This window comes from Eutrigla gurnardus, assembly GCF_963514095.1.
Source record: "Eutrigla gurnardus genome assembly, chromosome: 2".
Taxonomy (NCBI): Eukaryota; Metazoa; Chordata; class Actinopteri; order Perciformes; family Triglidae; genus Eutrigla; species Eutrigla gurnardus.
The window spans coordinates 4884388-4947290 of record NC_139916.1 but is presented as its reverse complement, the minus strand read 5'-3'; the positions used below and the strand labels follow the sequence as shown (position 1 = coordinate 4947290).

Here is a 62903-nt window from a genome sequence, read left to right as displayed (position 1 = left end):
TACATACACTACATGTACACTACATACTCCTCATTGTCTCACACACACACACACATATCAATAAATGACTTACATCATCAATCTGCTTGCGTAGTTTCAGGACAAGTTGGTCCAGCAGTGCATTGGCTAAAGCCCTTCTTTTGTTAGAGAGAGCCTGACGTACCGCCTCCACACGGACAATAAATGGACCAATGACAATGGAGGATGGCAGAGAGCGCTCGAGCCTTTCCTTGTCTTTGAGAATTTGTTCCACACCTTTCTTTACTTCTTGGGCCGTCTGTTCTGCATGCGTATGAGATCTGTCAGAAAAGAGTTAAATGACTCCATGATTCAACGAGGAAAGCATCCTGAACGGGCCATGAATCTGACACTTGGAGAACCTGCATACACAACGTGAATCAGGCTTACTTGAGAAGCGTTTCGATGTCCAAGTTGTGTAAGTCTAAGTGTTTCTCATATTCAGCAGCATAAGCCCTGAGAGGTATGGCTGCTTGCACCAGAGCATTGCGGACCTTCGCTCTCAGCTCCATTACTTCTGGTTCCCAAGATGCCCCCAACTCCAGCACTGGATCCCCACCAAAGTACAACTGCTGCATCACAAACTGGCATGGACAAGAGAGGAACCATTCAATTATCCTCCCCTGGAGTCATTATCGTCACCCATGGACAGAGGTCTCATGAACAAGTATTACATCACATTTTGATGCTTAATTTCATGCTCTGTGATTCGGGTGATCAACGATTTTATTTTACCTGATCAGGCTGCGGTATGTTGTTGGTGGCCAGAATAGCTCGATCAAACAGGTTGACGATAGATGTCTCAAAGTTCTCCAGAGCAGTGCTGTAATGAACCCCAGTCTGATCCAGAACCAAGTCCACCAGGAACAGTGGGTTCATGTTTGGCCTAGTTAGAGAGAACGTAGTAATATTACAATATTTAGCAGAGTTATAGGTTGTGTCACACTCAAACATGTGAGCCCATGCATGCTATCCTACTTGTAAGGGCTTGTGATGAGGTTGTTCCCCCAGACCAGGTCCTCAGGACATGTTAGCACACTGTGGCAGGCGTTTAACATCAGCTGAGTCAGGCTGACCAGCGACTTCTGCACCAGGAAGTGCAGGGAATCTTGCAGTTTTAAACGCACCACAGCCATCAGCCTACACAGCTTGGAATACTGGTACATCTCCCAGCAGGACTCGTTCACATTGTATGCACCCTTGCCGCTGTGAACCAGGTTGTGACGGATTTTCTTGCTGAGCGTTTCTATCCATTCCTGCCTCAGAAACAAGCTGATCTGCAGGAGGAGGAAAACATTTGATGCTTCTATATTCATGTGAAATCCAGGTGTGTTATTCAAGGTATCTCTTTCTGGTTATCCACATCAAAAACAAAATCTATTGTTACATTTGATTGAATGGGATTTGTGCAGGCCTTTTCGTTACCAGTGCCATAATGATGAAAAATAAAAGAAGAGGCGTTGCTGCTTTATAAATAGTTTGAATGACAAAGCCTCAGTTGCCCTGATGGTTGATTCTTTTAGCTTTGTAGTGGTTAAACGTGGGTGCTATATCTGCACTGATCACACGGTACATAGAAATTCTTATTTAAAAAGAAAGAGAAGCTACCCCAATGCTACAATACCTGAGTGTGTATTTGTATCTGGGCGTCTCCAAACTTGTCCAGTCGCAGCGGTTTGACTGAGGTGACACTGAAGAGCGCCATGGTTGCTACGGTGTTGCACTCTGACTCTATTTCAGATAATACACGGATCACCTCTGGCTTCGTTAGCAGGGAACGGTGGACAAAAGCAGCTTGCTGTTTCTTAAAGTCAAAGCCAGGACCTGGAGCGTCCCCTGTGCATAGATAAAACAATCCAGTGTTTAGATGCTGATTCTAATGCTAGGTTTAGTTTAGTTTATTATAGGATCCCCATCAGCTGTGCCCTAAAACATACATTAAACATTACAGTCAACATATTAGAGAATGGCATTACAATGTATGAATAAAAATGTTCTCTTTCAACATAGTTCCCAGCAATATACACAAATAAATATACATAACGTCCTACAAATATGATGTGCCCAGGTATTTTTTTATTTGTTTATTAATCATTGATTTTTGTGTTATTTAGTCAATAACAGTGGGAAAGAATCCCATATTTTCATCACTCTTTGCCTTGGGAGTGAAAACTGGCCTTTTGTTGCCTGTCTGGTAGAATATATACATGACTCGAAGTATAATATAGGGGAGTAATACATTTCTTTAATCTTACCTCAATCAAATGTATACAAGGACAACAGTCATACCATTTTGCTGTACATATTCAGGATCCTTCTTCGGGAGGACGATGTGTGAAAACTCCTTTGGATGTCTCAACACTACTTTGTCAAAGATCATGCGGTTCATTGTCCGCTGATATTCCAGTTTGAATTCTTTCTCCAGATACTCTATACACTTCTCCAACCTGCACACATAACATTCCAGTTATTCACCTTTACTTTAGTTAACATTTCAACTCAGAGGCATGTATTATAAAACAGATAACACTGAACAAAGAGACAATTACAGCAACGTGATGACATTACTCACATTTTCAGATTGAGCCCAGGGGTTGAAAGGGCACGTCTTTTGATACGCTGGAGGCTGTGGGTATCAAGAGATGGTGTTCCCCTACTGATGGGCATGCAGTCCACAGACAGGTGGTAGAGAATCACAGCTTCTGTGTCCTCCCTCAAACTGAGGGCAGACTGGATCCGTTCAACAAAGACACGTGGATCCTCAGCACTGAATAACAATCTGATCCTGGGTACCCAGACCTTAGACCCTGCTAGCATGGAGTTTACTCCTATGAATAAGAGGGGGATGGAGGGCATACATACATGGTGAACAAGACAGAGACAAGATGAAGTTCTGAGACTCAAAGAACATGAAAAACCAACCAGGAGATTTGCTCTTTTGGTATTGTTCAGAGAGTAGGATTTCCTTCGTCATCTGTCAGTTTGCTGCATTGGTGAACTTTCTGTACCAAGTACTGGCATGTCTCCTTACTATAGTCAAGAACCCCAACGACATGCCAGCTGTACTGCACAGGGGCACTTTTTGGGTCGTCTTTAAAAAGGAGAGAAGAAAGAAAATAGTGACCATCTCTGTTTTTACACATCTATTGTACTGTGTTGCTGAGGAAAATGTACCACAAGGACTCTTGTCATCTGTAGGCAGCAGGGCTTTTGCAGCAATAGGTTTTCCACCAGGTGATCCTTGATCATTGCCCAGGGCAAGCCAGTCTTCTGGAGTCCGGCAGTCATACTCCTCATTGTCAAATATCTAAAGGAGAGAGATATGAAACATGAGTGTGGAGTGGACTGTGGCCTTAAATATCAGATGTAGTGGCTACCCAAATGCCACAGAAAATATTGCAGCAGTAACAGACTCACCTCCAGGGGAAGGTAAGGGGATACAGGGTCGTCCGTTGTAGTGATATGCTCATCACGACTGCTCTTGTGTCTTGGCATTAGGAGGTTGGAACATATACCCTTTTCTGCCAAGAGCTGTTCAAAGTCTAATTTCAAATATTCCCTTCGACATCTGTGAGAGAACAACAGAAAACAGTAAGTCTTAACAACAGGCAGAGAAAATAAACCAATGCATGGATGCCAGTCAATCAGCTAATGTGCAATATAAAAAAAAAATTAACATATGTGCCGTATGATAGAAGCTCAGTGTCTGACTCACTCTGTGTATGTGACCAGTGAATCTGACCTTAGTCTAGTGCTGTATTGTACATATGCTAAGTGTCCTTTCTGTCTTGCATGGCACACACAAACACTGCACACCTCTCTATCGCTAACTTGCGGGGAATCTGGCCCGGAGCGGTTTGGTAGGGTATCTGGACCTTGGGTGAACCTCCACCCCAAAAGAAGAAACAACTTTGTGCTTGCTGTGGGACAGGTCCATGGTTAAGCTTTTCAACAGGATTGCATGGAGCCTCGAAGGTTGTAACTGAGGAAAACAGTGGGGAAGAACAAAGATTTTAAAAAGTTGTACTTTAGAGAAGCATTATATGTTCCTCTTATACATACATATTTGGCTACAGAAATAAATGCCTACATTTGTAAAAAATGTCATGTTATACAGTAGTTTCGCACCTTTTGTTGTGTTGAGATCACTGAACCCAACGATGGATCGACCCCGTGACCTCCTGTGGATCTCAGGTCCAGCTGTACTAGACTAATGAATTAACAGTTATAGCCTTTGGTTTTGGCCAGAGCACAGCAGCATGATAATGAGCACAACATAATATAATATCTGTCAGAATTTGAAAAGGCAAATGCATATTATGTAGTCTACCTGGAAGTTGAATGTGGTGATGTCCTCTGAGTAGATGCCCCTCTGTTCATTGGGCCTGGCCTCTGGAGGTTTGCTGGGTACACCAAAACCTGGCAAATAGTTCCTTTCCATCTTCTGCAGAATAACATTATTAAGGTTTAACAATTAAGCCTGGATGTAATCCTGTTAGGTGAAAATAATATGTACAGCCCATTAGCTGAGTATGCTTTATTTTACAGGCATGATGTGGATGAAAACTGTTTTTTCCCCCCAGGAACACTAATTAACATTAATAAACGTTTACATAAGCTAACGTTATATTTGGAAAATAAAAAAACAGCTGTGTAATAACAGGACATGTGTGTGACTATGTTGCTGTTTCCAAATAACTATACTGAACCAGGACAACAAACCTGTAAATTATACCGTAAACTGTTTAGTGTTAGCTGCTAACGCTAGCAACGTAACGCAACGTTTACATCTGAAGGGTGAACAAATGACACAGCGTAACGTTTGCTAATGTAATCTTCTAAACAGTGATTTTGACATAACGTTACCTTAAATCCAACCGGAAGTTCTAACGCTCCTTTTTTTTATCCTCTGCGCAGCTGAAACATTGGCGAGGCGAACTTCTGAAATCTCAGTTACCGAGTGGACGTTAGCTAACTGCCGGTGTGAAGTTAATGTCGGCCATAGCAACGGTTGTCATAGAGACGGAGACCCTCCACCAGAAGTGAAGAGCGCGAGCCAGAGCAGAGCAGCACATACTGAACTCAAACCAAAAGTACACTTTTTATTCACTTTTACTTTATCAGTTATCATAATATGTAATCTGTAGATGTAATATGTAATACTATTGATGAATACTTGCATATCTAAATATTTTAACTGAGGGTTATGGATACTTTTGCACAAATAAAACATCTGAATGCGGCAATTACCACTGGTGAGCCACATGAGTGTGAGTATAGTGATTAGTGATAGTGTGTGTGTATATATATATTTATATTTATATTTTTATATATATATATAATATATCAGTATAGCTGGACCCGATGAAAGGAAACCCCGTGTGATGAAACCCACAACCAGGAAACATCTGCACCGCCAATCTGAGAGTTAAAGACACACGACGAAGCTCGGGGGAAATCATTTATATTCAATATCATAATCACATAAGCATCAATAATTCACATAATTCATTAACCTCTTTAAAATAAAACTTTTCAGCATCTGTGATCGACGTCCCAAAAACAAACAAAGAGGCTTACAGGAGGTGGAGAAAACAAACACACCTGGCAGTGTAACTAAACCCGGAGCGATCGCTTCCTGTGAAGCTGATGATGAGATTTGAGGCGTGTTGTTGTTGTTCTGGGTCGCATTAGATCGTCAGCTGTTCCTGTTATTTTGTCCACCTCCCGCTCACACCATCAAGTACAAGATCTGCTGCTCAGTTAGCAAAAATATCAACAGAATAAAAAAAGTACTGCTGTTACTGGTGTTACTGGTGTTACTGGTGTTACTGGTGTTACTCTTTCAAGACCCACAATAAGGAGGGACTTGTAAAATGTAACATTTTCAAGCTGTGTTCCATTCTCAAAAGAAAACATCAGCAAAACAGTTATTTTATTTTTAATGGGATTCAAATAGAGGAGAGAAGGAGGCGGAGAGGAGAAGGACAAGAGGAGGAGGAGGAGGGAGAAGAAGAAGGAGGTGAAATCATTCAACTCTTAAATGCCTTCTGTCTAGTTGAGTTGACAGAACTCACCACTGCATCCAAAATAAACATAAAGTCCAGCATAGAGGGGCTCAGTGAACGTGGTCTGGACTCTGTGGAGGAGAGTCATGGTCTTAGAGACGCTGTAGAAGGACAGAATACCTGCTCTGTGATCCAGGAACACTCCTACTCTGGAGGACCGAGGACCTGAGACGGGAGTTTCAACTAAGTTGTAGGAGAACGTATATCTGTTGTCGAAACAATCTAACGACCAGGATTTGTCATTGTATCCAAACGTACGTTGACGCCAGTCTCCTGTTCTACTGATACTCTTGTATGCGACTGCTACACCAACTTCATCACCTCCTCTCCTCTCCACCTCCCAGTAACAACGGCCAGTCAGACTTTCTCTACTCAGGACCTGAGGACATCCAGTGAATCTGTCTGGGTGACTAGAATAAGACTGGTTTTGACTCCCTGTTGCTTTTCTGTTCCCCTCAGATAATAACAGACATGTGTCTGCTGTGTTTGGATCCAGTGTGATTTCACGTGAATATTTCAAGAATCCAGCTCTGGTCTTGGGTTCTGGTTGTGGCAGTGAAACATCCACTTCAGTCCCTGCCAGTGAGACGTTTGTCCATCTGTGTGTCAGAACTTCCTGTAGTCCATCTCTGACTTCTGACAGCGCCGCCGTCACGTCCTCAAAGTAGCGGCGAGGAGGACGGGCGTTGATGCTGGATGAGTGTGTGGACTCACTGAGTGGTGACAGTGACGGGTAGTCGTGTAGAAACTGGTTGTGATCCTCTGTGTGTGAGAGCTTCTCCAGCTCAGCGTCTCTCCTCTTCAGCTCACTGATCTCCTGCTGCAGCTTCTCCTGAAGCTCTCCGACTCGACTCACTTCCCTTTCCTGCTGGGATCTGACCTGCTGCTTCACGTCAGAGCGTCTTCTCTCCATGAGACGGATCAGCTCCGTGAACATCTCCTCACTGTCCTCCACTGCTTTATCAGCAGAGTGGTTGATGGCCTCCACCTCCTGGTGGAGCAGCTTCACATCTTTGTCTCTGTCCTGGATTCTCTGCTGGATGTTTAGTCGACTCCCCTCCAGCTCTCTCTGCCTCTCGGTCCTTTCTGCTGCAGCTGAGACTGTGTCGTGGCCTTTATGTTCGTCCACAGAGCAGAGATAGCAGATAGACTGCTGATCAGTACGGCAGAACATCTTCATCACCTCATCATGACGAGAGCACACGTTCTCCTGGAGCTTGTTGGAGGGCTCCACCAGCCGGTGTTTCTTAAATGCTGCTGATTCATGATGAGGCTGGAGGTGTTTCTCACAGTAAGAGGCCAGACACACCAGACAGGACTTGAGGGCTTTCAGTTTCCTCCCAGTGCAGGAATCACAGGCCACATCTTCAGGTCCAGCATAGCAGAGACCAGCAGGAGCAGCTTGGAGTCCAGTCTTCTTCAGCTCCTCCACCAGATCTGCCAACATGGTGTTTTTCAGCAGGACAGGCCTCGGTATGAAGGTCTGCCTACACTGAGGGCAGCTGTAGATCTCCTTCTCATCCCAGAAGCTTCCAATACACTTCATGCAGTAGTTGTGTCCACAGGAAGTAGACACCGGATCCTTCAGTAGATCCAGACAGATGGAACAAGACAAGGTCTCCCGGTGCAGCTGAACTCCTTTCTGCGCCATTTCACCTCTCAGCGACGACGACTGTCTGAGTTTCACTTAGTGAGAAGTGAAACTGGTCTGAGGTCTGATCTCAACAACACTGTGTGTGTGCAGTGAAGGTGGCCTGTCAGCTGCTGCACTTCACCGCCATGTTGGTTACACCCGTCCACACGCAGTAGATCTGAAGGGGAGGGAACAAGGAAGTGTGTGTGTGTGTGTGTGTGTGTGTGTGTGTGTGTGTGTGTGTGTGTGTGTGTGTGTGTGTGTGTGTGTGTGTGTGTGTGTGAGACAGAGAGAGAGAGAGAGAGAAAGAGAGAGAGAGAGAGATTTTTTTTTTTTTACAAAAAACACTTTATTTACAATATTCATATATACATATACATACAATATTCATCAATATCTCAACAGAGAAAATGCAATGCATCAATAAAGTGCTATTTGTGCATAAGGTTAATAAAAAGAGGAGTTTATCTGATAAAAAACTGTGCAAATACTAAATCATCATTTTTGACAGAGCAGATAAAATCACCGAAGCACCACCGCCGTTTGAAATGTTCCACGTCCCCAATGGTCTTATAAAACTTAAACTCTAGACATATTCTTGACTTAATGTTACAGAGAAACACAGGAAGGGCCTCATGCCCCCTCTTTCTTTTACCTTGTTTCTCCGACTGATGAAGACTGCCATTTTTGCTTCTCCTAATAGGAAGTTTATCAGCAGCCATTTGACACAATCTGTCTTTTTCTATCCTGCACCAAAAATAAAAACTCTCTCTGAAAAAAACACATTAAAAGAGCTAAAAACCAACGTTAAAAAAGAAAAAAAGCTTGTGAGTCTCAGGCATTCAGTAAAAACATGGAAAACTGTCTCTCTTAGGCCACAGAAAGGACATTGGTTTGAAACGGCAGGATTTAAAACTGAGACAAAGGCATTTGAGGCGATGGCACCATGAAGTACCCTCCACTGGCGGTCAGCTGTCCGTTTTTTAAGGGGAGGCTTGTATAAAACCCTCCACTGCGGGCAGGCCCCGTCCCACCCCGCTCTGTTGCTCCAAGCTGTGGGGGGCCTACTTTTCAGTCCTTTCCTGTTGACTGATTTGACAATGTTGGTATACAGCGTTGCCTTGTCGGCTCTGTGCAGGCTGAGCTTGCCCGGGCTAGTGACAGTTAACAGGGGTCCAGTCTCTTCTCCAAACTCTGGGCTCAGGCCAGAGGGGGGGTCTATACACGACAGACGATGCCACAGGAGGGATGCAACAAGATTATTTCAGATTAAAACTCTACCTCTGTATGACATTTGAGGGAGCAGCCATTTCCATTTTTTTATTTTACTCTCTACTCTTTCTAGGACGGTCTCCCAGTTTCTCAGCACCACAGCCTCATTCCCGAGAAACACCCCAAGATATTTCAGCCCGTCTTTTTTCCAGGCAAGGCTCTGGGGGAGAACCGGGAGACCGTCAGCCCATTCACCAACAGCGAGGGCTTCGCTCTTTCTCCAGTTCACCCTCGCTGCTGATAAAATAGTAAAATTGTTTACAATGTTTTCTAAAATGTCCATCTCACCCTGATTTTTAATAAAAACAATGAGGTCATCAGCGTAGGCTGATAAAACAATGCTTCCATTAAAACCAGGTAAAATTAGACCTTCAATATTAAAACGTATTTTGTTGAGGAGGGGTTCCAGGGAGAGCGTGTAGAGCATGCCAGACAGAGCACAGCCCTGCCGAACGCCTCTACATGCTCTAAAAGGAGCACACAGACTACCGTTTATCTTCAGCACACTCTCAACCCCACTGTACAACACCTTGATCTTAGCTATGAAACCAGCGCTGAACCCAAACTTCTCCATAACTTTCCAGAGGAAATTGTGTTCAACGCGGTCAAAAGCCTTTTCCTGGTCTAGACAAATCAGACCAGTGTTACTGCCCAATGAGCTGGAGACGTCCAAAACATCCCGAATGAGGTGGACATTGTCCACCATGGACCTGCCGGGCACACAGTAGGTCTGGTCCCGATGGATGACCTGCTCCATAGCTTTCCCCAGCCTGGAGGGCATAGAGTTTGGACAGAAGTTTGTAATCCACACACAACAAAGACACAGGGCGCTAGTTTTTGATTCCTTGCAGGTTACCTTTTTTTGGTAGGAGAGTGATAACTGCTCTGCGGCAGGAAGTGGGCATGGAGCCAGAGGCCAGACTTTCATTAAAAACATCTAAAAGATCATTTGCAAAGATGTCCCAGAAGGCTTTATAAAACTCGACTGTGAGGCCGTCGATGCCGGGAGCCCGCCGCCCTTGCATGCCCTGCAGGGCAGCATGTAGCTCCTGCATCTGCAGCGGCCCCTCGAGACAGGTGTTGGTCTCCTGAGAGACCTGAGGCAGTCCACCAGTGAACCCCTCCAGTAGAGCGTCCTGCTCCTCATATTCGCTTGTGTAGAGGGAGGTATAAAACTCCACCGCACGCCTTCGGATCTGGCTTGGCTCCACAATCTCCTGCCCTGTGTCTGAAAGCAGTGTGTGGATTACTCGCCCCTGCCCATTCTTTCTCTCCGGGCCGAAGAAATAACTAGAGGGGACATCCATCTCTTCGATGGCTTGAAACCGGGACCTGACCAGTGCGCCCTGTGCTCTACTTTCCAGCAGGTCAGCTAAAGCTAGCTTTTTGACTTTGAGGACTTCAATATGTTCTCGATCTCCTGTGGATTCACTTCAATTCTCAAGTTCCACTATATCTATCTCCAGGTCCTTCATAGATCTAGTGATGTCCCAAGACCCAAGAATGATCAGTAAAAATAGCTGGGGTAATTGTGCATGATTTATAAATATTAAAGTGATGCTTAAAACAATAAAAACGATCTAGTCTGGCTGAGGAGATCCTGCTCTCTCTAAGGTGGGACCATGTGTACTGTCGGCAGTCTGCGTGCATCCTCCTCCACACATCCACCAGGCCATGAGCAGAGACCAGCCGCCTCAGAGCATGCTGGGATGCTGGATGTGGCTCTGCATGGTTTCGGTCTAAACCCTAAAAAAAAACGTCCTCTCTGCACCGATTGTTGGAGCATACACATTAATAAAAACAGCTGTAAAATTGTCAAATCGAGCTTTGACTAATAGTAGCCTCCCCTCGATAAAATGCTCAACCTCCAGTAAAACTGGAGTAAAAGCCTTGGAGAAGAGGAAGCCTACTCCTCCACTCAGAGAAGTGCCATGACTCAAAATGGCTTCCCCTTCCCACTCTCTCCTCCAGTCTGCCTCATTGCCTTTGTCACTGTGTGTTTCTTGTAAAAATAAAATATTTATTCATTTCATTTTTGCTGTTTCATAAATACTTGCTCTTTTTTTGTCCTCTCTGGCTCCGTTCACATGAACACTTCCCACTCTAAAACAATCCATGTTGAGTGAGAGGTTAAAAACGAGGCTTAAAAACAATAAATTAATTAAAACACACATTAGAGCATTTTCCATCACTGTCCATTTGTTTTTTTACCTTGACTACAAATTTCTATAGACTTCTTGGTTGGTAAAACCGGACAACTCTTGCTGGCTAATATGGAGCCGGGCCGAGGAGCAAAACAAAGTTAGATCCGGGAAGAAATCCTCTATTTTTACCCCATGTTGGTTTTTTGTTCTTCTTGATGAGCTTGGTGCGTTGCGGTGGAGATGTAATAGAACTCTCATCAGACACCTTTTATCTTTAGCCTTGTAGGCATATTTATTATATCAACAGGCGGGAGTAACGTAACGTGCTACCGCTCTCCACGGCATCACCACACATGGAAAAATAACTGAGACACCGGAACAGGTAGTGTAGGTGTCAGGTAACACAGAGGTAAAAACGACACTGCCCCCTATTGGACACGATGAGTAAGGGCGTACAACAGTACTATACTTAACACCCCCACTCGCTCTTAGCTTATTGTGGTACATTATTTTTGATAGAAAATAAAACAACAAAAACACATTTTGGCACACGTTATACTTTTCTTGCATTCAAAGTGCCAAACAAATACTGAGCAAACTTCTTCAGTTGTAGTTTAGTGGCTGGTTTTGTCATCAAGTCAGCAATCATGTTGTCAGTAGGACAATAATTCAAACATATTCTCCCACTATTCACAGTTTCACGTATGAAATGATATTTGATATCAATATGTTTGCACCTTTGTCGGTTTACTGGGTTTCTAGCTAATGCAATAGCTCCTTGATTATCATCGTAAACCTTGGTTTGTGCATACTGACACTTATCAATACCCTTGAGTAACTGTTGCAAATACATACACTCCTGTATGGCTGACGCTAAGGCCATGTATTCTGCCTCGCAGGTAGACAGTGCAACTGTTGGTTGCTTTCGACTCTTCCATGAAATGAGTGCACTTTTCTCACTTAAACTGACACAGTACCCTGTGGTGCTACGTCTGTCTGTGACCTCAGATGCCCAGTCAGCATCACTGTGGACTATTAGACCAAGTTCACCTGTGTCATCCTTTTTAAAACATAACCCGCGGTCTGTTGTACCTTTAAGATACCTGAACACATGCTTTGCAGTGTTCCACTGCTCCTCACTTGGCTCAGCAAAATGCTGGGAAAGTTTACTGACCACATAACTTAAGTCTGGTCTAGTGCAAGTAGCCAAATAGATCAAACTCCCCACTGCCTCTCGATAGATCCGTGGTTCTTCCATTTTTACAGCATTTTCTGTGTATTCGAGTTTTGACTCGCACGGGGTCTCTCTGGCCTTACAATCCTGCATCCCAAATCTGGAGAGAATTTTGTTCACATACCTGTGTTGTGACATTGTGACTTGATCCTCTGACTGTTTAAAATCTATCCCTAGAAAACTGTTTAATTTCCCCAGGTCTTTCATTTTAAACCTCTCAGTGAGCATCACTTTGACATTTTTCACAACCTCCTCATTGTTAGCAGCAATTATCAGATCATCAACCCACACAATCAGAATCACTTTTTCATTTTCTTTTTCCCTTGTGTATAGGCAGTTATCAGCAGGATTTTGATCAAAACCGTTTTCAGTGAGATATGCATGCAACAGAGAATTCCAGTTTCGGCCTGACTGCTTGAGACCATATAAGGACTTCTCTAATTTGCATACTAGCTTCTCTCCTGTTTTTGACTTTTTCTCATAACCTTCAGGTTGTTCGAGATAGACCTCACAGTCAATTGGTGCGTGTAGGTATGCGGTTTTCACATCCATTTGATGTAAAACTAGATCTTCCTGCACTGCTTTTTGCATGACTACTCTGACAGTTGTCATGTCAGCAGTAGGCGAGAATGTTTCCTCATAATCGATGCCTTGTTTTTGGCTATAACCTTTTGCAACAAATCTTGCTTTATACTTATCTGACCCATCCGTATTACTCTTGAGTGTATACACCCACCTACCCCCCACTGCCTTTTTGCCTGGTGGCAACTGGGTGATTTTGAATGTATCATTCTCTTTTAGTGACTGCATTTCGTCATTCATTGGTCTTATCCACTGCCGTGACCTGGTTGATCGTATGGCATCCTGGTAATTTTGTGGTATGTCGCAAACTGCTCTATAACATGCGTCTATACAAGTTACCAGCCTGTCTGCTGTGTCTTCCATGTCATATTCCTGTAGGTGCACAGGCCTTCTCCTAGCTCTAGGTGGGTTCTTTCTTCCCTGACCCCCAGCGCTAGACTGTTCACCTTCAATCTCAGAAACAGAAACATCATCTTGAACACTTTGACCTGATGTATTTCCCATTTTTTCATCATCATTTTCCTCATTATCAAGGACCCTGGGGTGTACCTCTCTGTCCTGATACTCAGTGTGTGGTCCATGTGTTTGTGTTTCTTTTTCGTTGACCGTCTTGTTTGTGAATTTTACTAGCCTGTTATTTTGGACCTTTTCTGTGTCTGGGTAATACACAAGATAAGCTGGGCTTTTCTTGTCGTACCCGATAAAACGACCCTGCTCACATCTAGGATCTAACTTCCCTTTCTCTTGTGTGTATGCGAAGCACACAGATCCGAATTTCTGAAGTTTGGACATGTCTGGCTTCCTGCCTGTGAGCATCTCATGAGGTGTTTTCTTTGTGCGTTTACTATAACATCTGTTTCGCACATAGGCAGCTGTCTGTACAGCATAATTCCACATTTTGTCTGGTAATTTACTGTCAAAAAGCATACACCTGCCCATCTCATAGAGGGTTCTCCAACCTCTCTCTGCCGTGCCATTTTGGTGAGGCGAATAGGGTGCAGATGTCTCGTGCTTAATCTTATTTTTGGTTAACAGTGCTTTGAATTCCTTGCTCGTAAATTCAGTACCATTATCCGAGCGTAGACATTTAACTTCCCCAAAAGGGGCGGAGTCTGCTAAGAACCTCTCTGTGGCATGTACTGCATCACTTTTGCATTTGAGGAAATATACAGTCATGGCACCTGAATAGTCGTCCGTAAAGGACTGTGCATATTTGTGACCTTCTAAGCTTGGGGTTCTCATAGGACCAGCTAAATCAGTATGGACCAGTTGTAAGGGCTCTGTAGCCTTTCTGTCTGGCTCTCTATTTCTTGTCTGTGTGAATTTACCCTTTGCACATATTTCACACAGCTGTGCCGGCCTGGCTGTACTGCCTCTGATTTCCATACCTCTTACCACACCCATTAATTTTTGTACATCCTCATAATTACAGTGACCCAATATTTCATGCCAGGTTTGCATGTCGTGGCACATATTGCATTTATCAACATTCTTCTGAACAGTTGGTAAGTAAAACAGATTACCACTCTCATGGAAGTCAAACCTGTCCCCTTTCTTGGTGGTCATGTGGCTGTCTCCCTTCTTGAATGTCACTGTCGTTCCAGCATTTGTTGCCCTCGCCACTGAGAAGATGTCGTGTGGGTAGGTTGGCATGTACAGTGCCTCCTGTAGCTGCGCTCTTTGTTGTCGTCCCTCGTTGTCTAGCAGATAGATCAGCGCCGTCCCTCTGCGTTGCGCCATCCCACTGCACTTGGTCCCATCAGCCAGCTCGATAGAATGGGTGTCGGGCTGGAATGTGTTGTCAAAGCTCTTGAACTTGGCGATGTCGTTCACAATATGAGATGTCGCTCCGGCGTCCACCATTATCCCTTTCTTCTTCACGTTGACAGGTGGCCTCTCGCTGGTTGCATGCTTGGCCATGAAACATTGATCCCCGTCGTCGATGTCCTCCTCTTCTTCTGCAACTTTTCTGGCTCCGTCTTTTCCCTTTTTCCTGCAAAGAGACTCTGCGTGTGCGTTACTCTTGCAGTGACTGCACCACACTTTCTTGGTACACCTGGTTCTGATATGTCCTTTTTCTCCACATTTGTAACACGTCAGAGTGGCTTCCCCTTCCCTCCAGTGTGTCTTGGTGCCTTGTTTGCTTTGCTTTGTGCTAGGCTTCATCATGGTCTTCATCACGCTGTCTGCAGGTCCGGTTGTCCTCATCTTCTCAGATTCTTCATAGACCCTCAGTCTTCTCTTGAAGTCCTTGAATGTCACGTTATCCTCATTTTGTGTAACGTGGACAGCCAGTGGTCTGAATGAGTCTGGCAGTCCATTCAAAATGGTGGCTACAAGCAGCCCGTCACTCATGTTCTCTCCTGCATCACGAAGAGCTGAAATTATATTCTCAGCCCTTATCATATAATCAGTCACAGTCTCATTCCCTTCCATTTGTATGGTGGTCAATGAAGTGTACAGGTTTAGAATCCTGGGCTTGCTCTTTCCAGAATAATGTTCTCTTAATAATTTCAAGGCTTTCCTTCCATCATCAGCGGCGTCATGCCTTATCAATGATAGGCTCTTATCATCTAGTGCATTCACTAGTTGAGCATAACAATCTGCATTCTTCGCTGGATCTGCAGCTATGGCAGCCTCGCTAGCGGGCTCTCTCAAAATGGTGTCTTTCAGCTTCAGAATGTGTAAACGGCTAAGGAATCGCGTTTCCCTCATTCTGCATCCATACAGTAGAATAATAGAATGCAGTGGAGTCTAACATCAGGAGTGACAAACAAACAGATAACCTGAGCTGGCTGATCCACTCAAAGTCATTGATGCTGGAGACTTTCTGCTGGACCAGGTTGGCTGCAACATCCTTAGCATGAACGTCTATGACGATGAGGGCCGACAGCACAGCTCGTTGCATCTTAGACAGACCTCCTCTCACCAGCTGCACCAAGTCTTCCAGCTTCAGAAACAAAAGGGAAAGTGAATGTCAGCATACTATGTTAATGTTACTTGTAAACGTGTATATTTTTCACCAGTTATGGATATTTAAAGTGTTGTTTAGTTTGAATAGGGGTCCCATATTCCACACCTGTGTTTGTAGTTGGGGATAAAGGCGGTTGGCCAAGTCTTCCTTCTCCAGGGCCTCCGACACCTCAGCAGTCCAGAAAACCTGACAGCCAGCTATCACCACTTGACCAGGCCAGGATAACACCCACTTTTCACGAGGTTGCTGAGGGATGCACAGAAAGATTATACAAAAACTGGACAATTTAAACCTGCCTTGTACAAACAAGTGATACAAGAGTATAAAGCACATCAAAGTGAGAGTGAGTGTCACAGACCTCAGCGTAGACTTTGAGCGAGCGGTCAATGTTATCCCTCAATGTGGTCTTCATAGATTTCTCCACATCCCTTAGCCAGTCCTCCACGTTTCCAGTCGGCCACACCGGCAGATACAGCTTCACCTCCTCCCCGTCTCCAGAGTACATATGTGTGATCTGGAGATCTGGCTGGAATTTAAGCTGAGAACCAACAAGAGCTTCAGTCTCATGTAGTAAGCATGTTATATTTTTAGTTATATATGAGCGGTATAATTAATAATCAAAGAAACAACAAACCAATGAAATGTTCTCAAAGCATTTGCGCAAATGCGGTTGTACAGCAGTAGGATCTTTGGTCTGGGAGAGTATCTCCAGGAGCTCATCATCCGACAGGAAGTAAAACCTAAAAAAGTGTGTCAAAGTTTAGCAAATCAGTCCCCATATACTTTGTTTGTTCAAGTTGCGTTGTTTCGTTTTTGATACAAGGTATTGCTAGTTCTTTTCACAGCCACCCCCAAAGTTTCTTTGGCTGCTTTCTGGCAAGTTTGTTCACATCATATGAAAAAAGATCAACGCACCCTAACTCTAGTATTATTATTATTATTATTATCACCAGAAAGCCAGGGGGAACTTCAGGACACTTTCCGTGAGGCTCACCTTGGGAAGGAGCCTCGTTTTTTCTCCAAGTATTCACTGAGACCCTTCTGTACCTGTTCCAATAGTGCGTTGCACTTTTTCAATTTGGCTAGTAGATGAGAATCTGGACAAAGCTCAATCACCTAAAGAGAAATGCAGAAAGACACATTAACAGTTAACAACAATCAAGCAAGCATTTTTATTAAAACTGCCATAACATTATATATGTTATATATGAATATTATTTTACACTTTTTCTGATTTATCATTCTAAACAATATCCATCCATCCATCCATTGTCTACCGCTTATCCTGTATTCAGGGTCACGGGGTCTAAACAATATCATATTGTGATTTTAAATACCAGTAAAAACTACAATTGTGAAGCCAGGACTCGAAACTGAAAGCCTGGTATAATAATATGTATGATTTAATGCTATAATGGAAGTGGGATCAAACAATGGGGACTGATTTGAGGCTGCATTTAGTTTATTATAGACTTATTACAGAAAATAAGTCTGAATTTCTGAAAGTTTGTTGCCAAAATATCTGCCACATGCATTATCAATACGAAGTACTATGGAAGCTCTGACCTTTTGATTCTTGAAGGCCCGTTTCATGACGGCCCTCCATATTTGATCCATTTGCTGGTATCTTTTCCCCTCCACAGGCAGCTGCTGGATGATATCATCAGAGCTGAAGATGGGTTCCAAGTAGAGCCAGGAATTCTGGCATGTCAGCCACTCCTCCAGCACATCCTGCAACCACCACAAGAGGTCAGTAGCACAACACAAGACACTACACGGCAGTGATAGAAGACCCTAAGCGACCACCAGTGAGAGTGCGTACTTGAGTCAGTCTGAGCTTGCTCTCCCAGGTGTTGATACGGCTCTCGAATATTTTTTTGAAAGGAGAGAAGGACATGCTCTGTGTCATGACGATGTGGTCATCCAGCAATTGTGACACTTCATCTGGGCTCTTCAAGATGTAGGTGCCCGTCTCCTTGTAGGGCAACACATCAAAGTCTACTGATGACCACTCTTGTTCCATCTTTTCCAGGGCCTGAGACAGAAAGTGTGGGGGAAAAAACAGTGAGTAGAGCTTCTAAACAACACAAATCACTACGCTTCTGTTACACCATCATTCTGTAAAAAAAATGTTTAAATAAATCAAAATGTAACTGCTGAAATTCTGTTCAAACGTACCTGTTCAATGGTATACTCTTTCCCAGCCACCTCAGCCACCCGAGCGATGTCATCCACGTGGTTGTGGAGGCCCAGCTCTAGGTAGTGAGTGAAGGTCAGTTTGGCTTTGGGCATAACTTTCATTTGAATGAGTTCTGAAAGCTTCTCCCAGTGGCGGCTCCTCATCACTGGGTTCCTCAGGCTCCGGATCAGAGGAACGTGAGCATAGAAGTCCTCTATCTTGCTGTGGATTGCAGATGCTACCATCAGGCAGTCTGGGGACGTGTCAGACAAAAGTGAAAATGGGCCAAGAAAAAAGATACATTGGGCAGATTAACAATCACATTTTGTCACGTTTGAATGCAGATAGAGGTGTCACCGACCAGGAATGTCCTTGAACTGTTTAATACATTTCTGCATGGTCTTGTGGGCATCTGTAACGTTGCGCTCAAGCTGCTCAGGGTCTATGGAAGACAGGGGGTCATTTAACCAGCTCGCATGCCAACATAGCCATTTAGAGGTGGTGATCCATAGGTCTTTAAAGGGCTGGAAGTCCTGAAGCAGCTTCTGCAGCTGATCATTCTGGAATACATATTTACAATTTCCTTGTCAGAAAAAGCATGACCAATATTATAGTATATATATAGTATATTATTTCCCTGTTTGTTTAACAGTTCAAAACAAGGGGATATATTCTCTCGATTGACAAAATGTATCTAGACATCATTTGATGGATTCTCTTTCACTTACATTGGTGACAGGAATGCCAAACAGACGTTCTCTGGTGTTGTAGGTCTGAGCCATTGTCTGACACTCCTCAAGTTTCTTGCTTATATGCCTCACCTTGTTGGCCATCACATGGGCCTGGTCAGCGTCAGCATGACCGCTAAACCCAGTAACCAGCATCTATAAAAACAGTTACACACACACTTACTTCTACTGAACCTTACATTTCTAACATTAACTAATAATAAATTACGCTCTAGAGTGGATGACTTTAGAAATGAGAGCTCACAAGCAAAAAAATACATATAATAAAGGGATCCGTCCAAACGAGGCTACTCTCCGGAGTCTTGCTCAGCTGACCTGTAGGGAGTCAAGGTCCTTCTGATAGTTGCTCTGGTCGACCAGCTGGATATCATGGAAGCGCTTCTCATCCTCCGCATGCTGGACGGCGACAGCTTCCATCTGGCTGATTATCCTTTGAGGCCACACAATAGCTGTCAACCTGCAGACATGTGAAGCAATCAGTCGACAGTTTCCTCTATTCACTCTAACCACTAAGAACCCATCAACTCACGTTTCATTTCATATCAGAGCGTGCAAATTCAAAGATTAGAACATGAGCATTTGGATGATTTTACACTTACTTTTTATGAGCATCCTCATCTGAGAGACAGTAGAAAAGTGATTCTATTAGCTCATATTCTGACAGGGTTGTGCCAAGTGTTTTCTGCTTTGGAAAGATTGAAAATAATAAAAAAAAAAATCAGGTCTACGAACAAAGAACCCTCCATATGACGTTTAACAGAAATAGCCAGTCCATGCATGTGCATGTGTACCTTGTAGCTCTTGAGCTGTTCTGGGATTTGCTTTATCCACTCTCTCTTTTCAGTCAGTTCCTCAACGCTGTTTGGCCTCTCATGTAGCTTGGTACTCAATGTGTTGCACACTTCATCCGCCTACGCACATATGAGACAAAAACAACCAAAGTCTAAACAAGGTCACTTGCAAACTGAAGTACATTTAGGAGTAATGGTTAAAAAAGAATGTAATTATTAAAACATTTCAGTACAAAACACTAATGCAGTACTGCATACATACACTACATGTACACTACATACTCCTCATTGTCTCACACACACACATACAGTATCAATAAATGACTTACATCATTAATCTGCTTGCGTAGTTTCAGGACAAGTTGGTCCAGCAGTGCATTGGCTAAAGCCCTTCTTTTGTTAGAGAGAGCCTGACGTACCGCCTCCACACGGACAATAAATGGACCAATGACAATGGAGGATGGCAGAGAGCGCTCGAGCCTTTCCTTGTCTTTGAGAATTTGTTCCACACCTTTCTTTACTTCTTGGGCCGTCTGTTCTGCATGCGTATGAGATCTGTCAGAAAAGAGTTAAATGACTCCATGATTCAACGAGGAAAGCATCCTGAATGGACCGTGAATCTGACACTTGGAGAACCTGCATACACAACGTGAATCAGGCTTACTTGAGAAGCGTTTCGATGTCCAAGTTGTGTAAGTCTAAGTGTTTCTCATATTCAGCAGCATAAGCCCTGAGAGGTATGGCTGCTTGCACCAGAGCATTGCGGACCTTCGCTCTCAGCTCCATTACTTCTGGTTCCCAAGATGCCCCCAACTCCAGCACTGGATCCCCACCAAAGTACAGCTGCTGCATCACAAACTGACATGGACAAGAGAGGAACCATTAAATTATCCTCCCCTGGAGTCATTATCATCATCAATGGACAGAGGTCTCATGAACAAGTATTACATCACATATTGATGCTTACTTTCATGCTCTGTGATTCGGGTGATCAACGATTTTATTTTACCTGATCAGGCTGCGGTATGTTGTTGGTGGCCAGAATAGCTCGATCAAACAGGTTGACGATAGATGTCTCAAAGTTCTCCAGAGCAGTGCTGTAATGAACCCCAGTCTGATCCAGAACCAAGTCCACCAGGAACAGAGGGTTCATGTTTGGCCTAGTTATAGAGAACGTAGTAATATTACAATATTTAGCAGAGTTATAGGTTGTGTCACACTCAAACATGTGAGCCCATGTATGCGACTGCATGCTATCCTACTTGTAAGGGCTTGTGATGAGGTTGTTCCCCCAGACCAGGTCCTCAGGACATGTTAGCACACTGTGGCAGGCGTTTAACATCAGCTGAGTCAGGCTGACCAGCGACTTCTGCACCAGGAAGTGCAGGGAATCTTGCAGTTTTAAACGCACCACAGCCATCAGCCTACACAGCTTGGAATACTGGTACATCTCCCAGCAGGACTCGTTCACATTGTATGCACCCTTGCCGCTGTGAACCAGGTTGTGACGGATTTTCTTGCTGAGCGTTTCTATCCATTCCTGCCTCAGAAACAAGCTGATCTGCAGGAGGAGGAAAACATTCAATGCTTCTATATTCATGTGAAATCCAGGTGTGTTATTCAAGGTATCTCTTTCTGGTTATCCACATCAAAAACAAAATCTATTGTTACATTTGATTGAATGGGATTTGTGCAGGCCTTGTTGTTACCAGTGCCATAATAAAATAAAATAAAAGAAGAGGCGTTGCCCTGATGGTTGATTCTTTTAGCTTTGTAGTGGTTAAATGTGGGTGCTATATCTGCACTGATCACACGGTACATAGAAATTCTCATTTAAAAGAAATGACTTTGAAGTCATCGTCGAACAGAAGAAAAGCTACCCCAATGCTACAATACCTGAGTGTGTATTTGTATCTGGGCGTCTTCAAACTTGTCCAGTCGCAGCGGTTTGACTGAGGTGACACTGAACAGCGTCATGGTTGCTACGGTGTTGCACTCTGACTCTATTTCAGATAATACACGGATCACCTCTGGCTTCGTTAGCAGGGAACGGTGGACAAAAGCAGCTTGCTGTTTCTTAAAGTCAAAGCCAGGACCTGGAGCGTGCCCTGTGCATAGATAAAACAATCCAGTGTTTAGATGCTGATTCTAATGCTAGGTTTAGTTTAGTTTATTATAGGATCCCCATCAGCTGTGCCCTAAAACATACATTAAACATTACAGTCAACATATTAGAGAATGGCATTAAAATGTATGAATAAAAATGTTCTCTTTCAACAGTTCCCAGCAATATACATAAATAAATATACATAACGTCCTACAAATATGATGTGCCCAGGTATTTTTTTATTTGTTTATTAATCATTGATTTTTGTGTTATTTAGTCAATAACAGTGGGAAAGAATCCCATATTTTCATCACTCTATTTGTTACTGAGTCTTTTAGGTAATTAGTGTTTGCCTTGGGAGTGAAAACTGGCCTTTTGTTGCCTGTCTGGTAGAATATATACATGACTCCAAGTATAATATAGGGGAGTAATACATTTCTTTAATCATAACTCAATCAAATGTATACAAGGACAACTGTCATACCTTTTTGCTGTTCATATTCAGGATCCTTCTTCGTGAGGACGATGTGTGAAAACTCCTTTGGATGTCTCAACACTACTTTGTCAAAGATCATGCGGTTCATTGTACGCTGATATTCCAGTTTGATTTCTTTCTCCAGATACTCTATAAACTTCTCCAACCTGCACACATAATATTCCAGTTATTCACCTTTACCTTAGTTAACATTTCAACTCAGAGGCATGTGTTATAAAACAGATAACACTGAACAAAAGACATTACAGCAACGTGATGACATTACTCACATTTTCAGATTGAGCCCAGGGGTTGAAAGGGCACGTCTTTTGATACGCTGGAGGCTGTGGGTATCAAGAGATGGTGTTCCCCTACTGATGGGCATGCAGTCCACAGACAGGTGGTAGAGAATCACAGCTTCTGTGTCCTCCCTCAAACTGAGGGCAGACTGGATCCGTTCAACAAAGACACGTGGATCCTCAGCGCTGAATAACAATCTGATCCTGGGTACCCAGACCTTAGACCCTGCTAGCATGGAGTTTACTCCTATGAATAAGAGGGGGATGGAGGGCATACATACATGGTGAACAAGACAGAGACAAGATGAAGTTATGAGACTCAAAGAACATGGAAAACCAACCAGGAGATTTGCTCTTTTGGTATTGTTCATTGAGAGTAGGATTTCCTTCGTCATCTGTCAGTTTGCTGCATTGGTGAACTTTCTGTACCAAGTACTGGCATGTCTCCTTACTATAGTCAAGAACCCCAACGACATGCCAGCTGTACTGCACGGGGGCACTTTTTGGGTCGTCTTTAAAAAGGAGAGAAGAAAGAAAATAGTGACCATCTCTGTTTTTACACATCTATTGTACTGTGTTGCTGAGGAAAATGTACCACAAGAACTCTTGTCATCTGTAGGCAGCAGGGCTTTTGCAGCAATAGGTTTTCCACCAGGTGATCCTTGATCATTGCCCAGGGCAAGCCAGTCTTCTGGAGTCCGGCAGTCATACTCCTCATTGTCAAATATCTAAAGGAGAGAGATATGAAACATGAGTGTGGAAGGGACTTTGGCCTTAAATATCAGATGTAGTGGCTACCCAAATGCCACAGAAAATATTGCAGCAGTAACAGACTCACCTCCAGGGGAAGGTAAGGGGATACAGGATCGTCCGTTGTAGTGATATGCTCATCACGACTGCTCTTGTGTCTTGGCATTAGGAGGTTGGAACATATACCCTTTTCTGCCAAGAGCTGTTCAAAGTCTAATTTCAAATATTCCCTTCGACATCTGTGAGAGAACAACAGAAAACAGTAAGTCTTAACAACAGGCAGAGAAAATAAACCAATGCATGGATGCCACTCAATCAGCTAATGTGCGATATAAAAAAATGAACATATGTGCCGTATGATAGAAGCTCAGTGTCTGACTCACTCTGTGTATGTGACCAGTGAATCTGACCTTAGCATATGTACAATACAGCACTAGACTAAGTGTCCTTTCTGTCTTGCATGGCGCACAAACACTGCACACCTCTCTACCGCTAACTTGCGGGGAATCTGGCCCGGAGCGGTTTGGTAGGGTATCTGGACCTTGGGTGAACCTCCACCCCAAAAGAAGAAACAACTTTGTGCTTGCTGTGGGACAGGTCCATGGTTTTCAACAGGATTGCATGGAGTCTCGAAGGTTGTAACTGAGGAAAACAGTGGGGAAGAACAAAGATTTTAGACACAGCATCTAAAAAGTTGTACTTTAGAGAAGGATTATATGTTCCTCTTATAAATACATATTTGGCTACAGAAATAAATGCCTACATTTCTAAAAAATGTCATGTTATACAGTAGTTTCGCACCTTTTGTTGTGTTGAGATCACTGAACCCAACGATGGATCGACCCCGTGACCTCCTGTGGATCTCAGGTCCAGCTGTACTAGACTAATGAATCAACAGTTATAGCCTTTGGTTTTGGCCAGAGCACAGCAGCATAATAATGAGCACAACATGATATATCTGTCACAATTTGAAAAGGCAAATGCATATGATGTATTCTACCTGGAAGTTGAATGTGGTGATGTCCTCTGAGTAGATGCCCCTCTGTTCATTGGGCCTGGCCTCTGGAGGTTTGCTGGGTACACCAAAACCTGGCAAATATTTCCTTTCCATCTTCTGCAGAATAACATTATTAATGTTTAACAATTACGCCTGGATGTAATCCTGTTAGGTGAAAATAATCTGTACAGCCCATTAGCTGAGTATGCTTTATTTTACAGGCATGATGTGGATGAAAACGTTTTTTTCCCCCAGGAACACTAATTAACATTAATAAACGTTGACATAAGCTAACGTTATATCTGGAAAATGAACAACCAGCTGTGTAATAACAGGACATGTGTGTAACTATGTTGCTGTTTCCAAATAACTATACTGAACCAGGACAACAAACCTGTAAATTAAAACCGTAAACTGTTTAGTGTTAGCTGCTAACGCTAGCAACGTAACGCAACGTTTACATCTGAAGGGTGAACAAGTGACACAGCGTAACGTTTGCTAATGTAATCTTCTAAACAGTGATTTTAACACAACGTTACCTTAAATCCTGCCGGAAGTTCTAACGCTCCTTTTTTCACCCTCTGCGCAGCTGAAACATTGGCGAGGCCAACTTCTGAAATCTCAGTTACCGAGTGGACGCTAGCTAACTGCCGGTGTGAAGTTAATGTCGGCCATAGCAACGGTTGTCATAGAGACGGAGACCCTCCACCAGAAGTGAAGAGCGCGAGCCAGAGCAGAGCAGCACATACTGAACTCAAACCAAAAGTACACTTTTTATTCACTTTTACTTTATCAGTTATCATAATATGTAATCTGTAGATGTAATATGTAATACTATTGATGAATACTTACATATCTAAATATTTGAACTGAGGGTTATGGATACTTTTGCACAAATAAAACATCTGAATGCGGCAATTACCACTGGTGAGCCACATGAGTGTGAGTATAGTGATTAGTGATAGTGTGTGTGTATATATATATATATATATATATATATATATATATATATATATAGGAAAACAAATAATAAAAAAAACCTGCTCCACTTTCAGGAGGACGGTTTGGGATTCTCGGTGTCACAAACGTCCAACTAGAGCTCCGATGCTTCTGAGAGAAGTGCAAAAGAAGTTCTTTATTTGGCTACGTGTTACTGAAACACACCGACGCAGGAGAACCAAGAACGTTTGTGGACAAATTCTCTACATTGCACGTGGGAAAGCAAATATAAAACCTATAAAGTGTTAACTTATACCACACGTTAAACTGAATGCAGAGCCAGTGTTTTATTCTGTCCCCCATTAAAAAGGAAACAAGGCTACATGTGTGCAAAAACAAACCCTTTCACATTTACAAAAAGGACATAAAGAGCCCGACAGTTAGTGTGTGTGATGCATGGAAAGTCAATCAACCTCAGAATAACAAAATCCTTGCAAAAATAAGAAATCAGCTCTTCGGTTAATGACACAGGAGGTGATGAAACCTGGACCCGATGAAAGGAAACCCCGTGTGATGAAACCCACAACCAGGAAACATCTGCACCGCCAATCTGAGAGTTAAAGACACACGACGAAGCTCGGGGGAAATCATTTATATTCAATATCATAATCACATAAGCATCAATAATTCATATAAAAAAACCTCTTTAAAACAAAACTTTTCAGCATCTGTGATCGACGTCCCAAAAACAAACAAAGAGTCTTACAGGAGGTGGAGAAAACAAACACACCTGGCAGTGTAACTAAACCCGGAGCGATCGCTTCCTGTGAAGCTGATGATGAGATTTGAGGCGTGTTGTTGTTGTTCTGGGTCGCATTAGATCGTCAGCTGTTCCTGTTATTTTGTCCACCTCCCGCTCACACCATCAAGTACAAGATCTGCTGCTCAGTTAGCAAAAATATCAACAGAATAAAAAAGGTACTGGTGTTACTGGTGTTACTGGTGTTACTCTTTCAAGACCCACAATAAGGAGGGACTTGTAAAATGTAACATTTTCAAGCTGTGTTCCATTCTCAAAAGAAAACATCAGCAAAACAGTTATTTTATTTTTAATGGGATTCAAATAGAGGAGAGAAGGAGGCGGAGAGGAGGAGGACAAGAGGAGGAGGAGGAGGAGGGAGAAGAAGAAGGAGGTGAAATCATTCAACTCTTAAATGCCTTCTGTCTAGTTGAGTTGACAGAACTCACCACTGCCTCTATAAACATAAAGTCCAGCATAGAGGGGCTCAGTGAACGTGGTCTGGACTCTGTGGAGGAGAGTCATGGTCTTAGAGACGCTGTAGAAGGACAGAATACCTGCTCTGTGATCCAGGAACACTCCTACTCTGGAGGACGGAGGACCTGAGACGGGAGTTTCAACTGAGTTGTAGGAGAACGTATATCTGTTGTTGATCAAATATAACGACCAGGATTTGTCATTGTGTCCAAACTTACATTGATACCAGTGTCCTGTTCTACTGATACTCTTGTATGCGACTGCTACACCAACTCCATCACCTCCTCTCCACTCCACCTCCCAGTAACAACGGCCAGTCAGACTTTCTCTACTCAGGACCTGAAGACTTCCAGTGAATCTGTCTGGGTGACTAGAATAAGACTGCAATGGACTCCATGTTGCTTTTCTGTTCCCCTCAGATAATAACAGATATGTGTTTGCTGTGTTTGGATCCAGTGTGATTTCACGTGAATATTTCAAGAATCCAGCTCTGGTCTTGGGTTCTGGTTGTGGCAGTGAAACATCCACTTCAGTCCCTGCCAGTGAGACGTTTGTCCATCTGTGTGTCAGAACTTCCTGTAGTCCATCTCTGACTTCTGACAGCGCCGCCGTCACGTCCTCAAAGTAGCGGCGAGGAGGACGGGCGTTGATGCTGGATGAGTGTGTGGACTCACTGAGTGGTGACAGTGACGGGTAGTCGTGTAGAAACTGGTTGTGATCCTCTGTGTGTGAGAGCTTCTCCAGCTCAGCGTCTCTCCTCTTCAGCTCACTGATCTCCTGCTGCAGCTTCTCCTGAAGCTCTCCGACTCGACTCACTTCCCTTTCCTGCTGGGATCTGACCTGCTGCTTCACGTCAGAGCGTCTTCTCTCCATGAGACGGATCAGCTCCGTGAACATCTCCTCACTGTCCTCCACTGCTTTATCAGCAGAGTGGTTGATGGCCTCCACCTCCTGGTGGAGCAGCTTCACATCTTTGTCTCTGTCCTGGATTCTCTGCTGGATGTTTAGTCGACTCCCCTCCAGCTCTCTCTGCCTCTCGGTCCTTTCTGCTGCAGCTGAGACTGTGTCGTGGCCTTTATGTTCCTCCACAGAGCAGAGATAACAGATAGACTGCTGATCAGTACGGCAGAACATCTTCATCACCTCATCGTGACGAGAGCACACGTTCTCCTGGAGCTTGTTGGAGGGCTCCACCAGCCGGTGTTTCTTAAATGCTGCTGATTCATGATGAGGCTGGAGGTGTTTCTCACAGAAAGAGGCCAGACACACCAGACAGGACTTGAGGGCTTTCAGTTTCCTCCCAGTGCAGGAATCACAGGCCACATCTTCAGGTCCAGCATAGCAGAGACCAGCAGGAGCAGCTTGGAGTCCAGTCTTCTTCAGCTCCTCCACCAGATCTGCCAACATGGTGTTTTTCAGCAGGACAGGCCTCGGTATGAAGGTCTGCCTACACTGAGGGCAGCTGTAGATCTCCTTCTCATCCCAGAAGCTTCCAATACACTTCATGCAGTAGTTGTGTCCACAGGAAGTAGACACCGGATCCTTCAGTAGATCCAGACAGATGGAACAAGAGAAGGTTTCCCGGTCCAGCTGAACTCCTTTCTGCGCCATTTCACCTCTCAGCGACGACGACTGTCTGAGTTTCACTTAGTGAGAAGTGAAACTGGTCTGAGGTCTGATCTCAACAACACTGTGTGTGTGCAGTGAAGGTGGCCTGTCAGCTGCTGCACTTCACCGCCATGTTGGTTACACCCGTCCACACGCAGTAGATCTGAAGGGGAGGGAACAAGGAAGTGTGTGTGTGTGTGTGTGTGTGTGTGTGTGTGTGTGAGAGAGAGAGAGAGAGAGAGAGAGAGAGATTTTTTTTATTTTGACAAAAAACACTTTATTTACAATATTCATATATACATATACATACAATATTCATCAATATCTCAACAGAGAAAATGCAATGCATCAATAAAGTGCTATTTGTGCATAAGGTTAATAAAAAGAGGAGTTTATCCGATAAAAAACTGTGCAAATACTAAATCATCATTTTTGACAGAGCAGATAAAATCACCGAAGCACCACCGCCGTTTAAAATGTTCCACGTCCCCAATGGTCTTATAAAACTTAAACTCTAGACATATTCTTGACTTAATGTTACAGAGAAACACAGGAAGGGCCTCATGCCCCCTCTTTCTTTTACCTTGTTTCTCCGACTGATGTAGACTGCCATTTTTGCTTCTCCTAATAGGAAGTTTATCAGCTGCCATTTGACACAATCTGTCTTTTTCTATCCTGCACCAAAAATAAAAACTCTCTCTGAAAAAAACACATTAAAAGAGCTAAAAACCAACGTTAAAAAAGAGAAAAAGCTTGTGAGTCTCAGGCATTCAGTAAAAACATGGAAAACTGTCTCTCTTAGGCCACAGAAAGGACATTGGTTTGAAACGGCAGGATTTTAAACTGAGACAAAGGCATTTGAGGCGATGGCACCATGAAGTACCCTCCACTGGAGGTCAGCTGTCCGTTTTTTAAGGGGAGGCTTGTATAAAACCCTCCACTGTGGGCAGGCCCCGTCCCACCCCGCTCTGTTGCTCCAAGCTGTGGGGGGCCTACTTTCCAGTCCTTTCCTGTTGACTGATTTGACAATGTTGGTATACAGCGTTGCCTTGTCGGCTCTGTGCAGGCTGAGCTTGCCCGGGCTAGTGACAGTTAACAGGGGTCCAGTCTCTTCTCCAAACTCTGCACTGCAAAAACAGCCCTTCTAGAAAGAGGTAAAATATTCTCATATTCAATCAAATTATCTTGTATCAAGCAAAAAAATCTGCCAATGGGGTAAGCTTTTTTTGCTTGACAAGCAATTCTTAAAATAAGCCCAAATTTCTTAGCTCCGAAAGACTAAAATTAGACTTTAAACTAGATAGAAAATCTTAAACTAATCCAAATTCTTCTAAAACAAGCAATGAAAAAAACACTAATTCAAGATTAAATTACTCAAAATTAGAATTTAAGTCTCTTTACTAATTTAAGAAATTACACCTTAATCTGGGATTGATAATGAGCATAAAAGTAGTTAAAATAAGACATAATTTCTTAAAACAGCATAACAAATATAAAAGTGATGTCTTAAATCAAGATACCAAAAATTTCTCAGTTTATTTATTTATTTATTTTTTTTTTATGGCTGGAGTGCCATGCAAGCCTTTTTTATTTGTATTATGAGAGAGACAGTGTGGAAAGGGGAGATAGAGGGGGAAGAAATGCACGAAGGAGATTGCCAGGCCGGGAGTCGAACCACTGATCTCCGCGTCGAGGCTGATACCTGATACATGGGGCGGCTGCCTTATCCACTGCACCACCGGCTTAGCCCCCGTACATGGGGCGGCTGCCTTATCTACTGCGCCACCGACCGCCCCAGTTAATTTTTTTTATTAACTTTGCAATACAATTGCTCAATTCAACATCCAAAAAAAAAAGGGCACTTCTGCATTCCAGATCCATCATAATCAAACAGATTGAAAAGCCAGTTTTGATTTGAACCTCACTATCAAAATAATAATACATCAGTTATTGTAGCAGCATAGCAACTAAACATCATGTTGCAGCTGGTTTGCAGCATAATATCCCATATGGTTTTCAATCTCACCAAGCAACTGTCCTGTAATGAAAATGAAAATATTAATAATAAAAACTTTTGTCCTTGTTTCATGGCATTCTTGAATTGAGATGTTGTGCAAATGGTCTTACTCTTAAAATAAGGCAAATAATCTTGGTGCCCCGCTGGGTTTGATCGTATAACATTTTTATACTCTTTTTCTGGTTCATTCTAGCTCAAAATTAGCTGGAATATCTTATCAAGAAAAAGTAAGGCATACTTTTCTTAAAATGAGATATTTTTTCTAATGCAAAACTTGCTTGACAAGATTAATATTCTTTTTGGACAAAAAATAAGACTTATTTTCTTGATACAAGGCTTTTTTTACTTTCTTGAAATTCCATTTTTGCAGTGTGGGCTCAGGCCAGAGGGGGGGTCTATACACGACAGACGATGCCACAGGAGGGATGCAACAAGATTATTTAAGATTAAAACTCTACCTCTGTATGACATTTGAGGGAGCAGCCATTTCCATTTTTTTATTTTACTCTCTACTCTTTCTAGGACGGTCTCCCAGTTTCTCAGCACCACAGCCTCATTCCCGAGAAACACCCCAAGATATTTCAGCCCGTCTTTTTTCCAGGCAAGGCTCTGGGGGAGAACCGGGAGACCGTCAGCCCATTCACCAACAGCGAGGGCTTCGCTCTTTCTCCAGTTCACCCTCGCTGCTGATAAAAAAGTAAAATTGTTTACAATGTTTTCTAAAATGTCCATCTCACACTGATTTTTAATAAAAACAATGAGGTCATCAGCGTAGGCTGATAAAACAATGCTTCCATTAAAACCAGGTAAAATGAGACCTTCAATATTAAAACGTATTTTGTTGAGGAGGGGTTCCAGGGAGAGCGTGTAGAGCATGCCAGACAGAGCACAGCCCTGCCGAACGCCTCTACATGCTCTAAAAGGAGCACACAGACTACCGTTTATCTTCAGCACACTCTCAACCCCACTGTACAACACCTTGATCTTAGCTATGAAACCAGCGCTGAACCCAAACTTCTCCATAACTTTCCAGAGGAAATTGTGTTCAACGCGGTCAAAAGCCTTTTCCTGGTCTAGACAAATCAGACCAGTGTTACTGCCCAATGAGCTGGAGACGTCCAAAACATCCCGAATGAGGTGGACATTGTCCACCATGGACCTGCCGGGCACACAGTAGGTCTGGTCCCGATGGATGACCTGCTCCATAGCTTTCCCCAGCCTGGAGGCAAAGAGTTTGGACAGAAGTTTGTAATCCACACACAACAAAGACACAGGGCGCTAGTTTTTGATTTCTTGCAGGTTACCTTTTTTTGGTAGGAGAGTGATAACTGCTCTGCGGCAGGAAGTGGGCATGGAGCCAGAGGCCAGACTTTCATTAAAAACATCTAAAAGATCATTTGCAAAGATGTCCCAGAAGGCTTTATAAAACTCGACTGTGAGGCCGTCGATGCCGGGAGCCCGCTGCCCTTGCATGCCCTGCAGGGCAGCATGTAGCTCCTGCATCTGCAGCGGCCCCTCGAGACAGGTGTTGGTCTCCTGAGAGACCTGAGGCAGTCCACCAGTGAACCCCTCCAGTAGAGCGTCCTGCTCCTCATATTCGCTTGTGTAGAGGGAGGTATAAAACTCCACCGCACGCCTTCGGATCTGGCTTGGCTCCACAATCTCCTGCCCTGTGTCTGAAAGCAGTGTGTGGATTACTTGCCCCTGCCCATTCTTTCTCTCCGGGCCGAAGAAATAACTAGAGGGGACATCCATCTCTTCGATGGCTTGAAACCGGGACCTGACCAGTGCGCCCTGTGCTCTACTTTCCAGCAGGTCAGCTAAAGCTAGCTTTTGACTTTGAGGACTTCAATATGTTCTCGATCTCCTGTGGATTCACTTCAATTCTCAAGTTCCACTATATCTATCTCCAGGTCCTTCATAGATCTAGTGATGTCCCAAGACCCGAGAATGATCAGTAAAAATAGCTGGGGTAATTGTGCATGATTTATAAATATTAAAGTGATGCTTAAAACAATAAAAACGATCTAGTCTGGCTGAGGAGATCCTGCTCTCTCTAAGGTGGGACCATGTGTACTGTCGGCAGTCTGCGTGCATCCTCCTCCACACATCCACCAGGCCATGAGCAGAGACCAGCCGCCTCAGAGCATGCTGGGATGCTGGATGTGGCTCTGCATGGTTTCGGTCTAAACCCTCATTTTCAGTACAATTAAAATCCCCACCCAAGAATAAAAAATCCTCCGTGGCACAGCCGTTTAAAACATCACGTACTTTTTCTAAAAAAACCTTCCTCTCTGCACCGATTGTTGGAGCATACACATGAATAAAAACACCTGTAAAATTGTCAAATCGAGCTTTGACTAAAAGTAGCCTCCCCTCGATAAAATGCTCAACCTCCAGTGAGACTGGAGTAAAAGCCTTGGAGAAGAGGAAGCCTACTCCTCCACTCAGAGAAGTGCCATGACTCAAAATGGCTTCCCCTTCCCACTCTCTCCTCCAGTCTGCCTCATTGCCTTTGTCACTGTGTGTTTCTTGTAAAAAATAAAATATCTATTCATTTCATTTTTGCTGTTTCATGAATACTTGCTCTTTTTTTGTCCTCTCTGGCTCCGTTCACATGAACACTTCCCACTCTAAAACAATCCATGTTGAGTGAGAGGTTAAAAACGAGGCTTTAAAACAATAAATTAATTAAAACACACATTAGAGCATTTTCCATCACTGTTCATTTGTTTTTTTACCTTGACTACAAATTTCTATAGACTTCTTGGTTGGTGAAACCGGACAACTCTTGCTGGCTAATATGGAGCCGGGCCGAGGAGCAAAACAAAGTTAGATCCGGGAAGAAATCCTCTATTTTTACCCCATGTTGGTTTTTTGTTCTTCTTAAAAAATTCCTGATTTTTTTCTGGAGTGTATTGTGATTTTTTTGGCTGTTGCTGAGGCTAGGAGCTTCACTGCCGTCGGACACATATTCATCACTGCTCTCTGTTTTGTTCATCATTCTTTAATGAACCAGACGTTTTGTCTTTCACGAGCTAACCCGCTCGTCCCTTTATTATTCTTCTGTGCCCCTCATCCCGAGTGCCCAACGTGGGGCAGGACCGAGGCCCCCCTCTACTGGTTACAGATAGCAATGACACCTTACTATCAGCACATCCTCCCTTCTTTGAAGTAATGAACTGTGAGCATAAGAAACATATGCATGAACACATTGATATGATGCCAAGACGATAAATCACAATTATTGAAAATCACAATTACAACATATTCAGCTCTGCATTAACTTCTTGCTAACTTTTCTTTTTTTTTTTTTTACAGTAGAACTTCAGCATCTATCATACTGATTTATAGGTCAAGTCTAACCGGTCTTTTGATCTGACGGTCAGATCGCCTCAGTACAGGTAACTCTGTGGCAACATTGCTTGTGTCCACCTGTACGTGTCCATCTGATGTCAGCTCAGGCACTGTGTCAGCCTGTGACACAGCATCTTCTCCATCTGCATCATCAGTTAGCGTCTTTTCAACAGTCTCTTTGGTTTTTAGAAGGTGACGCCGGTTCCTTCTGAACACATGTCCATCCTCAGTTCTCACTGCATAGGACCGAGGCCCTATTTCTTGAAGAACCGTCGCTTTCTTGTTCCATGCATCCTGGTCTTGGATCCTCACCACATCATCCTGTGCAAGTGGTCTCAGAGATCTTGTTGACTTGTCAAAACGCTGTTTTTGTTTCCATTTTAAGTTCTCCATTTTCAACTGAATCTCTGTTTTCTGTTGGTTCTCCGTGTAGCGGGGCAGAGTAGTGCGCAGCTTGCGATTCATCAAAAGTTCCGCTGGGGAGAGACCACAGTCAAGGGGAGAAGACCTGTAGCTCAGTAGAGCCAAGTATGGATCCGACTTGCTGTCTGTGGCCTTTTTCAGAAGCTGCTTAATGATATGCACTCCCTTCTCCGCTTTGCCATTTGCCTGCGCATGCTGGGGACTGGAAGTGACATGATGGAAACCATATTGTCTTGCAAACTGCCGCCACTCATTGCAGTTATAACACGGACCATTGTCACTGACTACAGTCTCTGGTATTCCATGCCTGGCAAACATGGACTTGACATGTGTAATAACACTGTTAGCAGTTGCATTTGCGAGCAGAGCAATTTCTGGAAAGTTGGAATAATAATCAATTACCAACACATAATCTCTTCCATTGCATTCTATATGTGTATGGCAGACATCCCATTCCTTTGAAGACATCATCAAAATGGTGAACTAGAGAGTCCACTGTGCCTGAGCATAGGGCTGTACGGTATGGACTAAAATTTATATCACGGTATGATTTGAGGCATAGACGGTAACGGTATTATATCGCGGTATTTTAATTTTTATCTTTTAGTTTCTATGTACAGTGTTTCCCATAGAATTTTTTTCAGGCCCGGTGGTACCCACCGAAAAAACCCTAAACAGACAAGACGCGTGGGATGGTGTATTGGTGCAGTTGGATTAAGTCAGGTGACAGCAAGTAGTCTGCAATTCTGCAATTATTATATTTGCATTCAACATTTTTGTTCAACCTGAGTGTATTCAAGGTTTTCAAGGATTAAAGGAGAGAGTGACTTATTAAGGTGCCGGTTGATGGAAATGATCCAAAATTAGGGGCCGGAAAAATATGGCTGGATAATGAGGAGCATCACATTAATAGCTACAGATACTTTTATACGTTATAAAACATTATAACGACATATCAGTGCATATATTGTCTTATTTTATCAAGTGTCCTCCAGCCCGCTGCTCCTCCACCGAACCCGCCGCCAGGTGTTGACCCGTCACCTCTTCCAATACCAAATCCTCCGCCTGATCCAGTCCCAGTCCCAGCCCCTGCAGTAAATCCTCCACCTGGTCTCGCAGCCGATGGTGCTCGCAAGGGAACTCATCCCCGATCCTCAACCTCTTCCTCCCGCCGCAGAGTCCTGATAGACGCTGTTCGTCAACACTCCAGAGGGACTCCATGCTGTGATCAACCGAAGCCCCCCTCCCTAAACCCCGCCACTCCAACTCGACACCCTCCGTCACGTCCTCGGTTCGCTCCCACTACCCTGATAGTGGGTGACAGCATTAGCAGGAGCATTTCTTACTCCAAAGCCATCACACGCTGTTTCCCCGGAGCCACAGTCCCTGAAATTCTCCACAAATTACCCGAGTTGCTCCAGCCTCTTCCCCCTTCCGTTGTCCGCATAATAATCCATGTAGGATGCAATGACACTGCTCGTAAACAGTCTGAAGTGACGAAAAAGCATTTCACCGACCTTTTAAACTTCCTAAAAAGCTGTGGCAAAACTGTTTTTATCAGCGGCCCGCTCCCAACACTGTCGCGCGGTGCTGAACGTTTCAGCCGGCTCCGCAGCCTTAACACCTGGCTCCAGGCTTCCTGCAGGGCTTTTCACATCAGCTTCATTGACAATTTTAACCTTTTTTGGAACCGTCCCTCATTTTATGGAAGAGACGGAATTCATCCAACCAAACTGGGCAACTCAGTGCTGTCAGCCAACATTCATTACGCTGTCCAGACTGCCATCCAGGACTGACGTTTGTTTACATCTCACGCAGCATTCTCTTCCTCTGTCTCCCAGTTAGTCTCTCCTACCTCTCTAACGCTCAGCACCGCCCCCTTGCGGCACCAGCCATCACCCGTCTCTCTGGCTCAGGCTACTATCTACAGCTCCCCCTACTGTCGTTCCCCTGCACTAACTTCACCACTGGGTAAACCTATCCCCTCTATCATCGGCCGATTCCAGCGAAAACGAGCGATGCATAAACGATCTATCTCCCGCTACTTACGCTCGATCCCTGCTGATGGGAAATACAACAATAATAACAATAATATTAAATTCAGTCCCCATCTTAAGATAGCACTGTTGAATGCCCGATCCATTAATAATAAATCATTCATCTTACATGACCTTTTTTACTTCCAGAGACCTGGATTTCTTTCTTTTGACAGAAACCTGGCAGAACATCAATGATTTTGTGTCTTTAAATGAATTGTGCCCCACTGACTGCTCTTTTATCTGTGCGCCTAGGCCCACTGGTAGAGGAGGAGGCCTTGCTATTGTACACAAAAAATGTTTTAAAACCTGGAGAGTAAATTCTTGTATGTACTCTACTTTTGAACTGCTAGTGGCAAAAATTGGGCATTTAGACCCTTTCTATTGTATTTTGGTTTATCGCCCACCTGGCATAAATAACACATTTTTAACTGAATTTAGTGAGTTTCTTTCATCTATTATTACATTTGATAAAGTTCTTCTGGCAGGTGATTTCAATATCCATGTAAACGTTCCTTCAGATAACTTTGCAACACATTTTTTAAATATCACTAAATCATTCAATTTCTCCCAACATGTCTCAGGCCCAACCCACACCAGTGGTAACACCCTTGACCTCATCTTTACCCATGGCTTAAATATTGATAACCTGCAACTGGACAAGCTATGTGTGACTGACCACGTTTGTGTTCTTTTTAATCTACCTCCTAAACCTGACTGCCTTCCTGACAGGCGCCAAAAATGCTCTTGTGTAATTAACCACCTCTCTGCCCACAGATTCTCTGCCGTATTTAGTAGTAGACTACTCATCCCAGTTCATGATGACATCGACTGTTTGGTGAACTTGTTCAACGCACATTGTTCCACCATTTTAGATGAGATAGCTCCTTTGAAAACCCGCTCTATCCCTGCAGCTAACTCTTCCCCTTGGATAAATTAATCTATCCGCTGTTTCAGACGCAAATGTCGCAGGGTGGAACGCCTGTGGAAGTCCACGCAGCTCCAGGTACACCGTCTCTACCTTAAAAACCTCCTAACCGAGTACAATTCCATGGTCAAGGATGCTAGAGCATTATTTATTTCAAACCTCATTTCCTCTAGCAGACACAACTCAAATCTCCTCTTTAACACAATAAACAACATTGTCAGTCCTGCCACTATTCCCTCCCCCATTCACTCCAACGATGACTGCACTAAATTCCTCACCTTTTTTATTGATAAAGTGACCTCCATTAGGTCCAGCATCAGTATAGCCCCCCCCCCCCCCTCTCAATTGCCATACACAGCAGCCAATCCTGAGTCAATTTCAAGCGATTTCCCTGCAAGAATTAGTTGAAATTGTCAGCTCTACTAAGTCCTCCTCCTGCCAATTAGACATTTTACCCACCACCATGCTGAAATCCGTCATTACCACAGTTGGTTCTTGTCTTCTGTCTATCATCAACATGTCTCTGGAAACCGGCCATGTCCCCACCTATTTCAAGCAAGCCATTGTACAGCCTCTCCTTAAAAAACCCAACCTTGACCCGTCGACCCTGAACAACTACAGACCCATTTCTAAGGTGCCTTTCATTTCCAAACTTTTGGAAAAAGTGGTCGCTAAGCAGCTAAACACCGCACTGACCATCCACAGTGTATTTGATCAATTTCAGTCCGGCTTTCGTGAGAAACACTCCACTGAAACTGCTCTCCTCAGAGTCATTAACGACATCATGATGTCTTCTGATGCTGGAAAGTGCTCCGTTCTTCTACTTTTAGACCTCAGCGCAGCTTTTGATACAGTTGACCATAGTATCCTCATCAATAGACTTAGAGATTATGTGGGTATCTCCGGGCGAGCCCTTGACTGGTTCATCTCATACCTGTCGGGAAGAACCTTCTCTGTGTCCGTAGGCCCTTTTAGATCGGAGTCTACCCCCCTATCTTGTGGGGTGCCTCAGGGATCGGTTCTGGGTCCATCCCTCTTTGCCCTCTACCTGCTCCCACTAGGCAAAATTATTTCTAAGTATAAAGGGATATCATACCACTGTTACGCCGATGATATTCAGTTATATCTCTCTCTTGACCCCAGCAGTAATAATAATTTTAATGTTCTATGTGATTGCCTGGCTGAAATCCAAAGCTGGATGGCCAGCAACTTTTTACAGCTTAACACCGACAAATCGGAACTCCTTATCGTTGGTACTGACAGTGTCGTCTCTAAGGTGAACAATGTTATTGGTTCTCTAAAACCATTGTTACGCCCATCTTTGACCAGCATATGAATTTCGACAAACACATCAATCATCTATCCCGGACCTGCTTTTTTCACCTCCGTAACATCGCTAAACTCAGAACTATGGTTTCTACATCTGAACTAGAAATGATCATCCACGCCTTTATCATATCTCGCCTTGATTATTGTAATTCACTCTTCTCCTGTCTTAGTAAATCTTCCATTGACCGTCTGCAATTAATTCAGAATGCTGCCGCCAGGCTTCTCACCAGGTCCCGTAAATCGCAACACATCACTCCCATTCTGTTCTCTCTACACTGGCTCCCGGTATACTTTAGGATTCATTTTAAATTACTTGTTATAACTTATCAGGCCATTCACGGACTAGCCCCCACCTACATTTCTGATTTACTGAACCCACACACCACATCTAGACCACTCCGCTCCTCAAACCAAGGCCTACTCGCCGTCCCCCGCTCGAGGCTTATAACCAAGGGTGACAGGGCTTTTCAATCTGTAGCCCCAAAGCTCTGGAATGGCCTGCCTCCCCAGCTGAGAGCAGCCTCCTCCATTTCTTTATTTAAAAAACAGCTAAAAACGCACCTGTTTACACTGGCGTTTTATTAACTGTATTTAATCTCTTGTAATTATAATTGTTTTTATTGCCTGTTGAATTGTGATTTGTGTCTGTCAATGTGTCACTGAAATTTGCCCATTGCACTCTGCTTTGTAAAGCACTTTGTGACTGTCGTCTGTGAAAGGTGCTATATAAATAAACTTCTATTCTATTCTATTCTATATAAGTTATAGGTTTACTCAACAGCCTAATAGTTCATAGAAATTCAGGTAGAAATAGGTTAAGTCAGAGTTCCACAGCTTATCAAAAACAATCCTTATTTTATTAGGCTGCCTATGGCTTGATGTTGTTTTTAAGGAGTGCCGTCTCTGCATATATTTCTCGACAACACTCGACCTGCATCAGCGAATTTTGGATTTTGGACGGAGACACAGCGGCATTTTTCTTATAAATGCACCGGTCCGGTTCCGGTACCGGTCCGGTTCCGCTCACACCACGAGTCTGAAGAGTGCAACAGCTTATCAAAATACAGTGTCAACTTTCCGTGTTTTCAAAGTAGAAAGCGGCATCGTGGTGGTTTAACGAGGCAGAGCGGCATCAGAACAACATCAAGCGCGTAATGGACACGAAGAAGAACGTAGCGGGAGCGCGCGGCGAGGATTGTTGCGGCCGCGCGTCTTGCGGAGCAAGTCTACTGTGCTGCGCGGAGGCGCTCCTAATGTAAATGATTATTGCACCAAACCATGTCCAGATAATGGAATGTGCACCCTTCTTTTTCACCAACTGCTCCTCTTCCTCGCGTGCTGCGCTTTCAGCCATATCTCCGTCTGTTAAGCCACTGCCGCTCTTTCGTGCATGTTGTACACATGGACATGTTTGTAAACAGTGTGATGCTTACGCGGGCTGCCTGGACGCATTGCGGTGATGTCTGTTAAGAAGTCTGTTATGTCTGTTATGTCTGTCGCAAAAGACGAGTGCTTTTGCGCTCGTCAAAATAAAAGGGGGAGAAAAGAAAGTGTTCATCTACTGGTCACAACAGTCCTGCGGTAACGTCAAAATCCATACCGTAGCGAAATTCATACCGGTATACCTTCAGCACCGTTTATACCGTACACCCCTACCTGAGCATGCACTTATTGCTTCTGAGCAATTAATGTTATAGACTCTCCTCACCAGGTTCAATGTCTTTGATGCAGTCCCGCCCAGCAGTGACTCACGGCCCTCAGGTACAACTGAAAACAGTACATTGTATGTTTTATTTTTCACTTTTACTTTGAGTCTGCACTGTCCCATGCTTTCAATGTCTTTCCCATTGTAGTCCTTTAGCGTCACTTTCCTCTTCATTATTTTGGGCTTTTCTTCCATAGCTCTGATTTCTGTCAAGCTGATTAGATTTGCCTGTGCACCTGTATCAATTCTTAGTGGTACTACTGCTCCGTTTACTTGGAGTGACACCAACCAAGTGTCTCCTTTATCTGAGCACTTTTCATTTTTCTCAGTGTCCTCCTGTTGCTTTGGTGCACCATCACATGACACCATCCCGACAAAGAAAGTCTCATTCAAGTCAGTTTCTTCCACTATTCTCACTGATTTTGGTTTACCTTTGGAAAGACACTGTTTTGCAAAATGATTTTTTCCATTGCATTTTGCACACTTCTTGCCATATGCAGGACACTGCCGGGGTTCGTGCCGTCCACCACAGCGTTTGCAGGAGTAGCTTGCGTCGTCTTTGCAATTCTTTTGTGGCGAGCCTCTTTTCATTTTGTGTTTAACCACAGCCACGTTTGCATTGTCATTTCCAGCAGTGATACCTGTTTCACTGAATGTCTTTGCATGCTGTAATGCTAACTCACTTGTATGGCACTGTCTCTCTGCCACCTCTAGTGTCAGCTGAGGATCCCGCAGCAGCCGTTCCCTCGTCCGCTTATCATGGATCCCATATACAATTTGATCACGGATCATGGAATCTTTCAGCTGCCCGAAATCACACGACTGCGCCTTCAGTTTTAAATCCGTCAGAAAGCAATCAAAAGTCTCTTCCGGCTGCTGCATCCGGGAACGGAACACGTACCTCTCATATACTGTGTTTTTTCTCGGCGAGCAATGTGCCTCGAACTTTTCAAGAACTTTGTCGTATTTACCGCTGTCGTCACGCTCGTCGAACTCGAAGGCGTTGAAGACTTCGATGGCTTGGGAACCCGCTACCGTGAGCAGCAACGCAATCTTCCTGGCGTCGGGCTTCGAGTCGAGTCCAATTGCCGCCACGTACAGCTCGAATTGCTGCTTGAAGCTTCGCCAATTGCTGTCGACATTCCCCACTAGTTTCAGTCCCTCCGGTGGCCTCAGCGTCTCCATCTCGAGTCGACCTTCATTAGCTGCCTTTCACTCCTGGTACCATGTTTTGTTCATCATTCTTTAATGAACCAGACGTTTTGTCTTTCACGAGCTAACCCGCTCTTCCCTTTATTATTCTTCTGTGCCCCTCATCCCGAGTGCCCAACGTGGGGCAGGACCGAGGCCCCCCTCTACTGGTTACAGATAGCAATGACACCTTACTATCAGCACACTCTCGTCTGTGTTGGCCCTCCTATCCGTCTGCCCGTCTTCTTCACTGGCTTTACTCGTTTTAGCATCACTTGTTGTGTTTTTTGTTTTTCTTCTACGTTTTATAGTAGGTTTTTCTCTAACAACCTCTGCTGCAGCCTCCTCTTCCTCCATCTCATCCTCTTCTCCCAGATCACTCCATCTTGTATTACCTTGCCCAATCTCTTCATTTATTTTTCCTTCATTAACTTCATCTGCCTGCCCTTCACCTGTTTCCCCTGCCTGTCCCTTTCCACTGATCTCACCCTGTTCCACACCTGCATTTTCACTCGTGTTTTCCTCCTTTTCTCCCACCACTACACTTCCCACCGTTTCACCCAGCGGCGCCGCCAGGATTCAATTTCAATGTACGCACAGAAACGGCAAATACAACAACAAATGGAAAAATACCTTTTTAAGACAAAATCTAATGTTTTCAGTATCAGTGAAATCAGTAGTGTATATCATGGTGATAGGCCCCGGTGCAAATAGTTTTTTTGTGCCCTCCATCCCCGACCTAAACACAAGCGCACGCTTGTGAGCACTCCACGCACGCACACACACACACGCTTGGACACACACGCACAGTACGGTATGATAACTCTCCCGGCCCGGGGAGAGAGACGTGCATCGGCTCGGCCCACAGTGCTCAGCAGCAGAGAGGTGACGAGACTAGAGCCGAGCTGTATTGTGTAGTGGAGAGGGGCCAACACACGCTATGCGTAATTGCGCACACACGCGCGATCGTCCTCTCAAATGCGGCTGCGTCTCTCCAGGTCACTGTGTGAGAGAAAGAAAAGCTCTGACTTGCTTGGGCAGACGTTGTTTGGTGTCACCCGCTGAAATTTAAATATCTACCCGCTGATTTTTTTTTCACCTTCAAAAAAAGTACGCGCAGTGCGTACAGGATTCCGGCTGGCGGCGCCACTGACCAGGAAAACAAATAATAAAAAAACCTGCTCCACTTTCAGGAGGACGGTTTGGGATTCTCGGTGTCACAAACGTCCAACTAGAGCTCCGATGCTTCTGAGAGAAGTGCAAAAGAAGTTATTTATTTGGCTACGTGTTACTGAAACACCGACGCTGGAGAACCAAGAACGTTTGTGGACAAATTCTCTGCATTGCACGTGGGAAAGCAAATATAAAACCTATGTGACGGGTGGGAGGGGGACACCTGGCGTTAATCCTAACAATCAGAGCGCAGCGAGTCACCGGCCGGGTCCCCCCTCACGTGATCAGAAGTGACGTGGGTAAATAGAACGCCGTGCAGTCAGTCTTCCTTTTCAAACCGAACGGCGCGACTATTGCAGTGGTGAGAGCGCTGTTAATTCTGCCGGCGGTGATTCAACACAACGGGTAAGGGAAACGTTTTTGTTGGCGCTTAGGCGTAGAGCAGTCGATATATGCTGTAAGCTTACAAACTGCGTTTCTAACATTACAGTGTACCTTTCGTCTGTGATCTGGTCACAGCTGTAGTTATCAGCTGTAGTCGTCCTTGTCCGTGTCGGGTGGATGGCTGGCAGAATGAATGGTCGGTGAAGATTTTATCAAGGTAAATGCTATGTATATTAAAGTGTGATTCCTGAATTAAGATAAGACATGTATGTGCTGCTGTGTGTTAAATATGTATTCATTGTACGGAAATTTCAATTCCATTTTACATCGTATAAAATCCATACAAATGTAATCAGGTACGAACTGTTTAGCTTTCTCACCAGAGAGTATATTAATTCTGTCGGTTGTAAAGACATGTGACTAATGTGGTCTTTTGTTGATTTCAGAAGCTGATTGTAGCCACTGTTTTTCCCTAGGTTATTATGGGTAAAAGCTATGTTGCATAGCTACTCTGTATGCCTTATTTGAGTGTAAAACCATCTCCAATTTGTTATTTATCATTTCTTTATTTTATTTTGGCGAGGCGTGTTTTCTTTTCTTTTCTTTTTGTCAGCCGGGGCGCGGAGAATTTAGAGGGTAGTGTAGACTGCATGTTCAGTCCAGTGGGTCTGTTTTGGCAGTAGCCAGTAGTGCAGTGAGGCCTTTTCCTTTTTGTTGTTTGTGTGCAGTGTACTTTTTGACTAGATGGTGCGTCAGTGAACTAGTTAGAGGACTCCATTGATAATATATATACATAACTAACCGTGTGCGGCTAGCCTCATTATAGTCCTGCTATGATCTGTCCCTCTGAATGATTCCACTCGCGGCTGGTTTCTCCTTTTCCCTCGCCCTTAGTGGAATGCTTATGCCCGGGTTTTGGGTTGATTGTTGTGTGCTGTGCTTTTCTTTTTGAAGCAAACAGAGTAGGTAAATCTAATGCAAGTAGTGACGTACACCTGTTACAACTTGTGAGTGTGTGGAACAGTTAACGAAATCTAATTTATTCTGTTTATCCCTCTGCTATTCCAATATTTATTGCTAAGTATTTATTGACACATGTCCATATGTTTTTATTCCAAACAAATTCAGAAAATAAAGTGCAGTATTTTTGTACATTGTCTCCTCCCTCATTCATTCACTTGAATACCTGTTAGTGGGGAATACTGGAATTACACTGTAGCTTGTTAGCCCTGACACTTGGTTGTAGTCTTAGGGTTAGCTAGGTTACACCTATAAAGTGTAAACTTATACCACACGTTAAACTGAACGCAGAGCCAGTGTTTTATTCTGTCCCCCATTAAAAAGGAAACAAGGCTACATGTGTGCAAAAACAAACCCTTTCACATTTACAAAAAGGACATAAAGAGCCCGACAGTTAGTGTGTGTGATGCATGGAAAGTCAATCAACCTCAGAATAACAAAATCCTTGCAAAAATAAGAAATCAGCTCTTCGGTTAATGACACAGGAGGTGATCAAACCTGGACCCGATGAAAGGAAACCCCATGTGATGAAACCCACAACCAGGAAACATCTGCACCGCCAATCTGAGAGTTAAAGACACACGACGAAGCTCGGGGGAAATCATTTATATTCAATATCATAATCACATAAGCATCAATAATTCATATAAAAAAAACCTCTTTAAAACAAAACTTTTCAGCATCTGTGATCGACGTCCCAAAAACAAACAAAGAGTCTTACAGGAGGTGGAGAAAACAAACACACCTGGCAGTGTAACTAAACCCGGAGCGATCGCTTCCTGTGAAGCTGATGATGAGATTTGAGGCGTGTTGTTGTTGTTCTGGGTCGCATTAGATCGTCAGCTGTTCCTGTTATTTTGTCCACCTCCCGCTCACACCATCAAGTACAAGATCTGCTGCTCAGTTAGCAAAAATATCAACAGAATAAAAAAAGTACTGGTGTTACTGGTGTTACTCTTTCAAGACCCACAATAAGGAGGGACTTGTAAAATGTAACATTTTCAAACTGTGTTCCATTCTCAAAAGAAAACATCAGCAAAACAGTTATTTTATTTTGAATGGGATTCAAATAGAGGAGAGAAGGAGGCGGAGAGGAGAAGGACAAGAGGAGGAGGAGGAGGGAGAAGAAGAAGGAGGTGAAATCATTCAACTCTTAAATGCCTTCTGTCTAGTTGAGTTGACAGAACTCGCCACTGCCTCCAACATCAACATAAAGTCCAGCATAGAGGGGCTCAGTGAACATGGTCTGGACTCTGTGGAGGAGAGTCATGGTCTCAGAGACGCTGTAGAAGGACAGAATACCTGCTCTGTGATCCAGGAACACTCCTACTCTGGAGGACCGAGGACCTGAGACGGGAGTTTGAACTGAGTTGTAGGAGAACGTATATCTGTTGTTGTTACAATATAACGACCAGGATTTGTCATTGAGTCCAAACGTACATTGACGCCAGTCTCCTGTTCTACTGATACTCTTGTATGCGACTGCTACACCACCTCCATCACCTCCTCTCTCCACCTCCCAGTAACAACGGCCAGTCAGACTTTCTCTACTCAGGACCTGACGACGTCCAGTGAATCTGTCTGGGTGACTAGAATAAGACTGGTTTTGACTCTGTGTTGCTTTTCTGTTCCCCTCAGATAATAACAGATATGTGTATGCTGTGTTTGGATCCAGTGTGATTTCACGTGAATATTTCAAGAATCCAGCTCTGGTCTTGGGTTCTGGTTGTGGCAGTAAAACATCCACTTCAGTCCCGGCCAGTGAGACGTTTGTCCATCTGTGTGTCAGAACTTCCTGTAGTCCATCTCTGACTTCTGACAGCGCCGCCGTCACGTCCTCAAAGTAGCGGCGAGGAGGACGGGCGTTGATGCTGGATGAGCGTGTGGACTCACTGAGTGGTGACAGTGACGGGTAGTCGTGTAGAAACTGGTTGTGATCCTCTGTGTGTGAGAGCTTCTCCAGCTCAGCGTCTCTCCTCTTCAGCTCACTGATCTCCTGCTGCAGCTTCTCCTGAAGCTCTCCGACTCGACTCACTTCCCTTTCCTGCTGGGATCTGACCTGCTGCTTCACGTCAGAGCGTCTTCTCTCCATGAGACGGATCAGCTCCGTGAACATCTCCTCACTGTCCTCCACTGCTTTATCAGCAGAGTGGTTGATGGCCTCCACCTCCTGGTGGAGCAGCTTCACATCTTTGTCTCTGTCCTGGATTCTCTGCTGGATGTTTAGTCGACTCCCCTCCAGCTCTCTCTGCCTCTCGGTCCTTTCTGCTGCAGCTGAGACTGTGTCGTGGCCTTTATGTTCGTCCACAGAGCAGAGATAACAGATAGACTGCTGATCAGTACGGCAGAACATCTTCATCACCTCATCATGACGAGAGCACACGTTCTCCTGGAGCTTGTTGGAGGGCTCCACCAGCCGGTGTTTCTTAAATGCTGCTGATTCATGATGAGGCTGGAGGTGTTTCTCACAGTAAGAGGCCAGACACACCAGACAGGACTTGAGGGCTTTCCGTTTCCTCCCAGTGCAGGAATCACAGGCCACATCTTCAGGTCCAGCATAGCAGTGACCAGCAGGAGCAGCTTGGAGTCCAGTCTTCTTCAGCTCCTCCACCAGATCTGCCAACATGGTGTTTTTCAGCAGGACAGGCCTCGGTATGAAGGTCTGCCTACACTGAGGGCAGCTGTAGATCTCCTTCTCATCCCAGAAGCTTTCAATACACTTCATGCAGTAGTTGTGTCCACAGGAAGTAGTCACCGGATCCTTCAGTAGATCCAGACAGATGGAACAAGAGAAGGTTTCCCGGTCCAGCTGAACTCCTTTCTGCGCCATTTCACCTCTCAGCGACGACGACTGTCTGAGTTTCACTTAGTGAGAAGTGAAACTGGTCTGAGGTCTGATCTCAACAACACTGTGTGTGTGCAGTGAAGGTGGCCTGTCAGCTGCTGCACTTCACCGCCATGTTGGTTACACCCGTCCACACGCAGTAGATCTGAAGGGGAGGGAACAAGGAAGTGTGTGTGTGTGTGAGAGAGAGAGAGAGAGAGAGAGAGAGAGAGAGAGAGAGAGAGAGAGATTTTTTTTATTTTTACAAAAAACACTTTATTTACAATATTCATATATACATATACATACAATATTCATCAATATCTCAACAGAGAAAATGCAATGCATCAATAAAGTGCTATTTGTGCATAAGGTTAATAAAAAGAGGAGTTTATCTGATAAAAAACTGTGCAAATACTAAATCATCATTTTTGACAGAGCAGATAAAATCACCGAAGCACCACCGCCGTTTAAAATGTTCCACGTCCCCAATGGTCTTATAAAACTTAAACTCTAGACATATTCTTGACTTAATGTTACAGAGAAACACAGGAAGGGCCTCATGCCCCCTCTTTCTTTTACCTTGTTTCTCCGACTGATGTAGACTGCCATTTTTGCTTCTCCTAATAGGAAGTCTATCAGCTGCCATTTGACCCAATCTGTCTTTTTCTATCCTGCACCAAAAATAAAAACTCTCTCTGAAAAAAAAAACACATTAAAAGAGCTAAAAAACCAACGTTAAAAAAGAAAAAAAGCTTGTGAGTCTCAGGCATTCAGTAAAAACATGGAAAACTGTCTCTCTTAGGCCACAGAAAGGACATTGGTTTGAAACGGCAGGATTTAAAACTGAGACAAAGGCATTTGAGGCGATGGCACCATGAAGTACCCTCCACTGGAGGTCAGCTGTCCGTTTTTTAAGGGGAGGCTTGTATAAAACCCTCCACTGCGGGCAGGCCCCGTCCCACCCCGCTCTGTTGCTCCAAGCTGTGGGGGGCCTACTTTTCAGTCCTTTCCTGTTGACTGATTTGACAATGTTGGTGTACAGCGTTGCCTTGTCGGCTCTGTGCAGGCTGAGCTTGCCCGGGCTAGTGACAGTTAACAGGGGTCCAGTCTCTTCTCCAAACTCTGGGCTCAGGCCAGAGGGGGGGGTCTATACTTCTTCTTCAACTTCAACTTCACTTTATTTATAGAGCACCTTTCATACATGAACATGTAACACAAAGTGCTTTACACATCAAAAAAGAAAAGAAAAAAACAATTACAAATAAAGCCCCTCCCTCCCACCCTCCATACTACACACGCACACACACACAAACACACACACCTACACACTCTCACTACTGACAATAGGGAGACATGGCATGACACTGATGATTGAGGAAACGCTATCTTTGGGGCCATCCACACTGGGAGGAGTCGCAGGCTGTGCCACAGGGGGCACCAGTACCCAGGCCCCCCGACACCGACAGACAACAGTCAGCCGGGCCGAAGGGACCCAGGGACAGCGCCCCCAGCAGCAGCCCAGACACAGCTCCCAGTGTGGAAGACCCCCCTGAGGAAACACTGGAGTTAAAGCTAAAAACTAAAACACATGAAAAAATAAGTGACCAGCTTAATAAAAGATAATAAAGATAATAACATAAAACAATACCAATGATAAGTAAAACAACTAAAATTATTTAAGATCAATATCATCTAAAAACAAGATAAAAGCAAAAATATAAAATAAGATCAAATCACGTAAGAACGTTAAGAAGAATTTAAAATACTAGTTAAAAGCCTGATTAAAAAGATGTGTCTTTAACCTTCCTTTAAAAATATCAACTGTCTCTGCGGTCCTGAGGCTCTCTGGCAGGCTGTTCCACAGGTGGGGGCCATAGTAGCTAAATGCCGCCTCACCATGGGTTTTAGTTCTGGGTTTTGGTATGGATAAAAGGCCAGTGCCGGAGGACCTCAGGGTCCGCGAGGGTTGATATGGTAAAAGCAGGTCAGCTAAATAAGAGGGCGCAAGGCCGTTAAGACATTTAAAAACGAGTAAAAGAACCTTAAAATCGATCCTGAAGCGTACAGGGAGCCAATGCAGCGACGCTAAAACTGGTGTAATGTGCTCCCGCCCTCTGGTCCTCGTCAGCACGCGTGCGGCTGAGTTCTGTAATAGTTGGAGATTTAAAATACTCTTTTTGGGAAGACCAGAGAGCAGGGCATTACAATAATCTAAACGACAGGAGATAAAAGCATGCATCAGCACCTCCGTACTGGCCTGAGAGAGAAACGGGCGGACTCTGGCTATGTTCTTAAGATGATAAAAACCTATTTTCGTCATATTTTTGATATGTGGAATAAAATTCAGCTCAGAGTCAAAAATCACGCCCAGATTTTTTCCTGACTGTGCTGGTTTAAGATCTTGTAGTTTTGGTAAAAGTTTCTCTCTCTGGCCTTCAGGACCTATAACTAAAACCTCAGTCTTGTCCTGGTTGAGCTGTAGGAAATTCTCTGCCATCCATGACTTAATGTCTAAAATACAGTTAAAAAGGGCGTCAATTGGCCCTGTGTCATCAGGAGACACAACGATGTACAGTTGCGTATCGTCAGCATAACTATGGAAGCTGATGCCGTGCCTCCTGATGACGTCCCTAAGGGGCAGCATGTAAAGATTAAAAAGAAGTGGACCTAAAATTGACCCTTGGGGAACCCCACATCCAATTTCATGGGTTCTTGAGGAACATGTATCCATACTTACATAAAAGCATCGGTCTGTGAGATAAGAACAAAACCAGTTAAGAACAGTACCAGAGATGCCCACCAGGTGTCTGAGCCTATTTAATAAAATGTGATGGTCTACTGTATCAAAAGCTGCGCTTAGATCCAGTAGAACCAACACTGTGAGCTTTTTATTATCAAAATTCCACCTGATGTCGTTTAGAATCTTTAAAAGTGCCGACTCGGTACTGTGGTTTTTCCTAAAACCAGACTGATGTTTCTCTAAAATGTTAATTCTGTTTAAAAAGTCGTTAACTTGGTTAAAAACCAGTTTTTCTAAAATTTTACTTAAAAATGGTAAGTTGGATACAGGTCGGTAGTTATTAAAAACACTTGGATCTAAATTGCTCTTCTTCAGAAGGGGCTTCACCACCGCCGTTTTAAAGGCGGTGGGGAAGACACCCGTCTGAAGAGAGCAATTCATGATGTTTAAAAACTGTTCCTCAAAGACTCCATAAAACGATTTTAAAAGTGATGTGGGAATGGGATCTAAAAGGCAGGTTGTTGGGTTTACTTGGGAGAATACTCGACCAAGTGTCCTTGCATCAACCAGGGCAAAACTCTCCAGTGTTACCTCAGGTAAGGACATCAGTTCTGTGTTAACAGTTAAAACTTGATGGGATAAAATGCAGGATCTGATGTCCTTGATTTTGTTTCTGAAGTGGTCTGCAAAGTTCTCGCAAAGATCATCTGTGGGTGTCTTAAAAACTTTATTAGAATTAGTGCCTGTTAAAATATCAAAAGTGGAGAAGAGGAACCGGGGGTTGTTTTTATTGATGGTGATGAGTTGTGAGAAATGTGAAATTCGTGCCTTTTTGACTGTATTATTGTAGGTTTTGAGTTGTTGACGTAAAATCTCGTAATGAATTGTCAGTTTACTTTTCCTCCATCTTCTCTCTGCACTCCTGCATTTTCTTTTCAGTTCATTGATTTCAATGTTTTTTCTCCACGGGGGTATAGGTTTTCTTTTTATTGTTTTAGTTAAAAGTGGAGCTACCGAGTCCAAGGTTGACTTCAGTCTGCTGTTAAAATTATCAACGATAAAATCACAAGGTGCAGGTAGAATTTCAGCAGGAGTGCTCTGTAAAATCTCCATAAAATTTGCAGCCACTTCAGAAGTAAGGTAGCGCCTCCTCACCGTTCTCACTGGGGCCTCCTCTTGGTTAAAACTGGTGATGTTAAAAAATACACAGTAGTGGTCAGACACAGCCAGGTCGACAACAGAGGACACACCGATGGACAGGCCATGGGTTATGACCAGGTCCAGGGTGTGTCCTCTGTTGTGATTTGGCTGTGCGGCGTGCTGCTTAAAATCAAGACAACTTAAAAGATTTAAAAACTCTCTGGATATCGGATCCGAGATATCGTCAACGTGTAGATTAAAATCACCAGTTATTAAAATCCTGCTAAAAGAAGTGTGGATAATTGATAAAAGTTCAGAAAATTCACTGATAAAAGAGCTAGACACGACAGACGATGCCACAGGAGGGATGCAACAAGATTATTTCAGATTAAAACTCTACCTCTGTATGACAATTGAAGGAGCAGCCATTTCCATTTTTTTATTTTACTCTCTACTCTTTCTAGGACGGTCTCCCAGTTTCTCAGCACCACAGCCTCATTCCCGAGAAACACCCCAAGATATTTCAGCCCGTCTTTTTTCCAGGCAAGGCTCTGGGGGAGAACCGGGAGACCGTCAGCCTATTCACCAACAGCGAGGGCTTCGCTCTTTTTCCAGTTCACCCTCGCTGCTGATAAAATAGTAAAATTGTTTACAGCATTTTCTAAAATGTCCATCTCACCCTGATTTTTAATAAAAACAATGAGGTCATCAGCGTAGACTGATAAAACAATGCTTCCATTAAAACCAGGTAAAATTAGACCTTCAATATTAAAACGTATTTTGTTGAGGAGGGGTTCCAGAGAGAGCGCGTAGAGCATGCCAGACAGAGCACAGCCCTGCCGAACGCCTCTACATGCTCTAATAGGAGCACACAGACTACCGTTTATCTTCAGCACACTCTCAACCCCACTGTACAACACCTTGATCTTAGCTATGAAACCAGCGCTGAACCCAAACTTCTCCATAACTTTCCAGAGGAAATGGTGTTCAACGCGGTCAAAAGCCTTTTCCTGGTCTAGACAAATCAGACCAGTGTTACTGCCCAATGAGCTGGAGACGTCCAAAACATCCCGAATGAGGTGGACATTGTCCACCATGGACCTGCCGGGCACACAGTAGGTCTGGTCCCGATGGATGACCTGCTCCATAGCTTCCCCCAGCCTGGAGGCAAAGAGTTTGGACAGAAGTTTGTAATCCACACACAACAAAGACACAGGGCGCTAGTTTTTGATTTCTTGCAGGTTACCTTTTTTTGGAAGGAGAGTGATAACTGCTCTGCGGCAGGAAGTGGGCATGGAGCCAGAGGCCAGACTTTCATTAAAAACATCTAAAAGATCATTTGCAAAGATGTCCCAGAAGGCTTTCTAAAACTCAACGGTGAGGCCGTCGATGCCGGGAGCCCGCCGCCCTTGCATGCCCTGCAGGGCAGCGTGTAGCTCCTGCATCTGCAGCGGCCCCTCGAGACAGGTGTTGGTCTCCTGAGAGCTGAGGCAGTCCACCAGTGAACCCCTCCAGTAGAGCGTCCTGCTCCTCATATTCGCTTGTGTAGAGGGAGGTATAAAACTCCACCGCACGCCTTCGGATCTGGCTTGGCTCCACGATCTCCTGCCCTGTGTCTGAAAGCAGTGTGTGGATTACTCGCCCCTGCCCATTCTTTCTCTCCAGGCCGAAGAAATAACTAGAGGGGACATCCATCTCTTCGATGGCTTGAAACCGGGACCTGACCAGTGCGCCCTGTGCTCTACTTTCCAGCAGGTCAGCTAAAGCTAGCTTTTTGACTTTGAGGACTTCAATATGTTCTCGATCTCCTGTGGATTCACTTCAATTCTCAAGTTCCACTATATCTATCTCCAGGTCCTTCATAGATCTAGTGATGTCCCAAGACCCAAGAATGATCAGTAAAAATAGCTGGGGTAATTGTGCATGATTTATAAATATTAAAGTGATGCTTAAAACAATAAAAACGATCTAGTCTGGCTGAGGAGATCCTGCTCTCTCTAAGGTGGGACCATATGTACTGTCGGCAGTCTGCGTGCATCCTCCTCCACACATCCACCAGGCCATGAGCAGAGACCAGCCGCCTCAGAGCATGCTGGGATGCTGGATGTGGCTCTGCATGGTTTCGGTCTAAACCCTCATTTTCAGTACAATTAAAATCCCCACCCAAGAATAAAAAATCCTCCGTGGCACAGCCGTTTAAAACATCACTTACTTTTTCTAAAAAAACCTTCCTCTCTGCACCGATTGTTGGAGCATACACATTAATAAAAACACCTGTAAAATTGTCAAATGGAGCTTTGACTAATAGTAGCCTCCCCTCGATAAAATGCTCAACCTCCAGTGAGACTGGAGTAAAAGCCTTGGAGAAGAGGAAGCCTACTCCTCCACTCAGAGAAGTGCCATGGCTCAAAATGGCTTCCCCTTCCCACTCTCTCCTCCAGTCTGCCTCATTGCCTTTGTCACTGTGTGTTTCTTGTAAAAAATAAAATATCTATTCATTTCATTTTTGCTGTTTCATAAATACTTGCTCTTTTTTTGTCCTCTCTGGCTCCATTCACATGAACACTTCCCACTCTAAAACAATCCATGTTGAGTGAGAGGTTAAAAACGAGGCTTAAAAACAATAAATTAATTAAAACACACATTAGAGCATTTTCCATCACTGTTCATTTGTTTTTTTACCTTGACTACAAATTTCTATAGACTTCTTGGTTGGTGAAACCGGACAACTCTTGCTGGCTAATATGGAGCCGGGCCGAGGAGCAAAACAAAGTTAGATCCGGGAAGAAATCCTCTATTTTTACCCCATGTTGGTTTTTTGTTCTTCTTAAAAAATTCCTGATTTTTTCTGGAGTGTATTGTGATTTTTTTTGGCTGTTGCTGAGGCTAGGAGCTTCACTGCCGCCGGACACATATTCGTCACTGCTCTCGTCTGTGTTGGCCCTCCTATCCGTCTGCCCGTCTTCTTCACTGGCTTTACTCGTTTTAGCATCACTTGTTGTGTTTTTTGTTTTTCTTTGTTGAGTTTTATCAGCAGAGTGGTGCTGCTGACGATGCGTAGGAAGGAGGCTGACGACTTCTCTCATTATAGAACATTTATTTCAGAACAATGAAATGTGGCCATCTGCCGGTTGGGTTGAGCGCGGACTGACTGGAATATGAAAAACGTTCCGCATAAAAATGTCCATGTACGGGAAGTCCATTAGGTCACAATAGGGTCATTCCGTGTCATTTCATCAAATGCCTCCCACCTGACCATCTCAGAATGTCCTGAAAAAATTTGAGTACAAAGACGCACTTGTTAATAGGACAAATCCAAAATATTAGGTCTCTACTGTCAACAGTTTCCTCATGAAACGTCATTGAATGAAGGGTAGTTTAGACGGTTTTTGGCATCATACTCTGAAAAGCCATTTTTAAACGGCATTATCTGGAAAACTATCTCACCTGTGGCCTTCAAAATTTCTACAGTGTATACCTGTTACTAATAGCCTCCAGACATGAAATATCAGGGGTGTAGCTCAATGATAACCTAGTATGGTAGGTACTTAAAATTAGGCTTTTTGAAAGAAAGTGGTACATTTGAAGAGTGGCTGAGCTCCCATTTTTACAGATAAAAGACTTCTATCACTTCTGCCTCTATCTCTGGGGTTAGCTTAAATATTCTACAAAATATGGTCTCTCTTACATTATTAGTTTCACAGATATTAAGGCTCAAAAATGGAAGTTAACACATCTTTGCCCAACTTCAGAGTCATATTCCAAAAAACTGACAACACTTATCAGGTCCAAACTTACTTTTTTTGAAAGATCATATTCTTGTTAAAATCACATTAAAAAATCAGGAGGGTGTTTTGCCTCATTTTGTCGCAGTGATTTTTTAAAATCCTGATATTGGTGAGGTTTTTGTGGCTGGTTTTGGTACTGCATGTCCTAATAGCCTACCAGTAAACATCACAGGAGGGCAATTCAAATGTGTTTTTTACCATTTACCAAAGACTTACATGTGCCTAAATGCTACTGATAAATTTAGCCTTACGAAAACATTAAAATGTAGCACAGTTGTAGTTACAGAGGCAATAAGTCCTTGAATGTGAGTTAAACATGGTGAAAGCAGCTTTTAATGTCTTAAACCATGAACAAAAATAGCATAATATTGAAGACTGTACATTTTGTCATACTTTAAGTATATAAATACCACAACCAAATCAAATAATAATCTTTATTTGAGCATAAAGATTTTACATTACAGTACAAAAGTCTCCAAAGTTTGATATTGAATAACAGTTTGTCTCTATGCTCACTGTGAGGGATCACACATTTTTCATCTTTTAGATCCAATTCCTTTGTCACATTCATTAATTTGGCAGTCAGTTTAGAAATTGTCTAATGTACATCTCTGCTCTGTTCTGCTCATCTTTTTTGATGGCATACATGCGTCCAGTTTCTGTAGAGGGAACGTCAAATCTTGCAATTCTATGCTGCAGTGGAACATTGCACATCTTCTCTTCTTGGCCAGTAGAAACTCTTGGCAGGGCCATGTGGGTGCATGAACTGAACCAGTACATCTTCATCTTGATCTGAATCATCTCTGATACTTCCTATCCACCATTTCTGATCATAACTCACATATTGTCTCATAGTGAGCATAGAGACAAACTGTTATTCAATATCAAACTTTGGAGACTTTTCTACTGTAATGTAAAATATGAATATAGTGATAGAAGTCTTTTATCTGTAAAAATGGGAGCTCAGCCACTCTTCAAATGTACCACTTTCTTTCAAAAAGCCTAATTTTAAGTACCTACCATACTAGGTTATCATTGAGCTACATCCCTGATTTTCTATGTCTGGAGGCTATTCGTAAAAGATATACTCTGTAAAAATTTTGAAGGCCACAGGTGAGATAGTTTTCCAGATATTGCTGTTTAAAAATGGCTTTTCAGAGCATGATGCCAAAAAACGTCTAAACTACCCTTCATTCAATGATGTTTCATGAGAAAACTATTGACAGTAGAGACCTAATATTTTGGATTTGTCCTATTAACAAGTGTGTCTTTGTACTTGAATTTTTACAGGACATTCTGAGATGGTCAGGTGGGAAGATTTTCAGAAATTTGATGAAATGACACGGAATGACCCAATACAATACATGAACATTCATTACATTAATTATTGTGTGTGCTCTTGCGCCCTCTTGTGTCTCTAAGAGTAAACAATATTTACAGTCATGTAACCTGAGAACATAAAAATAGGCTTACATTTTAACACCCCCACTTGTACTCAGGTTGGTAACACAAAAACACCAAAACAAGATTAAACAAATGTGTACCTTTGGCTTACACATATTAGTCACCAAAAAGAAGACCTGCAAACTTTCCCAGTTTGAACTTGCTGACAGGCTTCGTCATCACATCAGCGACCATTTCATCAGTAGCACAATACATTAAATTCACCTTACCCTCATTCACAGTAGACCTAATAAAGTGATACCTAATGTCTATGTGTTTACAACGCTTTCTATTCACAGGATTTCTGGCAAGAGCAATCGTCCCCTGATTGTCTTCGTGTATTACCGTTTGTGTGTATTGGTAACCATCCATATTCTCCAGTAATTGTTCTAGGTAAAGGCATTCCTGAACAGTAGAAGCAAGTGCCATATACTCTGCTTCGCATGTGGAAAGTGCAACAGTAGGTTGCTTCTTTGCCTTCCATGAAACAAGTGCACTGTTTTCACTAAGACTAACACAGTATCCTGTGGTACTGCGGCGATCACTGGTATCAGCCGCCCAGTCTGCATCACTGTAGGCTTTTATACCAAGATTCTCAGTGCTTCTCCTAAAGGTTAAACCTTTGTCTGCTGTACCTTTAAGGTATCGCAGGACATGCTTCACAGTAACCCATTGCTCCTCTGTAGGCTCAGCTAGGTACTGTGACAGCCCGCTCACCACAAAACTCAGATCAGGCCTAGTGCAGGTCGTCAGGTATATCAGACTGCCCACGGCCTCTCTGTACATCCTGATATCTGTCATTTTAACTGCATCATTACTGTATTCGAGCTTTTGCTCACAAGGGGTATCTCTCACCCTGCATTCTGACATGTTGAAACGCTGTAGAATTTTGTTAATGTACTTCTCTTGTGACATCTTAATGCATTCATCAGAAAAATCAAAATCAATACCAAGAAAATGTTTGAGTTGCCCCAAATCTTTCATCTTGAATTGCTCTGCAAGCATCCCTTTCACCTTTTTCAGTTTTCCTTCATCGCTTGCAGCGATGATCAAGTCATCGACCCACACAATTATGATCACTTTCCCTTCTTTAGACTCTTGGGAATAAACACAGTTGTCAGCTTGGTTTTGTGTGAAACCATTTTCAGTTAAGCAATCATGTAAAACCCTGTTCCAGTTTCTTCCAGACTGTTTGAGACCATAAAGCGATTTCTCTAGCCTATACACTACACCCTCTTTTTCTTCATAGCCCTCTGGTGGATTTCTGTAGATTTCGTGGTCGATGGGGGCGTGTAAGAACGCGGTTTTCACGTCCATTTGGTGGACCAGTAAATGTTCCTGCACTGCCTTCTGTAGCACAATTCTAACACTGGTTAGGTCTGCTGTAGGTGAAAACGTTTCCCCATAGTCTACCCCCATTTTCTGGCTGTAGCCCTTGGCGACAAATCAAGCCTTGTACTGGTCATTCCCATCTACACCAGACTTGATTGCGTAAACCCACCTACCCCCCACTGGTTTCTTGCCCACGGGTAGTGTTGTCGGGGTAAAGGTTTTATTCTCATTTAGAGACTGGATTTCCTCATTCATTGCTTTTCTCCATTCTTTTGAATTGTCTGACTGCATTGCTTCACCATAAGTTTGCGGAATGCCACAAACTGCTCTGCAGCAGTAGTCTACTGTGACATGCATCCCGTCACTATCACTGTCTTCTCTCACGAAGTCGCCTAGGTAATTTGGTGCCCTCCTTTCTCTTGTTGGATACCGCCTACTCTCAGGATCGATGCTTGTAACACTTCCAGTTTCGTTATGCTCAGTAGACTCATTTGCTGCCCTTGGACTATCGCAATGTGGACTTTTACCGGGTTCATTTTGCTCTAGAGCCTTTTCTGCACTCCTGTTGACCCCCTGCGTCCCCCTAGTCCTGACTCTGTGCCCCACACCGTCATCATTTAGATCTGGCTCAACTGTCTGTGTTTGTTTTTCTGCAGCTGTTTTGCTCACAAATTTCACCAGCCTGTGTTTTTGCACTTTGTTTGTATTTGGGTGATACACCAAATACGCTGGGCTATTTTTATCGTACCCCACAAAACGCCCCTGATCACACCTGGAGTCAAGCTTTCCCTTTTCCTGCTCATAATTGTAGCAAACAGACCCGAATCGTTGCATTCTGGACACATTGGGCTTTTTGTTTGTCAACATCTCGTAAGGAGTCAGCCCTGTGCGCTTGTTCAAGCATCTGTTGCGTACCGTTGCTGCTGTTTGTACTGCGTAGTGCCAAAGGTGTTTTGGTAACTCACTTTCAATTAGCATGCACCTGCCCATCTCGAAAAGAGTACGCCACCCACGTTCTGCTGTTCCATTTTGGTGCGGTGAGTACGGAGCTGTCGTTTCATGCCTAATTTTGCTTTTCCTCAGCAGCGCCTGGAAATCACCACCTGTGAACTCAGTTCCATTATCAGATCGCATACACTTCACCTTCCCATAAGGGGATACATCTGCAAGGAATTTTTCAGTTGCCTGCACTGCGTCACTCTTTTTCTTTAGAAAGTAAACAAATACTGCATTTGAGTAATCATCGGTAAAAGGCATATTTGTACCCATCTAATGACTCAGTGGCTATTGGACCTGCAAGGTCTGTGTGTATCATTTCTAAAGGAGCCTTTGCTCTGGCATCGGGGTTCCTATTTCTAGTTTGTGTAAACTTCCCTTGAATACACACCTCACACTCTTGCTCAGGCTTACTCATTTTTCCCTTGATCGGCATACCATCAACAACATCATGTAACCTAAGCACATCATCATAATTACAGTGGCCTAGTATCTCATGCCATGCTTGGATGTCGTGGGTTGCATTACACTTATCATCAGTTGACTCAATCTCAGTGTGCAGGTAGTACAATCTGCCAAACACATGAATGTCAAACCTGGTACCATACCTGCCCAGTAAACATTTTCTCGACCATCGTCTAGATGAAGACGTCCAATCGACGTCGCGTCACGACGTGACTTTAATTCAACTGTTTTTCGACATCATAAAATACCCAGCAAACATTTTGACGTCTATTTGACGTCTAATCAACGTCGGTCAGGCAGGTTGATCTGACGTCTACCTGAGGGGCTGAAATGACCAACGTCATTTAGACTTTTTTTCAACGACATATCAACGCACGAATGTTAAAAACTCTTCAAAATAATGGAAATATGTTCGTGAATTTAAGAAAATAATGTAGTATCATATTGGCAATGTGGGCTAAAATGTTTGTGATTCTAGCGTCCATCTAGGAACTATTTTTCCTCGCGTAGTTAGCGCACCTAGCGGTTTCCTACGCATGCGCAAGAAGAACTTTGCAGCGTCAGTGACAAAACAGAACAGAAGCTGGTTCAGCTTCAAAGGTTAGTACCTCCCAGTGATCTTGGCGGAATATTCAGTGGCAAATTCAACGATCCTGCCGTGCAACAGTCCCGTGGTGTGTCTGGCTAGCAGCTAAACGGAGCTAGCTGCTATAGCTAGCGCCGGCCACAGCATGATGGTGGTGTGCGAATCCTGCTTTCCCACCCTCTCAAAACTGAGAGAGAGCGTAAACGGCCTGGAGGCTGATCTCAGGGAGAAGGACAAAATCCTAATGAACTTCTCCACCGTCGCCACGACCCAGTCCAGGCTCATCGCCCACCTGAAAGCTTCCGGCGCTGGCGACCGGAGCATGTTGGCCACAAACAACACCACCCTGCCGTGGACCGGCTCCGCCATCGCTGGATCGCCGGCACCAGCTGTCGCCGAGTCCCGCTGGCACCACCTGGGAGCCAAGCCGAAGGGAACGGCAGCCTCCACCTCACGCCTCCGCCTGCCGGAATGGCAGTGCTCCATCAGGGAGGATGGAGCGGTGGCCCCAGCACCGGTGAGCTCGACGCCTGTCAAGCCGAGGGCCCCGTGGTCGGTGGTGGGAAGGGGCGCCGGGGCTCGTCCATCTCCCCCGCCTCCGCCCCCGGAAATCCCGCTCGACAACAGGTACAACATCCTAAGCCTGCAGGACTTCCCTCCAGTTGGCACCTGCTACAGCCCGCCACCCGCGGGTTCCCCCCGAGGAGCGCGGCGTCTCCAGGCCCGCGGCGACGGCCGCTCCGGCTCGGCGCACTCCCGAGGTGCTGGTGGTCGGGACCTCGCTGGTGAGGCACGTGTCCAAGCGCAACGCACGGACTTTCTGCCGGCCTGGTGCCTGTGTCACGGAGGTCACATCCTCCGCTCAGCAGGTGAGTGCCCAACATCCCTCGGCCTCCACGCTGGTCGTGGAGGCTGGCATCAACGACCTCAAATTTCAGCAGTGGGAGGTGCTCAAAGCGAACTTCGTCGCCATGGTGGATAGCGTGCTGGACACGGGGAAGCGGCTAATTGTTCTGGGTCCGCTTCCCCCGCCCCGCTACGGTGATGTCATCACCAGCCGCATCCGCCAGCTGCACCTGTGGCTAAAGGGATACTGCCTGGGCAACAGTATCCCTTTCGTTGACAACTACGCGGCCTTTTTAAACCGACCTCAACTTTTTAATCGGGACGGCCTTCACCCCAACCAGGAGGGATCCCGGCTTTTATCTGTGAACATTGACCTGACCATCCGCTCATGCACCACACCCACCTCTTGACTAACACACGGACACTCTGCCCCACGCTGTCCCTCCCACCCACACTCACCCCCCACTCCCTGCACCATACATAGCCCACACATCCACCCATCACCACCCCCATCAGAACCACAGGACATCCATCACATTGAAACACTTATCACTCACAGACATCAACCCAGGACTGTTTTTAGACCGACTGATCGTTTTAATGTCCCCATAAAGAGACATACTGAGCGCACAATCAATGAAGACATCAAGATGGCCCTACTAAATGTGCGCTCGCTGTCTAACAAATCTTTTATTATAAATGATGTAATTTTAGACAGAAAATTAGACGGTATTCTCCTTACTGAGACATGGCTCGGCACTGACGCACGTGTTGTTCTCACAGAGACCTGTCCTCCAGATTTTAACTTTTTATTTTCAACAAGGGTGGGCAGGAAAGGAGGGGGAACTGCCTCGATCACAAGGTCAACATTATCACCAAAGGAAGCTCCTTTTAACAACTATTTATCATTTGAATACCACGCCTTTGTTTTTAGCAGCCCTCCTATTCTTTGTGTGACTGTGTACAGACCACCCCAGCACCCTACTGCTTTTATCAGCGACTTCTCAGAGTTTTTAACAATCATTCACGCTAAGTATGATAGGATTTTAATAACTGGTGATTTTAATCTACACATCGATAAGACCTCAGACCTAGCATCTAGAGAATTTCACTTCACTGCTTGGATTTTAAACAGCATGTCTGCCAGCCAACCCACGACAGGGGGCGCACCCTGGACCTGGTCATAACCTATGGCCTGTCTGTGGGTGCGCCCTCTGTCGTGGATCTGGCCGTGTCAGACCATTTTTGTGTGTTTTTTAATATCACCAGTTTTAACCAGCTGGAGGACCCTGTGAGAACAGTGAGGAAACGCCATCTTACTTCTGAAGTGGCAGCAAATTTTATCCAGATTTTAAAGAACACTCCTGCACAAATTTTACCAGCACCATGTGATTTTATCATTGACAATTTTATTCACAAACTAAGGTCAACACTTGACTCAGTGGCTCCTCTTTTAACTAAAACTATAAAAACAAGACCAATGCCACCATGGAGAAATGAAGAAATCAAAAAACTGAAAAGAACGTGCAGGAGTGCTGAGAGGAGATGGAGAAAATCAAAGCTGACAGTACACTACGACATATTTCGTCAACACCTCAAAACATACAATAAAACCATCAAACTGGCAAGAATTTCACATTTCAAAAATCTAATCTCCGAAAATAAAAATAACCCCAAATTTTTATTCTCCACAATTGAGTTTTTAACCAACGGTGACCGGAACAGGTCACCAATAACACCAACAGACTCCGTTTGTGAGGCGTTTGCTGACCACTTCAGAAGTAAAATCGATAACATTAGATCCAGTCTTTTATCTCACCAAATCTCAACCTCCGACATTCCTGGATCAATGCTTCCACCTGAGGAGACTCTGGACTCTTTTGCCCTGGTTGACGCAAGGACACTTGGTCGAGTCTTCTCCCAAGTGAAGCCCACAACCTGCCTTTTAGACCCAATTCCCACACGCTTTTTTAAAACGTTTTATGACGTTTTTGAGGAACAGCTTTTATATATGGTGAACTGCTCTCTTCAGACGGGTGTCTTCCCCACATCCTTTAAAACGGCGGTGGTGAAGCCCCTTCTGAAGAAGAGTGGCATAGACCCCACCATTTTTAATAATTACCGTCCAGTATCCAACTTACCATTTTTAAGCAAAATTTTAGAAAAACTGGTTTTTACACAGATAAATACATTTTTATATTTAAACAATACATTGGAGAAGTGTCAGTCTGGTTTTAGGACAAACCACAGCACAGAGACAGCCCTTTTAAAGATTTTAAATGACATCAGGTTCAATTTAGATAATCATAAACTCACAGTCTTGGTTCTGCTAGATCTAACCGCCGCCTTTGATACAGTGGACCATCACATTTTAATAAACCGTTTGAGGAACCTGGTTGGTCTCTCTGGTGCTGTTTTAAATTGGTTCTCCTCTTACCTCACTGACCGAAGCTTCTTCGTAAGTCTGGATACCTGTTCCTCCAAAACACACAACCTTAAGTGCAGGGTTCCCCAGGGGTCAATTTTAGGCCCAACCCTTTTTAATCTCTACATGCTTCCCCTGGGTGATGTCATCAGGAGGCACGGCATCAGCTTCCACAGCTATGCTGACGATACACAACTGTACATCGCTGTGTCTCCTGATGACACAGGGCCTTTAGATGCCCTTTTTAATTCCATTTTAGATATCCAGTCATGGATGGCAGCAAACTTTCTACAACTCAACCAGGACAAAACAGAGGTTTTAGTCATAGGTCCTGAAGGCCAGAGAGAGAAACTTTTACCAAAATTAAATAATTTTAAATCATCGAAATCTCTGAGAAACCTGGGCGTGATTTTAGACTCTGAGCTCAGTTTTATTCCACACATTAAAAATGTAACAAAGGTAGGTTTCTACCACCTGAAGAATATAGCCAGAGTCCGCCCGTTTCTCTCACAGGCCAGTACAGAGGTGCTGATGCATGCTTTTATTTCCAGTCGTCTACACTATTGTAATGCCCTGCTCTCTGGTCTTCCTAAAAAGAGCATCCATACTCTCCAACTGCTGCAAAACTCAGCCGCACGCGTGCTGACGAGGACCAGA

General features: G+C 44.0%; 5 protein-coding genes across 5 annotated transcripts; all 5 read right to left on the bottom strand.

Moving 5' to 3' along the window:
- Positions 1-3498: 3498 nt before the first annotated feature.
- LOC311031133 (E3 ubiquitin/ISG15 ligase TRIM25-like) lies at positions 3499-7737 on the bottom strand (the record flags this gene model as incomplete). The annotated part of the gene is made up of 5 exons (XM_084037258.1): positions 3499-3586; positions 3835-4000; positions 4147-4228; positions 4349-4462; positions 5623-7737. The coding sequence occupies one exon, from the start codon at positions 7735-7737 to the stop codon at positions 6073-6075; it is 1665 nt and encodes a 554-aa protein (XP_083893384.1). The 3' UTR covers positions 3499-3586; positions 3835-4000; positions 4147-4228; positions 4349-4462; positions 5623-6072.
- Positions 7738-15129: 7392 nt separating this feature from the next.
- LOC311031255 (dynein axonemal heavy chain 1-like) lies at positions 15130-16439 on the bottom strand. Its single transcript, XM_084037451.1, has 3 exons — positions 16284-16439; positions 16031-16171; positions 15130-15901 (listed from the first exon to the last, which is right to left on the bottom strand). The coding sequence occupies exons 1-3, from the start codon at positions 16428-16430 to the stop codon at positions 15644-15646; spliced, it is 546 nt and encodes a 181-aa protein (XP_083893577.1). The 5' UTR covers positions 16431-16439; the 3' UTR covers positions 15130-15643.
- Positions 16440-16535: 96 nt separating this feature from the next.
- LOC311027327 (dynein axonemal heavy chain 1-like) lies at positions 16536-23441 on the bottom strand (the record flags this gene model as incomplete). The annotated part of the gene is made up of 20 exons (XM_084031313.1): positions 16536-16665; positions 16920-17041; positions 17492-17656; positions 17748-17960; positions 18104-18357; positions 18466-18664; positions 18833-18988; positions 19169-19310; positions 19453-19538; positions 19645-19764; positions 20064-20199; positions 20309-20502; positions 20654-20804; positions 20907-21205; positions 21541-21647; positions 22236-22393; positions 22517-22772; positions 22867-23037; positions 23121-23253; positions 23364-23441. The coding sequence occupies 20 exons, from the start codon at positions 23439-23441 to the stop codon at positions 16536-16538; spliced, it is 3270 nt and encodes a 1089-aa protein (XP_083887439.1).
- Positions 23442-25848: 2407 nt separating this feature from the next.
- On the bottom strand, positions 25849-28128 carry LOC311031211 (tripartite motif-containing protein 16-like). Its single transcript, XM_084037380.1, has one exon. The coding sequence runs from the start codon at positions 28096-28098 to the stop codon at positions 26437-26439; it is 1662 nt and encodes a 553-aa protein (XP_083893506.1). The 5' UTR covers positions 28099-28128; the 3' UTR covers positions 25849-26436.
- A 16132-nt stretch (positions 28129-44260) lies between these two features.
- LOC311031205 (tripartite motif-containing protein 16-like) lies at positions 44261-46518 on the bottom strand. The gene has a single exon (XM_084037362.1). It carries the CDS (start codon positions 46486-46488, stop codon positions 44827-44829), a length of 1662 nt encoding a protein of 553 aa, XP_083893488.1. The 5' UTR covers positions 46489-46518; the 3' UTR covers positions 44261-44826.
- Between the last annotated feature and the right edge of the window lie 16385 nt (positions 46519-62903).

Coding starts and splice junctions, on each gene's coding strand:
- LOC311031255 (XM_084037451.1), bottom strand. CDS start 16,430: ATGTACTCTGGAGACGGGGAGGAGGTGAAGCTGTATCTGCCGGTGTGG. Junction 16,172..16,283: donor CGCTCAAAGTCTACGCTGAG/GTCTGTGACACT, acceptor TGCATCCCTCAG/CAACCTCGTGAAAAGTGGGT. Junction 15,902..16,030: donor ATCCCCAACTACAAACACAG/GTGTGGAATATG, acceptor TTGTTTCTGAAG/CTGGAAGACTTGGTGCAGCT.
- LOC311031211 (XM_084037380.1), bottom strand. CDS start 28,098: ATGGCGCAGAAAGGAGTTCAGCTGGACCGGGAAACCTTCTCTTGTTCC.
- LOC311031205 (XM_084037362.1), bottom strand. CDS start 46,488: ATGGCGCAGAAAGGAGTTCAGCTGGACCGGGAAACCTTCTCTTGTTCC.